Below are 72,089 nucleotides of genomic sequence, written 5' to 3' on the forward strand. Positions count from 1 at the left end.
GGACGTGGCAAACGACAGCAGGTGCAGTAGACACAACTCCAACACTAACTCCAACGTCTCTGTGATTTACAGCATAGCAGGCGTAGTCTCGCGAGATTACGCTGTAAGCTGTCATTCACAGCGAGATCTTGCTGTGCTGTGCTGTAAAGCACAGAGACGCTACAGAAGTGGTCAGGATTCTGAATACACATGACGGCCTGGTTGGAGGTAATGTATATTCATTATCAGGACACTGCAGTAATGTTAGTGTTTGTGTATGTGGCTGCACATAACTATATAGCTATATCGCTATCTGCAGAGTAAATGAATGGAGAGAAGTGTATGACGCTGATTGGTCAGCGTCATACACTCCTCTGTACAACGCCCACTTGATCAAAAAGTAAAACACGCCCAGTTGTCCATAAAGCTAATATAGGTCATAACTCCGTCAAAAATGATCGTTTTTCTATATAAAAAACACTGCTGTAATCTACATTACAGCGCCGATCACATCATGTACAATATAGGCCACTTATAATGTGGTGACAGAGCCTCTTTAACTCATTCTCCTTTCTACTGCTGCAGTTCTTTCACATTTTTTAAGTCCTGCCTCGTAAAATACATTTTCTCTTTCAGGGTGTACATTTGCGGGTCTAGAGAGGACAGGGCAGAATTGCATTGTGTGACAGTCAAAAATACATCTTTCATGGTAGGCTCTGTAGCCTGCTGCAGCCCCCCACTGTGTACAGGTACCTGTATAGCCATGTGTCCATCTTCTTCGCTGTATCCTCCTCTATTGGATTTTCCATCAGTCTCTTCCGTCAATTGGAGAGGCTGTATTCCCTAAGGTTATGTTGTTGCGCCCATGAGTACTGGCAAAACCAGACAACTTTGTTGCTGCCCCAGCTGCTGCTGATTTACTGGCACACGTAGATGCAGTGGTCATCTTGACGTATGGTGCATCTTTCTGCATCACTGCCTCTCTGTCACCAGTTCAATAGGACTTCCATGAGTCGCAATATTGGGGTTGTTTGAATGTCCAAAGATGCTGTTTGCAGGATTGTTCGAAAGGGACACTCGCTCGCTGCGTTCTCTTACATGCCAGGCCACGCCCCCTGAATACTTTTTTTAAGAAAGGGAAAGGTATAAAGGAAAAGAAAATAAGGGCAATAGAATTTGTTAAGAAGAAGAATTTTTAAACACTGCCCTAATGTTCTCATAGAGAATCTAAGTATATAATGATATTCTTTATTTTGCGGACAATACGGTTCACATATCCCGTTACTTTGCTTTTATTTAATATTACATAAAACAACATTACAAAAATATTTCTATGTCTTGTGTATTGCTTTTTCTCTTATAATGAGAATATGTTTGAGATATGTGTACTTGACTTTCTTTTATTATGCAAAGAATATTAATGAACTTAGCCTTTCAAAGCAATAAGTTTTTTATATTTGTTTATTAAAATATTTAAAAAGCATATTGAAAACAAAAGTTCTTCAAGATGAAGGAAAGATGTAACGGATTTAACCAAGCAGCAATGGACAGATGTTCTGATTTAGTTACACCATGAATCTTTTTGTCCAGTTCCAAGATGTTCCAAAAGTTGTACATTTTACATTGTTTATGATCTATACCTGAGTTCTTGTATAAAATCAAGCTTAGATCTTCCTGAATGCCATGGTGGTCAAGCCGATCTAATTTATATTTTGCGGCTAATAATACCTTTCCTAATTTTTAAATGATGTGGTAGAGACTAAATGCAGTTCATAGTGTTATGAAACATTTTGTTTATAGAGAAATACACTGAGACAACACATCACTGAGTCTCATAATCTCTTAAAGGCTGAGATTAACCTTGACACTTCTAATGTCTTGGTACATGAATACATTGGATGGCATCAAGTTGGATTAAGCATCCGGTAACTGGCAAATGCTGCCGGGTCAGTTTAAAAGCCACTATACAACGAAACACTTGTAGTACGGGGAACTGTGCTGAGGGGACTGCCATTATCGGAGAGACCCCAGAATACAGAACACCCTACATTATTTTTGTCTTGCGTCTAAACCACGTCTGGCATTTAAATAAGACAAAGAAGCTGAAAGAAATATCTGGATTTATGTGTTTTAACTATTTTTCCAGTTGAAAAACTTCCTGAATCATTTTTGTGCCGAATTACAAAGCCTTTACCTTCAGACCTCAATAAAATCTCAGGAGCTGTGAATAAAGACTGCAGCTTTAAGAAAAAACTACATTTAGGAAAAAGGAACAAACATAGAAGGTAATGGGTAATACAAGCAGCTCTACAGTAGACGACCTGCAGGCAGTGGAAATCCATCACTGGTACAAGAAGTTCATGACTGAATGTCCATCAGGACAACTAACCCTACATGAATTCAAGCAGTTCTTTGGTTTGCGAGGACTAAGTGGAGAAGCCAACAGCTACATAGAACAAATGTTTCGTACGTTTGATATGAACAAGGTAAAATTATTATTTTTAAATTTAAACTTATTCTTACATTATACGATTTCATATTGGCAAATATTAAACAACTTCTGTTCTACTTTATGTAGAGTAACTTCCACTAGACTGATCAAAGGTAACAGAAGTTTGGCTGATATTAGTTTGTGCATAATTATGTCTTTGGTTTCTTATTTCTTCTCTTACTCAGCAGGTAATGATCACGTGTTATTAAGATTATGTATTATTATACATCTAGTAGAGAATCTGCCTAAAGTGTGTATGACAAAAAGCATTATACTCCACTACCCAGCTATAAAGTAAATGACTCCTTCAAATAACACTGCCATTATTATGTCACTTTTTAAAAAATAAAAATACATGGTTATTTTTCTATGAAATGTATTACAAAAAAAGCTGTGTTTTTTTCCACCAGTCATATTTTTTCCATTGAAGTCTATGCAATGATGGTTAAAAAAATGATGTTTTATTTAACATCCATCATTTCAATCAATCATAGATGCACATGACAAGAACATAGTTTTGCATCTATACAAAACTATGTGAATCTGTCCAATATTCATAGAATATTCGGGCAGATTTACTAATACTGTCTTGAATTTACACAGCTTAGAATTAGACTAGATGGCCCAAATTAATCACAGTGGCTCATTCTGGATGATAAATTTGGTGCATTTTTAGACACTTGTGTTTAACTTAATACCACCTCCTTGTTTGGCTTATTTTTGTCCCCTTTCTCCTATAAGCCACTACCCCTTGTTGGGAGATTTACAAACATCTGTTCTTTTGGCACATTTCATTAATAAATTTGTCGAAAAAATAGTTTGCCCCAAGTAGAAGGTGCAACTTTTGCCAGAATTCTGTTACAACATTAATAGTAAATCTGCCCCATTGTGCACAGTTTTTGGCATCTGTGTAGAACAGCATCGTTTATTTTTTTTTTCAATTCAAATTTTTATTATATTTTTGAAATAAACAACAGGTATGATAACAAAAAAGGACATCCGATTCATAATAAAATCAAATCACTGGCAGACCTAGCAGGGCTAGAACAACATAGTTGAACAAGTGACTAGAGGAGGGTCACAAAATTATTAAGGGAATGGGTGAATTACAGTATAAAGAAAAAAAATGAAATGTTTGGGTAAAAAAAACATGGCTTAGAAGCGATCTAATCCATTTATAGAACTATATCAACGGACAGTACAAAGATCTGTCTAATGAACTTTTTACACCTAGGCCTGTAACAATGACAAGGGTGCATCCTCTACAATTAGAGGAAAAGAGGTTTCAACATCATCATAGCTGAGGATTCTTTACTGTAAAAGCACTGAGACTATGGAACTCTTTTAGGAATTTGTGATGGTTGACTCATTGAAAGAGTTTAAAAGGGCCTGGATGCCTTTGTACAAGATTTTATGATGCAACAGATAGGTTTTCAGAGTTGTTGTGTGGATTGGTACATTTACATATTGAATTATAGCTTTTGCTATGTCAAATTCCATTAATACCAAATGTTAATGAAACTCTTAAAACCAGAGCTGCCAACAATGAAGAATATATTCATAAATACAACATATAGGCCAAGCCATAAATTCATGTATTAGACTTATTAAAGTCTAAAATGTCCTTAATTTCAAACGTATTCTGTCTGCCTTTATCACTAGTGGTACTATTGTTTTCTTTTAGTTGACAAGGACTATATAGCAGTTTAGGATAGCCATGCATGCCCAGTGCCGAACACTAATGAAGTATACTGTCCTGAGCTGTTATCCGTATACTGTTTTCAGTATTTTGCCTATGTGCAAAGTTGACAGACACATTTTTGTGGGCATCTAATAGGCTGTTCAATGACCGCACCGCTTTCCTTCTGCTTCATCTATCAGAGAAAAATAAGGGCATGAAAACCTAAATGTATTTATAAAGTTATACTATTAGGTTTTGTAATATTCGCTCTCTTACGTGCGCTAACACAGTCGATTTGCTTAGCAGCACTGGGAGTGCGCACAGTTGCTGGGACATGTTGTTTCTTTATGCCTACCCAAACATGGTCACTGGAGCCACAAAAGACAGCGAAAACACCAGGGGGTACCAAGTTGTGGCTGAATTAAAACTATATATAACCATGGAAAATAGGTAAATTTCACATTACCAACAAGATGGGAATTTGTAGTAGTCGTCAGAAAACTTTCATAGTGATCAGAAACTTTTGAACAATTTCCCATGTATGCTGGTTAAACGGCTAAAACGGTTTCTGATTTTGCCAACAAAGCCATTTTAAAATCTTGTTTTTTTCAGATGCAACTTTTTAATATTTTTTTTTACATTTTTCTTTTACACACATACGTACTATTTGTTTTTTAGAATAACTAGTGTAAGAAGAGTAGCAGACAAGAGTAGCAAAAAAGAAAAATTAATTTTATTCAAGTTCGATTAAAGAAAAACTCCATTATTTCACAGTTACTGGAGCTGCTATTGCATTTGTCACAAAGTGAGCACTCTTCCTCTATTGCAGTAGTCCCCAACCAGTGGTTCGGAGGAGTCATGACCATAAGCACTGGCTAAAATACGACATCCACAGTGACAATATTGCAGGTATATCCTAAAACAACCCCACACACATTTGGATGGTATAATAGCTATTTTCTTAGTATATCCAACTTGTGACATGCAGTATTATGTGTACCACTGTCTTTACTGCAGCCAATCTGTGGTTGAAAAGATAACAACCAAAAGCTTGAGGCTCCTATGACTGTAATATATTCATATGTATAATATTGCCATTTCATGTTTTCTTGTTGCTTTATATTTACTATGACTATCCACTATTTCTGAGTTGAGTTTGGCTCCCAACCATCGTTCAAAGTTGAACGTGGCTCACAAAGTGCAACAGGTTGTGGACCTCTGCTCTTTTGTATGCACAGTACCCATTTTGACTAATGGATACTGTGACTGTTGAGAAGGCAGAAACAGTAAAATAAAACCTCGTTTTGTTCGTTCAGCCTCTATGACCGCAGTATTTTTTATTATTTTGTCATTTATTTTTATGAAATTTTTACTTTGCATGTAACAAAATAATGTGGCAATGTGGCCTTTTTTACCAATTAGGTTACTATCATATATTTCCACCATCTGTAGGATGGTTTCACCAACATCAGATCTTCCATTTGTAACATCCATGCTGTAGAAGCAGTGTTTTCTTATATATTAAACAGTTCTACAGGGATGTTTAATGGCGTAAAATGATTTCTGCCTACTATGATAAAAAGGAATGGCTATAGTGTACTTTGCAGATTATGCAGATAGGGGGTTCCCTAAGGGACTTGGTGGGATCAGTCTGTATCTTCTAGTTATACTTTATCTTCCTAAACCCCAAAAAATGTTTACATAGTTTCTAGTGTTTTTAAAATCTTTTTTAAACTTATAACAGTTATACAGATGTAGCATTCATTATCTTTACTTTAATAAGACTATGTTCCCATCTACGTTGTGTTATTCCGTTGTTCTGCTCCATCAGAGGAGCAGAACAAGTGAAATACGGAAATAACAGTTCACTTGCACAACGGATACTACCGGAGGCCGATGGAACCCATTGACTTTAATGGGTTCCCTCGGCTTACCTGTAGGGTGTCTGTGATTTTACTGGAGACAATAGCGCAGCATGCTGCGCTTTTGTCTCCGGTAATCTCGGCCGTATCTGCGACGGAGGCCCCTAACGGAGATGTGATTGAGGCCTAACTTGCTGCAGCATGATAAGTGAAATATTAAGTTATTTAAAACCATTGAAAAAGTCAAGTTAAAGATTCTTGCCACTATGCATTTAATGTGTTAAAACTAAAGTTAAAAGATCGCTACATCTGTATAGCAAAAAATAATCGAAATGCAAAATTGTGAAAAAAATGTAAACCATTTTCACACATGCTATATTCATTTTACATAGATTTTTTTTTTAGACTGCATGGGCAGTGTATTATATGGAATTAATGTTTTTCTCTAATTATTTCAGGATGGATATATTGATTTCATGGAGTATGTGGCTGCTCTCAGCCTTGTTCTCAGGGGAAAAATTGAACAGAAGCTACGTTGGTATTTTAAACTTTATGATGTGGATGGAAATGGCTGCATTGACCGACATGAACTGCTTAATATAATTAAGGTACGTGAGACCGACATTGTAAAACACTTGCAACATTTTGGAGTCCTTCCCATTCAAGTCCCTTTAACATTCCATTGCTTTATGTACCAAACTAAGGCTCTGTTCATGTCACATTTTGGCATTACGTTCAGTGTGCACCTTTGAAGAATTCAGTAAAAACCAATACCTCAGATAATTGCAACTGCATCAGCAACCGGCAAGGTCGGGCAGATATCGGGGCCTATTACTTCTCTCTGCTCTCAATTAACATATTCTCGGCATAAAAACGTAATAGTATTTTTATTCACAGGCATAATATACTGACGTTTGAATATATATCTCTGACTATACACTTACGCAGGGCCGGCATCAGCACCCGGCAAGGTCAGGCAGATGCTGGGGTCCATTACTTCTCTCTGCTCTCAATTAACGTTTTCTTTACCTAAAAATGTAATAGTATTTTTATTCACAGTCATAATAAACTGGTATATGAATATATATCTGTATATTATAGGTAGAAAAAAAGGTGAAATGTAAAATGTAAATTTTTTGGGTGAAGTTTTCTGCTTAAAAATAGTGCAAAAGCAATTACAATGAACAAATTTTTTTTAATACGCTCTTTTAAATAAACCGTAAATAAAATGGACATATTTAGTAACCCTGTAACCATCCATACAATACAGTGAACACGTTATTTATAGTCATCGTTTAATGGTGTAAATATAATGGCCAAATTGCTAAAAAAAAAAACATCTACATTTAAGCCATAATAAAAGTTACAATTAAATTAAACACTAACTTATGTGTATGGCAAAATGGTGGCTAAAAAATCAACAGCTCAACTTGCAAAAAAACGACGCCTACATAAAAATAAAAAAATTATGCGGGAATGCAAAAAAAAACCCACTTCTGGCATTTTCCAACTGTTTAAGGGTTAAATTATAAAACTTTGCAGTATTCAGCTGCCTCTCTCCTTCTTAGGCCTAATTCACACAAGCATGTTTTGTCCGTGATATACGGACCACATGTCGGTCGCATTTCCCGGACCGAATACTGTGCAGGGAGCCGGGCTCCTAGCATCATAGTTATCTATGACGCTAGGTTTCCTGCCTCCCCGCGGAACTACTGTCTTGTGCTGAAAACATTATCGTACGGGACAGTTTTCCCGCAGCGAGGCAGGGACTCTTGGCATCGTACATAACTATGATGCTAGTAGCGTTCCCCCCTGCACGGTGTTCGGTCCGGGAAATACTGCCAACATGCGGACCATATATCACGGACCGAGCACGGTCGTGTGAATTAGGCCTAAGGGTACACCACTGCTCAAATTCAATACACCACCCTATTGACGCTATCCTGGCCAAATGTATTAGTCTGAAGGTTTGATGGGTGTGTCAACTGGCACCCTTCAATCACCTGCCCAGATCCAAATCGATTAGTTACATCGATATATCGGAGAGAAGTAAGACACAAAGAGACAATGCTTTGTATACCCAAATAATCCTTACCAGGTATATTGGTAGAATGTAATTACAATAGTATCTCAAGAAAAGCTCTAGCTCAGCCAATCACGTACAATGGGACGTTGGCTCTAGCTCAACCAATCACGTACAATGGGGAGTTGTTCGAGCTGAGCCAATCACGAGCAAGTAAGGCTTCTTATAGGAACTTACATGTAAGACAAGAGCTTCTCACGAGAAGTAATGAGTAAGATAAGATTTCCCCATAACAATCTTCAGCTGCAAGGTCAACACGTACATTTTCATAGCAGTCTCACATAAGGAATGATAAACGTAGCTAAGAATGTTTAACCATATGATTGTCCAGACAAGCCCAACGTAAATTAAATTTTACAGAGAAGCAGATGATTCTTCAAAATATAAAATGGATTCTTCATAGGATTCTTCATACAAAATGGAGTCACTTAAGTGTATTTTGCTCACTTTTTCACAATTAAATCATAATTTTTTGGGGGAAATTAACAAAAGAAGCTAGTTTGTTAAAAAAAAAAAATAGATTCACACAAAATAGACAAACTCTTGACTACTGTTTTACAGTATTCCTTTGTTTGTAGTCCGGCATTAGCGTTACTTAATATTGGAGTCGCTGACTTTCATTCTCATGATAGAACAATCATATTTCATGTTTTGACCTCTGCAAAGATTCTGATAGCTAAATATTGGAAGCAGACTGCCACTGCTACCATGTCTGAAGTAATTCAATATGTCAATACAACTTGCATTATGGAAAGAACGGTTTCTACTGTACATGGGTATCAATTCTCTCAGGGATTATGTTTGGACAAATGGCAGTCCTCTGGGTACTTTATGGACGCTCTTCATACCTAATTGTACATGCCTGTATCTCTGTCTTTCTCCTATCTCATTTATAACTGGTGAGTTTTGTTTTTGTTCAGGTTTGTTTTTGTTTGGCTTTTTCTTTCTTTCTTTCTTTCTTTTTATAATAAACCTCAGCATGTCCTTACTCTTCTTTATATACACATGTATGTATTCTTGGAATGTATAATGGTTTATTTTTGTAAACTTGCGGATGTGTACTGCTATGGAATTTTGTTTTAGCTACTGTTCCTGATACATTTTGTACATTCCTATTCTGTAACATCTCTGATGATGGTTCAATATCCTACTGTGTATTTGCTATTTTGTCAATAAAAAATATGTTTAAAAAAAATAAAAATAAAAAATAGATTTACTGTATTTAGGTAAATCAACATGTTTTGAACTTATGAATATTGTTTACAAATGAATTGAGCCTTGATTTGCTTACATTATTTTCTCATCAAGGTATCCAACCTTAGGGTCTGTTCACATTAAGTTTTTTTACTTCTGTCGGAGATATACGTCAGGAGGAGTCCCAACGTATAACTCTGACGTATCCTACTATATATGCATATACTGGGGTAAGTTAACCGAACTCCACGGGCACAGCGCTACTTTAAGTGTTTCACACACCCCTGAGATAGTGCCATGCACCCCCCTCTAGTTAGTCTCACACACAGTACTCCCTGTAGATAGTGCTCATTGTGTAATAGTGCCCCTTAAACAAGTAATAAAACTTCTACTCACCTGGACCATTTCCCACAATGAACAGAGCTGCAAAATCTTACAGCCTACTCAGCCACGTTAGGCCTTCAGCCTACGAGAGGGGACCCTTGCATAAGCTGGCGCGATGCAGTGACATCATGGCCTGCAGACATAATTTGGCCTGTAGCCTTAGTGAATAGTGGTGCAGGGAGCTGACCACTCCCTGTTCTGCTATAGAATTCAATTGTATCTGCGTCCTGAGGATGCAGATACAATTAAATGTGTCAGTTGCCCAGGGATCCGGGGCACTGGACCAAAGGTCTAGAGCTTATGCCCCGTATTTCTGGTGCTAGCGACGCCACTCTCTTCAGCACCTGTTGCCATTCTTTTGACTGAACATACTTTTTCCAAATACAGACGGTTTGTTTTGGGTCGTTATCTTGCTGTAGCTTGAAAACAAACCAATAAGACGGTGCTGGAAGGGATTGGCATGGCACACGAGGATGTTTTGGTAGCACTTTGAGTTCATGATTCCATCAATTTTTAGTAAGCCACCAACCGCACTAGCTCCAAAACTTCTCTAGACCATAATGGAAACTCCTCCATTCTTGACCTTGGGCTGAATTCAAGCAGGAAGCATGCGCTTACCTGTCGCATGAACCCCAAAACCTCAAACTTCGATTTGTCTATGAAAAGAACCTTCTTCCACTATCCAGCTGCTGTACTTTTTAGCCCACAATACCCTCTTCTTTTTATTAAAGCGGCATATGCAACGGTTTCCGGACTACAACACATTGCTTAAAGCCACTGGCTACAAGGGGCATTTCACAGTTGTGATTGACATGGTTTTCTTCCTTATTTCCATCAAAGAATCACGAATCTGACAAACGGTTTTGAATATGTTCAGTTTGAAACACACTCTGATAAATTTGTCCCTCTGTTTTGTGGTCACTCGAGATTGTCCAGGTCGTGGTCGATCACATACACTCTTGTTTTCGGCGTATCTCTTCAGGGTACAGTGCACGCCACCAAGAGAAACCTTCTCCAGGCGAGCAATTTCCCGCCGGCTATGCCCTGCATTTCTTAAAGCGACTATGTCAGATCGCTTTTTGGTTAACTTCTTCCTGTGAGCCATTTACAAGACCACTTTACACATTTTCACAAATTTACACAGTATCACAATACAAGGCAAACACCGGAGTTATTTCACTGTGTACAGTGGGGATTGAAAAACCTGTGTAAAATAGAAACTGTCTTTATTGCCTATAGTAACCAATCACAGCGCAGCTTTCATTTTATATTCTGCTCTTGAAAAATGAAGGGCCCATGTAAACAAAGGCCCTGCATTTATGTCTGACATTGTAGAAAAAAAGTAAACCACATGATCAACTTTTCTTGAGATTTAGACTTATGCCTTCTGAAGCATACATTTGACGGTTCCATTAAAGCCTATGTAAACAAAAATAGTATTGTTAAGTATATATTGGTTGTTGTTTTTTTTTGTGATGCAAATATCATCATTGTCTAGACTTTTCTGTATCTGAATCTGCCAAACAAATGCCGAAGGACACATTTTTCATACTCATTTGAACTACAATCATCTCTCACATAAAAATCTATATGAATGCTACAGCATACAGCTGTATACTTTTTATTTTGTTATACAGACGTTGAGCCTTATATGCATTTTATTTGCAGATTCCACAGTGCAGAAGTAGTCCTGTATTGTGCTTAATGTTAACTCTAGAATCCTTTTTGTCCTAACATAACTCAACGCGAATATAAAAATATTGAGGCAACTTTTGTATATCATTGTCTTTATTGTCTTGTGTATACAAAAACTCAACTTAGGATCTACTCAGTTAAAGGGATTTTCTGGGAAGTGAAAATGTTTTCTTAGGGACTGCAAATAAAATAAATAAATCAAAAAAGCAAAACTTACCTATCCTTGCCCCAGCAATCCAATGCTGACGCTATGGCGGCAGTCCCGGTGCTTGTTTACAGGCTCGTAGCATATGACCACTGCAGCCAATCAGAGGGCTCAACTGCCATATGTTGTATTTCTGTCAATATGACAAAAATGGATTGCCGGGGCAAGGATAGGTAAGTATTGCTTTTTTGTTTTATTTCATTTGTAGCCCCTAAGAAACATTTTTCACTTCCCAGATAACCCCTTTTAGACTTTTGCCTCTCTCAGCATCTACGTGTCCGAGGCAGTCATCTCAGTTGGCTTAATTTCCAGCTTAGGATAAGTTCACATTACGTTAGTCCATACAGATGACATATGTTCTAAAACGTATATTGTTAAAACAAATGCAAACATAGCAACTGTATGCCTATACAAGTGCACACATCTGCCATTCACTTCCTTTCTAAAAAAAAATTAAATTGTATAGTCTATATAAACCTGCCAAGCACATGCCAAAATTACACTTTTGGCATACACCTGCCCCTTACAAGCCTATAGGTACTTTTTCAGGAATATATGTCCGAAGTAGTGACCAAATGTCGTGTGAACCTAGCCTAATTTTTTCCCTCAAAGATCTTAACTGGCCTTTAGCAGATACTTAGTCATGTCTCAAGGTGGTTGTTGAGCTGTCCTGTCAGTTCAGTTGGATTTAAGCCTAGTTATAATTAATCTGCTCGTATTAAGGGTGTTAATCTTCTAAAGGACAGATATGTGGAGATTAATTTGAATGTGACCTAGTAACTCAAGTATTTAAAACCAAGAACGAAATCAGCTACTATTCAGATACACACAGTACTTTAATGTACATTTTCCCAAGAAAGCACATAAACACAGTTCCTTTACATGGTATTTTCTATCGCTTAACCTCTTAACGCCGAAGGACGGATATATCCGTCCTCTGCAGCTGCTAGTTCGCGCAGGAGGACGGATATATCGGTCCTCTGATCGCGTGGGTACTGACAGTGTACCCACGCGATCAGTGGCAGGAGCACGGCTGTTATACACAGCCTGGCTCCTGCCCCAACTGCCGGAATCGAAGCGAGCTCTGATTCCGGCAGTTTAACCCATTAAATGCCGCTGTCAATAGCGTCAGCGACATTTAATGTGTTTGATAGAGGGAGGGAGCTCCCTCTTTCACCCCATCGGCGCCCCCGCAAAGAAATCGCGGGGCGCAGTCAGGTTTCCATGGCAGCTGGGGCCTAACAAAGACCCCCAGGTCTGTCCTCAGCAAATGCCTACTAGTTTTACACTGACAGGCAATAATGCTTTGGTATACTAAGTATACCAAAGCATTATATATGCGATCGGCAGATCGCATAGTGAAGTCCCCTGGTGGGACCAAAAAAAAAAAATGTAAAGCAGTTAAATTAACTTTGTGGAAAAAATAATAATAATTTACGGTCAAAATTAAATAAAACTTTTTTTTTGCCCAAAAAGTCATTTTATTTAGTAAAAGTGTCAAAACAAATAACACATAAACATATATGGTATCCCCGCGATCGTAACAACTTGAACAATAACACGAACACATTAATGAAACCGCCGGATGAACGGCATCCAACAAAAACGCAAAAAACAACGGCAAAATTCTCTCTTTTCTCCCATTCCCCCCATAAAAAATTAAATAAAACTTAATCTATAAGTCCTATGTATCCCAAAATAGCACTAATGAAAACTACACCTTGGCCCGCAAAAATCAAGCACACATACGGCCACATTGACGGAAAAATAAAAAAGTTACGGCTCTTGGAATGCGGCGATGCAAAAACAAGTAATTTTTTTATAAAAGTGTTTTTATTGTGCAAACGTAGGAAAACATATAAGACCTTTACATATTTGGTATCCCCGTAATCGTGCCGACCCATAGAATAAAATTAAAATTGTATTTATGCTGCATAGTAAACGGCGTAAATTTATAACGTGAAAATCAATGCTGGAATAGCTGCTTATTTTCAATTCTCTCCTAAAATAAAGTTAATAAATGTTAATCGATATATTATAAGCATCTAAAAATGGTACAATTACAAAATACAACTCCCGCAAAAAACAAGCCCTTATACGGTGATGTCCACGGAATAAAAAAAAAGTTACGACTCTTGGAATGTGACCGTGAAAAAACAAACAATAATCCTCGGTCATTAATGCGCAAAATGGCCTGGTCATTAAGGGGTTAACCACATTTGTAAGACTGTTTTATACAAATCCGATAATGATTTTGTGTGAGACTAAATGTGTGAGGAAAATGCTGGTTTATCTAAGGTGTAAAAGATTATAGACATGCTAAAGATGTCTATACAAAGTTACAGTAATTCCTTAACAACTGTTGTAACGACGGGTGTATTTATTCCTTCTCTCTTTCTGCAGGCAGTGCGAGCCATTAATGGCTGTGACCACGACTCTACAGCTGAAGAGTTTACTAATCGAGTTTTTGACAAGATTGATGTTAATGGAGATGGTAAGAATCAAATAATTGTATAGAAGGTATTAAGTGGCTGTGTCGACACATGAAGAACATATAAGGAAATGTAAAGGAAAGCACAATGTAATAATACTTACATACAGTATGCTATTTAGTTATGTATGGCATTGCCCTGTGTAAATTTCAATGGGTTTTATAGAAGTTACAAAAATTAGAAAGTACAAAAGAACGCTCCCTCGACTGAATGGAGAGATTCTGATATTAACAAATATTAATATTATATTCGGGAATTTTCTATTTATGCAGTTCTTTAATATAACCTTAAAAGTGGCTATACACTTAGCTTAATGGGAACCTTTAATCCGGTTTGGCTTCAAAACATAGTGAAAAGAAAACTAATACCATTTGCCTACACTTTGCTCTCTCATAGAAAGGTGCCCTCTTACAAAAATGGATAGAAAAGTTTCTTTAACCCCTTAAGGACGCAGCCTAGTTTTGGCCTTAAGGCTCAGAGCCCATTTTTCAAATCTGACATATTTCACTTTATGTGGTAATAACGTCGGAATGCTTAAACCTATCCAAGCGATTCTGAGATTGCTTTCTCGTGACACATTGGGCTTCATGTTCGTGGTAAAATTTGGTCGATATATTCAGTGTTTATTGGTGAAAAATTGCAAAATTTAGAGAAAATTTTGAAAAAATAGCATTTTTCAGAATTTAAATGCATCTGCTTGTAAAACAGACGGTTGTACCACCCAAAATAGTTACTAGTTCACATTTCCCATATGTCTACTTTAGATTGGCATCATTTTTTTGAACATTCTTTTATTTTTCTTGGACGTTACAAGGCTTAGAACATAAACAGCAATTTCTCATATTTTTAAGAAAATTTCAAAAGCCTTTTTTTTAAGGTACCTCTTGAGTTCTGAAGTGGCTTTGAGGGGCCTATGTATTAGAAACCCTGATAAAACACCCCATTTTAAAAACTAGACCCCCTCAAAGTATTCAAAACAGCATTTAGAAAGTTTTTTAACCTTTCAGGCATTTCACAGGAATTAAAGCAAAGTGGAGGTGAAATTTGCAAATTTCATTTTTCTTGCTGAATTTCAATTTTATTAAAAAAAAATTCTGTAACACAGAAGGTTTTACCAGAGAAAGACTACTAAATATGTATTGTCCAGATTCTACAGTTTTTAGAAATGTCCCACATGTGGCTCTACTGCGCTCGTGGAATAAAACACAAGCCCTAGAAGCAAAGAAGCACCTAGTGCATTTTGAGGCATCTTTTTTATTAGAATATATTTTAGGCAGCATGCCAGGTTTGAAGAGGTGTTGAGGTGCCAAAACAGTAGGAATCCCCCAATAGTGACCCCATTTTGGAAACTACACCTCTCAAGGAATAAATTTATGGTTGTTGTTACCATTTTGACTGCACAGTTTTTTCACAGCACGTATTTGAATTGGGCTGTGAAATGAAAAAAATGAATAAATGTCATTTGTGATCAAAATTTCTTCTTTTCAGAGGGAACAAAATACCCCATTTTGTTGCCCAATTTGTCCGTAGTGCGGCAATACCCCATTTGTGGTGATAAACTGCCGTTTGGGCCCATGGGAGGGCTCAGAAGGAAAGAAGCGCTGTGTGTTCTTTTGGAGTGCAGATTTTGCTGGTTTGGTTTTCGGGTGCCATGTCGCATTTGCAGAGCCCCAGAGGTATCAAAGCAATGGAAACCCACCAGAAGTGACCCCATTTTGGAAACTACACCCCTCAAGGAATATCATTTATTAATGTGGCCATTTAGACCCCATAGTTTCTTCACAGAACTTATTTGAATTGGGCTGGGAATTAAAACAAAATTAATTTTTTCCAATAATATGTAGTTTTGGCTGAAAATTTCTTATTTTCAGAAGAAACAAAACACCCCATTCTGTTGCGCAATTTGTCCCGAGTGCGGCAGTACCCCATTTGTGGTGATAAACTGCCGTTTGGGCCCATGGGAGGGCTAAGAAGGAAAGGACCACCATTTGGCCTACTGGGGATTTTCTGGTGCGATGTCATGTATGCAGAAGCCCCTGAGGTACCAGTACAGTTGAAACCCGCAAGAAGTGACCCCGTTTTAAAAACTACACCCTTAAGGCATTCATCTAGAGGTGTAGTGAGCATTTTGACAGGAGACCTACACCCCATAAACTGTAATGTGGGTTCTCCCGGGTACGGCAATACCCTACATGTGGCTGTTATCAGCTGCCTGGGCACACAGCAGGGCCCAGAGGTAATAGACGAGGGGGGATAAGCTGTGCGGAGTGCATCAGGGTAAGTAAAATTGGGGTAAATTATAAACCAAGGGATGTATGATAAATTTTAAAACACTCTTTCATACAGAGCTCTGACACGTGTCACATTGATATATTGTGTCATCCCTTATCGCCCTCTTATAGCAGACTTTGCACCTCTTTTGACTTTTTCCCTTCTTGCCAGTTTGGGGAACTTCTCCTGGAAAGTGTTGCCCTGGTACGATGCATGTGGCCTCGCTTCCAGACCTTCTTGGTCCCTAAAGATTAGGTTCTTGATAATCACCTCTTGAAATTCCAGGAAAGTTCCCGTCTGGCCTGCACATCGACGTAGCACGTACGCATTGTACAATGCCATCTGTATGATGTGCACGGCCAGCTTCTTATACCACACCGCATGGCGGTGTAGGGCTTCAGGACTTGATCTGACAAGTCAACCCCTCCCATGTACCTATTGTAGTCCAGGATGCAGTCTGGTTTGGGGGTGGCCTTTCCTTCATATATCCTAAATCTGTATGTATACCCTGATGCACTCTCGCACAGCTTATACATCTTCACGCCATACCTTGCCCTCTTACCCGGCAGGTACTCGCGGAATTGAAGCCTCCCTTTAAAATGTACCAGGGACTCATCAATAGAAATACACTTCTCGGGGGTGTATGCTTGGGAAAACCGGGCACTGAAACGGTCTAATAGGGGTCTCCGTTTATACAAACGGTCAAAACTGGGGTCATCTCGGGGTGGGCACGGCTCATTATCAGTATAATGTAAGAAGCGAAGTATTGCCTAATTTATTTATTTTTTTAGGTTCCAGTTCAATTCTGAAGTTGCTTTGAGGGGCCCATATATTAGAAACCCCTATCAAACACCCCATTTTAGAAACTAGACCCCTCAAAGTATTCACAACAGCATTTAGAAAGTTTATGAACCCTTTAGGTGTTTCACAGAAATTTAGCGCAAAGTAGAGGTGAAATGTAAAAAAATTTTTTGTCAGAAAATCCTCTTTATACCATGTTTTTTATAACACAAAAGGATTTATCAGAGAACCACAACTTAATACGTATTGCCCAGATTCTGCAGTTTTGAGAAATATCCCACATGTGGCCCTAGTGCGGTAATGGACTGAAGCACCGGCTTTCGAACCAAAGGAGCACCTAGTGGATTTTGAGGCCTCTTTTTTATTAGGCACCATGTCCGGTTTGAAGAGGTCTTGTGGTGCCAAAACAGTGGAAACCCCCCAAAAATGACCCCAATTTGGAAACTAGACCCCTTGAGGAATCCATTGTAGTTTTCTTGGGGTGCATGTGGCTTTTTGATCAGTTTTTATTCTATTTTTAGGTGGCGCGGTGACTAAAAAACAGCAACTCTACTATAGTTTTTTTATTCTATTTTTTTTACAGCGTTCACCGTGCGCTATAAATGACATTCACTTTATTCTGTGGGGCGATACGATTATGGCGATACCCTATGTTTATAGTTTTTTTTTATGTCTTATGGCGTTTGCACAATAAAATACGTTTTGTAAAAAATCATTCACTTTTTGTGTTACCTTATTCTAAGCGCCAGAACTTTTTTATTTTTCAATCAATAAGGCCGTGCGAGGACTTATTTTTTGCGTAACGAACTGTAGTTTCGATCAGTACCATTTTTCGGTACATTCAACTTTTTGATCTCTTTTTATTCCGTTTTTTGGGAGGGGAAGTGATCAAACAATTGTGGTACGGTTTATTATTATTTTCTTTTACGGCGTTCACCGTGCGGAATAAATAACGAAATAATTTTGTAGTTCAGGCCGTTACGGATGCGGCGATACCAATTATGTATAGTTTATTAGTTTGTTTATATATTTTTATTAATAATAAATGACTGATGAGGGAAAAAGGGGGATTTTTACTTTTAATACTTTTAAAACTTTTATTTTCTTATTTTTACACAACTTTTTTTTACTTTTTTTCAACTTTATTACTTTGTCCCACTAGGGGACTTGAGGGCAGGAGGCCCTGATCGCTGTTCTAATACACTGCACTACATGCGTAGTGCAGTGTATTAGAGCTGTCAGCTACTCACTGACAGCAAGCATAGTGGATCCTGACTTTGTCAGGACCCACTAGGCTTCCGTCGATGGCATAGCCGGACGCCATTGTTTGGTGTCAGGTTGCCATAGCCACCATCGCCGGCTCTATCGATTAGCAGGCCGGCGATGGCAGCTTAACCCCTAAAAAGCCGCGATCTCTATAGAACGCGGCTTTTAAGGGGTTAATCAGCGGGGACACAGCGATCGGTCCCCGCTGTAGGAGCTGTGACAGCTGCTGAACAAGACAGCAGCTGTCACAGCTCCTGTATGTGTCGGGAGGATGGCCGAAACGGACGTTATTCCCGAGACGTACTATTAGGTTATGGAGCGCGAACGATACGGGAAGGGGTTAAAGTGTATCTGTAAAAAAATTTAAGTTAACCTATGCTATTTCAAGTTGACAATAGAAGCATATTCTCAATGTATTCCCCTTACCAATATGCTATTATTTGCCTCCTGTAGCCCCTTGTTCACTGGTATATGCCCCTGCTTTGGCCACTGCTACATGGCGCTCCACGGTCGTTGCTAAGAGGAATCCGTATCCAGCTCTATCCGATACTGGGTAAGAATACAAGGGAGAACATATGCATCTTGGGAGGCACGCAGTTGGCATGTGATCCCCCGATGCTGTCTGCAGTAAACCGAGAATAGCGGCCACTTTAGTAACATCCTTGTATATTGCAAGATCCATAGGAGAAATTATTGGTGGGCCAGTGGAGATAAATGTATTATATCATTGATGGTGTCAGTAGTTAGACAAAAAAGATCCTTATTATTACTAGGGATCCAGCGATGAGCTATTGCGCCATTGTGTCTTTCCCTCTGCCGAAGGAGTCGGTAAAGCAGCATTGAAGACCGAGACAGAAGCAGGAGCTTCTGACAGATGATTAGATGAGCTGCCAAGCATGTTCACAAGCAGCATGTGAACTTTGGGAACTGCTCTGGGCACAGTTCCCTTAGTTATTGTCACAACCAGGAAGTGATCGCCCATGCATACAGGCAGACATGCCAGAATTTACATCTATGTCTGGAATGGGATCATGGGTGATAACTCCGGACAGGAGTAGTTACATAGTTACATACAGTAGTTGATAAGGTTGAAAAAAGAAACCTCCATGAGGTTGATGCCAATTGCTTCATTAGGGGAAAAATTGCTCCCCGACTCCAAATATGGCAATCAGAATAAATCCCTGGATCAATGTCCCATCTCCAGAATCTAGTGCTTATAACTTGTAATATGTTTTTCAAGAAATGCATCTTGAACTTGAACTTGCTCAATGAATCAACCATCACAGTATCCTGTGGCAGAGAATTCAATAGTCTCACTGCTCTCACAGTAGAGAGCCTGTGATTATGGTGAAACCTTTTTTCCTCTAAACGTAGAGGATGCCCTGTTGTCATTGTCACAGGTATAGGTATAAAAAGATCATTAGAAAGATCTCTGTACTGTTCAATTATATATTTATACATTGTAATTAGATCGCCCCTAAGCCGTCTTTTTTTCTAAACTGAATAACACCAAGTTTGATAAACTATGTTTGTACTTCAATCCACCCATTCCCTTAATTACCTTTGTCGCCCTACTTTACACCCATTCTAGTTTAGCCATGTCCTTCTTATACACCGTTGCCCAAAAATTGTACACAATATTCCTTATGTGGAATGACTGGTGATTTGTATAGAGGCAACACCATGTCCTTGTCACGAGCACCTATGCCTCTTTTGATGCATCCCATGATTTTATGTTCCTTGGCAGCAGTTGCCTGGCACTGGTTTCTAAAAGTAAATTTATTGTCCACCAATATCCCCAAGTCTTTTTCAGTGGCAGTTTTACACAGTGCGTTACCATTCAATGCTTTATTGTAAAATTTGTTTCCTTGGCCCAAGTGCATAACCTTACGTTTATCCACATTAATCGTCATTTGCCATCTCTCTGGAAAAGCTTCTAGCTTCCCCAAATCTTTCTGTAATATTATATTATCCTCCTCTGTGTTGGTTACTTTACAGAGCTTAGTATCATCTGCAAATACTGAAATGATACTCTGTAAACCCTCTACGAGATCATTAATAATCAAATTAAAAAGAAGAGGGTCCAATACTGACCTCTGTGGAATCCCACTGGTAACTGTGACACATAAAGAGGAAGCGCCATTAATAACCAACCTTTGTTTTCTATCACAACATCCCGTGCCCGCAGGCCATTGGAGCGGCTTATCGGTGCAGACCCGCACTGATGACATACTGATGACCTATACGGTGGATATGTCATCAGTTGTCAGAAGCTGGACAATCCCTTTAAGGCTGGGTTCACACGACCACATTAACGTCCGTAATGGACGGACGTATTTCGGCCGGAAGTCCCGGACCGAACTCAGTGCAGGGAGCCGGGCTCCTAGCATCATAGTTATGTACGATGCTAGGAGTCCCTGCCTCTCCGTGGAACTACTGTCCCGTACTGAAAACATGATTACAGTACGGGACAGTTGTCCTGCAGAGAGGCAGGGACTCCTAGCATCGTACATAACTATGATGCTAGGAGCCCGGCTCCCTGCACTGAGTTCGGTCCGGGACTTCCGGCCGAAATACGTCCGTCCATTACGGACGTTAATGTGGTCGTGTGAACCCAGCCTAATAGTTTATTCTCATTTAGATACTCCAGGATAGCATCTCCTAGAAAACCCTCAAATATTTTACCCACAATGGAGGTTAAACTTACAGGCCTAGAGTTTACAGGATCACTTTTTGACCCATTTTTGAATATTGGCACCACATTTGCTATGAGCCAGACCTTTGGAACAGACCCAGGTTTGATAGAATCTTTAAATATTAGAAATAAGGGTTTGTCTTCACAGTACTTAATTCCTGCAGAACTCAGGGTTTTTTTTCCCCATCCGGACCCAGTGATTTGTCTATTTTATTGTTTTTAAATCTATTATATATAGATTTAATAAAATTGTGGTATTTTAATGAAAAGTGTTATTTACATTTACTGTGCTTCAAGTTTATTTTGTTGTTATAATTTTCCTTTGAGAATTAATGAAAGTTTGGGGGTGTTACCAGCATGCATTGCAGAAGCTTACCCGTTACTAATTATCATCCAAACTTCCGGAGGGGCTACACACTCAAACTTGGGTTTCAAATACGATGCCCTTTCAAAGGGTATATAAGACAGTGCATTGAGTCAAGAGTCCCTATGTTTATCTTGCAGAAAAATACCTACACTTTTCGCAGACATCTAAGCCAAAACTACTTAGTCTCATGGCTTTTGACCTGATCTTATTAGATGTATATAATGCTGTCAAATCCTCATGACCATAAGCAAGTAAGGACGTATTGAAAAGGTGTTTACGACTGTTAAAGGGCCATAGAGCTTGTCTTTGTCAACACAAAAATCATTTGGGTTAATTGTGTTAACACCTTCTTTGCCATGCTTAGTCAGGTAGAATAATATAAATAAAGCTAATTAGAGATTTCAAGTATGTAATTCTATTTATAATAAATCGATCTATCTTTAAGTACATTTTAAGTAAGTTTAAGAAAGAACATTTTGCTACAGGTCCATAAATTTTGGTCCGTGTTATACAGTACCTTCTTATGTTCTAATGCATTAGACTGCACATTATCTGCACACTCTATTGACTTCAGAGAAAGGAAGAGTCTTAATCCTTAGCTTTCAGTTACCTCCTTTCTCAATGATGTCATCAATGACCGATCCCTCATAAACCCATGCTGATTCTACATTAACCGTTTATTTTCATTGAGATAATCCAGGATAGCATCTCTTTGAAAACCCTTAAATATTTTGCCCGCAGTGGAGGTTTAAACTTACAGGCCTATAGTTTCTGTGCTCACTTGTTTGCCCCTTTTTGAATATTGCTACCACATCTGCTATGCGTCAGTGCTGTGGAACAAACCCGGTCATGAAAGTATTCTTAAATATCAGAAATAAGGTTCAGTCTATCACGGTACTTAATTCCTGCAGAATGGAGGGGTGTATACAATCCAGACCCGGTGATTTAATGGTTTTAGTGGTTTTAACTTACGTCATAGCCGGGTAGGGGAAGTATGGAGTGGGCTCACGAGCTGAGCCTGCTCCACACAGCACAGATGTCAGCAGTATGATACAGCCGACACTTCACTGTAAGTTAACCGCTTGTTTACTAGGGAGGTATATGAACAAAGAGGTGGGTATGTGTTTCTTTGTTTATTGTTTGTTTTTTATACTTTTTTTCACATACACGTGCTATGGGGATGGGACCCCCTCCTTTAAAGAAGTATTAATATGAGACACTTTTTCACTGTTTGAGACACAAATTTATTTAAAGGGAGGGGAGAGACAAGGATAGAATGTAAAAAGAGGGGAGGGAGCGAATAATATGTAACAAAGGGGTAAAAGGTTCTAACAATACAGACAATGTATACACAAACATAAAAGAAGAATTAATAAGTGAACACATTTACACTTGGGTATAAAAGGTCTTGGGAATAGATGTTGGTTTTTTTTCTATCACCCCCCTGCGCATAGACTTTCCATGGATAAATACTATTTTTCTATATAGAATTATAAGTAAAGAGGGTAAAAATATGAATTATGTATGGATATAGAAGTTAACAGGGAAAGATGGGTACATGGGGAATAAAGGAAGTCCACTGGAAGATAATAATTTTAGGGGGGAGATACCTTGCAAAAATAAATAAATTGCAAAATGTAAAAATGACCATTAATGGAAGGATTAAAAGTAGAATCGTGGAATGTTAAGGGTATATCTATTCCGATAAAAAGCAGGTAGGAGATAGCAGCACTTCAAAAGATAGAGCATAGGGTGCTATTCGAACTTGACCATTATCCAAAAGGTCCCTTAGATAGACCAAAACTAAATGATCGCAACATTCCAGAAAGTAGTTTCATAAATAGAAAATGTGGTTTACTTAATCCATGTCAGATGTTACGTTTCAGTCCCCTCAAAGGACTGAGAAAGTCCTGTGAGGGCACTGAAACATAGCATCTAACATGGATTAAATAAACCACCTTTTCTATTTTTTAAACTACTATCTGGAGTGCTGTGGTCATTTAGTTTTGGGGTACACCGATAAAAAGAGATATAGCATTGAGACAGCTTAAAAGGATGAAGGCAGACATTGATTACTGCAAGAAACATATTTAAAAGAAAAATTAATTATGAAAATGGAAAGAATGTGTGTAGGACAGGTGAGGGGGATCCATGTAACGAGAAGGCGAGGGGGACTTATATTGTTGATACATAAAAATGTAATTGTAAGATAAAAAAAATTTAGGAAAATTTACTGGAAAAGGGACTGAAAGCCGAGTTTGATATAGGTGATAAAATACTTAGTATTTACAACATTTATCCACCCAACAATCCAAAAAAGGAGTTTTTTTCACATCTGTAGAATTGGGTGGAGGCAAAAAACCTGATTGACAGATGTATGGAGGATCTTTAACCCAGATGTAATTGAATTAACTTTTTCTTCGGCGATGCATGGATCCCTCTCAAGATTGGATTACATTTTAACCTAAAGGGAACTTGTGAGTAGAGTGTGTACATGATATCGTAATATCAGACCATGCTCCTCTGAGTATGGTCATGGAAATTCTCAACAAAATAGGTAATAGAGGTTTTACGTGGAGTTTCCCAAGCTTTCTACATGAAGATAATAGATTTAGGGAATTTCTCATAAAGGAATTGGAAAAGATGGTTGAAAATAATAAACAACATAGGGACCAATGGGTATTGCTGTGGGTACCAGAAAAGTGGTAATCAGAGGCTGTATTATTTCTTATGTACAAGGTCCAAAAAAGAGAAATTTAAATAAGTTATTGGAAATAATTAGTAACTATAGAAGAATCTTTAATAAATATTTAGAGAGGCCTAGTATAAAGAATAAATGGCAAGAAAGTAAAGAAATATGTGAGGATTTATTGGAAAAAAAAAAGCACAACAATACTAATTAAAGGCAGATGCTAAGGCCCCATGCACACGACCGTGCCCGTAATCGCGGCCCACGATCGTCTGCATTGTATCGGAGCCCGTCCCGTAAAAGACGAAAAAACGGACATGCTCCATAATTCCCGGCACACTTCTACGGCACGGTCACCCATCCGTAGCGATAAGCAAAGGTGTCCGCGGCTAATATAACTGAATGGGTCTGTAAAACTGAGGACCGTGTTACGGTCCACGGTTTTACGATCGTGTGCATGGGGCATTAGTATTATAAGTATGGAAACAAATTAGAGGGACTATTATCTAATTTAGCGAAAAGGTACAGGAAAACCCAGCATATTGAGGTAATTAAAAATAATAAGAACAGGCTGGTTATTCCACCGGACCAGATTGCAGAATCATTTGTGGATTACTATAAACCTCTATATAGAGAACCAGAAGGGAATGACATAGAAAAGATGGTTGAATTCTTAAATGGAATTAATTTACCAAGATTAAATGAGATAGAACAGAATATGTTAAATAGAGCGATAACAAAAGAAGAAATAAAATAGGCAATCAACAACTTTCCGTTGAACAAAGATCCTGGCCTGGACAGTTATAATGCAGAATCCTTTAAAATAGTAAAAGTCAAAGCAATCGATCTATTAGAGCAAGCCTTTAAAGAAATCCTTTAGAAGAGATAAAAAGATACCATTGGACAATCAGGTCTATATAGTGGTGATTGGGTACAAAGACAAAAAAATTTCTCTGCCAGAATCATATAGACCGATATTGCTATTAAATCAGGATATAACAATCCTCACTACAATAATTGATAATAGACCCGCTACTTTACTATCTAGATTGGTGGGAGAACACCGAAGTGGATTTGTGAATGGTAGAGTGGAAAATAGAAACATCAGAAAGACTCTCGCTGTGCTTGACTGGACCAGACCCAGGACACATTTAATGCCCAAAGCAGCTATGATCTAATTTGATGCAGAAAAGGTGTTTGATAATGTGTCCTGGGACTGGCTAGGTCAGGGACTGGAGAATATGGGACTCACAGGGAATATTGGTCAGTTGGTGCGTAACCTATATAGCCATCCACAGGCGTGAGTGAGGGTGGCAGGGACCCTGTCTGATCCCTTTGAATTGAAAAGAGGGACTTGACAGGGCTGTTTGCTCTTGCCGTTCCTATTCAATTTAGCCATTGAACCATTGGCTTTGAACATAATAGCAAACACAAAAATTTAAGGGGTTAAAATCAAAGATGAGCAGATCAAAATCGCTCTTCACGGATAATTTAATAATGTATGTAAAAAAATATCGAAGAAAGTGTTGAGAAGATAATGAATACGTTAATAGATTTTGGTCGGCTATCTGGATATAAAGTGAACCAATTGAAATCCATGGTCTTAATGTTACTAGAAGAGGCAAATCTTTCCTGAAATGGAAAATTCAACCTTCATATAGCGAAAGAAGAGATAAAATACCTGAGGATAAAAATAAATCCAGATATAAAAGAGATATATCATAGTATTTATGGTCCTATTGTAAACAAAATAGACCAAGAATTAGAAGAATGGCAGGAGTTACCTTTATCTATCTTTGGAAGATGCTATCTTTTAACCCGTTCGCGTACATGCACGGCATAGAATGCAGCCATTCGCGCATTCCGTCGTGCATGTACGTGAGGGAGAACCCTTGGGAGCCCAGCTGTGACTGACAGCCGGGCTCCCGCTGCAACGGCTAGGATTGGAGAAAACTCCAATCCCGGCCGTTTAACACTTTAAATGCTGCGGTCAATAGCGACCGCGACATTTAAGTTGTTTGACAGTGGGTGGGAGCTCCCTCTGTCACCGATCCGCGGCCCGTGAATGCAATTGCCGTCCGCCGACGGGTTGCCGTGGCAGCCGGGGGCCTAACAAAGGCCCGAGGCCTGCCCTGGCTGTATGCCTATTTGGCCGTGCCAGAGGCATGGCCTAATAGATTGCCTGTCAGTTTTACACTGACCGGCAATAATGCTTTGGCATACTAAGTATTTACTAGAAGTACAAAAAAACATCAAACTTCCGGGTGAACGCGGTACAAAAAAACACACAAAAACAACGGCGAAAATTATTATTATTATTATTATTTTCCAAAAATTAAACAAAAGTTAACCTTTCAGTCCTATGTACCCAAAAATGATACCAATAAAAACTACATCTCGTCCCACAAAAAAAAGTCCCCAAATGACGACATTGACATACAAAATAAAAAGTTACGGCTCTTGAAAAGCGGCAATGCAAAAGCAAATAATTTTTGTTTAAAAGTGTTTTAATTGTGCAAAAGTAGTAAAACATAAATAAAACTATACATATTTGGTATCGCCATAATCGTACTGACCCAAAGAGTAACGGTAACGTGTTATTTACACTGCATAGTAAACGGTGTGAATTTAAAACGCGAAAAACAATGTGGGAATAGCTGGTTTTTTTTCAATTCCTTCCCTACAAAAATGAATAAAAGATAAGCAATATAATATATACACTCAAAAATTATGCAAACGAAAAAGAATGCTAGGTCCTTAAGGCCGAAATAGACCTGGTCCTTAAGGGGTTACAGATGGTCAGTTTCACAAAACTGTTATACCCTATGCAAATACTCCAACTGCTCTTAAAAAAGAGACATAAAAAAAGTGGAAAATAGCTTTCTAAGGTTTATGTAGAAAGGAAACAAATCTAATCTAGCAATAGAATGTTTATACAGGGGAAAAAAAGGAGGTATTTCGTTACCTAACATCAGAATTTACAACTGGGCCTGTATCTTTAGATATAATAAAGAATGGAAAGAAGGAAAGTCTCAATTAACTAATAAGATAATAGAGGATCTCCTAGCACATCCAATATCTCTAAGAGGTCTAATGTGTGCGAGAACATTAGAAATGAAAGAAGGGCAAGGAAATTTTATCCTGTTTAGGGACGCTATCGCGACATGGAAAAAAATAAGAAGGCTATATAGAGAACCAATTTATTTTCATACAGAATTAGAACTGAAATATGTTCCCACTATTGGACAAGTGCTAGATAGGAAAACTTGGGCAGAATGGGCAAAAAAAGGAATTTGTAAAGTAGGGGACATCATAGACACTCACGGAAAAATACAATTGTTCTCCATGTTACAAATAGCAGGAAAACGGAATGCAAAACACTCCTTTCATGACATGAAGGTAAAAGGGAAACTTGAGCAGCTGCTAAAAGAGACCAAAAATACAGACGATTACGGAAATAGTCAATATAAAAAAACTGATGAAGATAGCTAAAAATAATATCTCAGTAATATGGCAGAGTATTGATGAGGGCAGATAAATGGGATATAGAGAGGTGAATAGGTCTTAAGTGGAAAAATATGTTATCCTTACGACAAGGAAAAGAAGACATCTAGGAGAGGGTTATTAAAGCTTTACAAATAATAACTATAGAAATTTCCTCTGAGAATTGGAGAGAAATCTATTGGAGGATAATCCACCAAACTATATGAAATATCCATATTATCTAGAAATATCCAAAATGTCCATAATGAAAAAGCTGATCTACTTCACGGGCTTTGGTTCTGCCCGAGAATCCAGAGCTTTTGGAAAGAAGTAACAGATAAAATAAATAATCTTAATAGGACACTAATATCCATGGATATATAGTCGCATATTTTGCATTCAGATAGTAATGTGGGTATAAGGGATAAAACCTGATTCAGTGACTTTAGCACACATGTAATGCTGATGACAGAAAAAAAAAACATCTTGGATAACTGGATCTATATGTCCCCTCCGACGTGTATGCATTTTAGAATCATCGTAAGGAGGTTGATAATGTTAGAATATAAAAACAATATGTACACAAAAGCACAAGGGGAAAAAAAATAAGCTCTAATAGAAAACGAAGTAATAGGACTACTTTATTCTTCTCCCAAGAAAAAAATAATTTTACATTTAAGGAATTTGAATATGAAGAGAGGACATAAGACAAAAGCAAGGTCGTGATAGGTTGGAGGGGGGGGGGTGCGTCAAAATAAAAGACAAGACACAGTTAAAGTGATTTATTGTGTTTTGATAATAAGATATCTGTAAAGTTATGCATCTGGGCACCAACAACCTGCATGCATCATATGTTCTTGGAGGAGCTACACTGGGGGAGTCACTTGTTGAGAAGGATCTGGGTGTACTTGTAAATCATAAACTAAATAACAGCATGCACTGTCAATCAGCTGCTTCAAAGGCCAGCAAGATATTGTCGTGTATTAAAAGAGGCATGGACTCGCGGGACAGGGATATAATATTACCACTTTACAAAGCATTAGTGAGGCCTCCTCTAGAATATGCAGTTCAGTTCTGGGCTCCAGTTCATAGAAAGGATGCCCTGGAGTTGGAAAAAATACAAAGAAGAGAAACGAAGCTAATAAGGGGCATGGAGAATCTAAGTTATGAAGAAAGATTAAAAGAAACCTATTTAGCCTTGAAAAGAGACGACTAAGGGGGGGACATGATTAACTGATATAAATATATGAATGGCGCATACAAAAAATATGGTGAAATCCTGTTCCATGTAAAACCCCCTCAAAAAACAAGGAGGCACTCTCTCCGTCTGGAGAAAAAAAGGTTCAACCTGCAGAGGCGACAAGCCTTCTTTACTGTGAGAACTGTGAATTTATGGAATAGTCTACCACAGGAGTCGGTCACAGCAGGGACAGTAGATGGCTTTAAAAAAGGCTTCGATAATTTCCTAGAATGAAAAAATATAAGCTCCTATGTCAATGTGTAGAATTTTTGTTTCATCCCTTCCCTTTTTCCCATCCCTTGGTTGAACTTGATGAACATGTGTCTTTTTTCAACCGTACTAACTTTGTCAGATATGTATGCAAGATCAAAAGTTTATTATCTTTTGTATGTTATCAAATGGAAATAATAAAATATTTATAAAAAACAAACAAACTACAGCTCACCCTGCAAAAAATAAGTCCTCATACCACCTGGTTGACGGAAAAAGAAAAAAGTTATGGCTCTCGGTATGTGGCGACTCAAAATACATTTTATTTTTAACAATTGTTTTTTTCCTTGCAAAAGTAGTAAAATATAAAAAAAAAACTATATAAATTATCGCTGTAATCATGTTGACTTGCAGAATAAAGTTAACATGTTGTTTTTATTGTACGGTGAACGCCGTAAAAACAAAACCTAAAAACAATTTAGGAATCGCTGTTTTTTTTCCCCATTCCACCACACAACATCTTTTTCTACATTATATGGTACAAAAAATGGTGTGATGAAAAACTACAACTCATCCAGCAAAAATCAATGTCGTCTGACATTTGTAAATACAGCAGTGAAAAGGGCGTTCAATAGATTGGACTTTTCCTCATCCTCCTCCACCATTATGGTTTGTTCACATCAGCGTTCGGTTTCCGTTAATGGGTCAGACCTTTTAGTCGGAGGAACCCATCAAAGGAGAGGCAAACGGAAACCATAGCTTGCGTTTGCATTACCTTTGATTTCAATGGTAATGCTTCCGTTTCTAAGGGTTTCCATTTGTCTCAGTTCCATAAAGTTCCTTTGTTTTTGAAGAATCTATAGCGCAGTCGACTATGCTATTGTTTCCGTAAAAAAAACGTAAACCTTACAGAAATCAATGGTAATGCAAACGGAAGCTACCGCCGACGGAAAGGTCTGACGAAAACCATCAACGGAAACCGAACGCTGATGTGAATAGGCCCTTATACCCAGAGTATATTTTAGAGGGCCAACACTTTTCAGTTAATGCCATGTCACTACCTTCCTGCTTTAGTAGTTTGAACGCTTTCTTTTTATCATTTATTGTCCCCCTTACTGTTTTATTTAACCACATCGGTTTCATCCTGTTTCTAGCTTGTTTATTTCCATGAGGTATTTATTTTTCATAGGGCCTATTTAAGAGGCTTTTTAAATTTAGTTTGTGTATTTTTATTTTTGAGGACGTAGTCCCAGTGTTTTGCCATTAAGGTCATACCTTCGACAATGAAAATTGTCGTTTCTGAAGTTTAGTATTTTTGTAGGTACTCCGACTAAACATCTTTTTATACATGAAAACTTTATTATGCTGTGGTCACTATTACCTTGGTGAATCCCAACCTGTACTTTTTATATCTTGTCCGGCCTATTAGATCCAGAAGTGCCACCCCTAAGGTAGAAAAACAATTTATATAGCATTTCAATTGTCTTTCCAATTATGATTCAGCTAGGTATTTTTATGGGACAAACTTTGGATGTACACTTTAAGAAAAAACATGGCAAATATGTGGTCAAACTGCATGCATTTAGCACAAATTTTCGCATGGTTCTCCCTGATTCGCTAGTTTTTACACCTTTTACTGCACCACTATCTGTATATATTAAAGGGGTTTTCCCATGAGGGACATTTATGACATATACACAGGATATGTCTTAAATGTCAGATAGATGCGGGTCCCAGCTCTGGGACCAGCACCTATCTCCAGAACGGGGCCCCCTAAACCCCATTTAGCTGCTCTGTGTTGCGGCTGAATGAGGTGAATTCCGACCATGAAAAAAGCTTATATGGTCATGAGTTACGTAAAACGCGTAGCTCACTGAGCTACACTGTTTCCGTAAGTCCCATAGAACTGAATGGTAGTTAAGGAAACAGCGTAGCTCGAATGCTCCGCTCCTTCCGTAACTGCCATTTACTACTATGAGAGTTACAGAAACAGCGTAGCTCAGCTAGTTATGCTGTTTACGTAACTACCGACAGTATAACCAGGAAGTCGCCGGGAGTCAGCAAGATCAGAAAAGCCAGAACGGGGTTTAGGGGGCCCCGTTCTAGAGATAGATGCGGGACCCGCATTTATGTGGATATGTCATAAATGTCTCTCATGGGAATACCCCTTCAATGTATCCTTTTTTGTGTGTTATTAAGAACCATTCAATTACTTTTCTTTTCTTTCATAGGGGAACTGTCTCTAGAAGAATTTGTGGAGGGTGCTCGTAAAGACGAGGAATTTATGGATGTGATGATGAAAAGTCTGGATCTGACCCACATAATGACCATGATTAACAACCGTAGGCACAGTGTTTGACGTGTAGGTGTCAAGAATAGGCTTATGATGGTTCAGGGTGTATTTTCAAAATGAAATGGGATGATGGGTCTCATTGTGCAGTTTAGAAGGCGTTACTGAAGAGTCACCAGGGATTCAGCTAAAATTATGGATTCCAAGGCAAATTATGTATGGAGAAAATTATAAATAACAAAATGTTCTCAAAACACTGATATATAGACTTGTACTCCACATATTTTTTCCTTTGTGCCAGGGCTTCTCACTCAATTCAGATTTGAACCTTTGGCAAATAATCTGATGCCTTGTCAAGTAAGATGAGGCATAACACTCGTGGGTGTAAATGTGGCATAGCCTATGGCAATGAGTTGGCTCATAGCTTGTGCATGTCAGCCAACAAGAACTAAAATCTAACAAATTATCAATTTAAGGGAAGATCTTCACTATTCATACAATATTAATTAATAGCATTCACTTTCTAGGGCTCTACAAAACAGCAGGATCTCTTAAAGTATGGTAATGATATACTGTGGGTTCTCGTGTGGCATTTTGCAGTGAGTCTACAGGTAAGTTTTTTATTAAAGAAGCACTGCAGGCAAAACTGAGACACTGTGTTAAGCCTAATGCCAGGCTTGACTGGGTAATTCATGACACAGGCCCTGTACGAGGCATAACACTATAGTATACAGAGTCTTCCTTTAACAAGTCAATTTACTGAGCAAATTCCTACAAATATATTTTTGACTGTCATGGTAAATTATATTAGAGTATGATACTTTGCATAGGCCAGCAGCACAATGGGCAATAGTCTTTGTGACAACTTTGACATAATTATTTAGTTTATAGGTGAATTTATTATGTTAATGCAATGTGTAAATACTAACAAGTACGAGATAAAGTGAATAATGGTTTATCCTCTGTATTGTTGTTTTTGAAGGATATCCATATGTACAGTTAGTGATTTTAATGTTATGCATTCCAATCAGGGGCAAAGCACAGTATGTGATGGATATTACCATACAGCGCTCTACATAGAGCATTCTCTTTTTCTGTCATTTGTATGTTTGTGCCTTTGTAAGCTGTAAATAAAATGCCGCTTTCTATAAATATGAAATAAACTGTAAATATCATAAAAAGACCACATATTTTACATGTTTTAAAATTATTTCACTTGTAAGGCTCTGTCCAAACTGGCCTTATTGGTTTCTGTCTAGGTTTTTGGTATTTCTAAATGCAATAAATAGTGCACACTGTAGCGCTATTCCCGCCGTCAAAAATACCGGAATCCTGATGGAAACCTGACAGACCCAATTATAAATCAATGGGTTTCTTTAGGATTCGTCGATATACATAAAAAAATAGAATAGCTGTTGTGGTTTCATTATGAACCGAATCTATGACACTAGTGTGAACAAATCCTAATAGCTGTATATACCATATGGACAAAAGTATTAGGACACCTACACATTACATCTACAGGAGCTTTTATGATATCCCATTCTAAATCCATAGGGATTAATATGGAGTTGGTCCCCCCTTTTCAGCTAAAACAGCTTCCACTCTTCTGGGAAAGCTTTCTATAAGATTTTGGAGTGTGACTGTGCAGTGTCGGACTGGAGTACCTTGGGCCCACCAGAGGATATAGTTCTTGGGGCCCACCCGTCAGCTATATAGAAATAATGCAACCACTCTTAATTGTGTAGTAAAACATGTGTAGTGAACCAAAGACCAATATTACCACCACATAGTGACCATATAGTGGTAGACACCAGTCCTACACAAGCGCTCTGCAGACCATATAACTTAACAGAGTTTTCCCATCTTAGACATTTATGGCATATCCACAGGAAATGGCCAAAACGTCCGATAGATGCGGGTCCCAGCTCTGGGACCTACACCTATATCTAAAACTGACCGCGGAATCCAGACGGAGACCAGTGGAGAGAGGGTCACACATGCGCGCAATTCCCTCTCCATTCTGTTCAATGGGAGTTACGGAAACAGACAAGCAAGAGCTGCTCGGCTGTTTCCATAACAACCATACATTCCTGTGGATATGCCATAAATGTCTAAGATGGAAAAACTCCTATAATACAATAGAGTGAAATCCAGTGACTCACCGGTGACGTCTTCTCAGATTGGAGTCGCTCAGTTTTCCTTTTCTTCTACATCCGGCCCGGATTGCCTTGACACCTTCTCCCGACTACGAACCGCCTCTGCAGAATGAAACATCTTTGGCTTCTCGCGCTTCTAGCACCTCCCCACCTTCTACAAAAACCTCACCATTTATAGTGCCCCAGATGGAAATAATACCCCCTCTGTGCCATACACTATAATAGCACCCTCTTTAGGCCCCACAATAATAATAGTGCCACACACAGCCCCCCTCTTGTAGATAGTGCCACACACACAGCCCCGTCTTGTAGATAGTGCCACACACACAGCCCCGTCTTGTAGATAGTGCCACACACAGCCTACCCTAGTAGATAGTGCCATACAGCTCCCCTGTAGTAGATAGCACCACACAGCCCCTCTAGTAGATAGCACCACACAGCCCTCCCACTGTATAGTGCCACACAGCCCCCCCCAGTGGTGCCACACACCACTTCCTCCTCTATAGTGCCACACAGCCCCCCCCAGTCGTGCCACACACCCCTTACTCCTGTATAGTGCCACACAGCCCTCCTAGTAGATAGCACCACACAACCCCCACTAGTAGATAGCGCCACACAGCCCTCCCCCTGTATAGTGCCACACAGCCCCCCCCCCCAGTAAATAGTGCCCCACTATAAATACTGGCTCTTTTTTTATTCATATGCCCTGGTTCTTTACTTCGGGCACTGTTGCATTCAGTTGCTGGGCCATGGAATCGCATGCCATGATGGTAATGCCTGAGGAGGTTTGGAACTCTGCATTTATTGAGTCAGCAGAGCGTTGGCAACTTTTATGCACTATGCACCTCAGCCTTTGGCGATCCTGTTCTGTAACTCTACTTGTTCCTTAACACTTCCAAACTGCAATAATACCAGTTGATTGTGGAATATCTAAGAGGCAAAAAAATCATGAACTGACTTGTTGCAATGGTGGCATCCTATTACAGTACCACGCTGGAATTTAGTGAGCTCTTTAGAATGACCCATTCTTTCTCAAAAATTTGTCAAGACAGACTGCATGGATAGGTGCTTGATTTTATACAGAGGTGGCAATAAGACTAAATGAGACACCTGAATTCAATGGTTAACCCCTTCCCGCTCCTGGACGTACTATTAGGTCATGGTAACCATAGCGTTCGCTCTCCATGACCTAATAGTACATCACGGGAGGAACGGCCATTTCGGCCGTCTTCCCAACACATACAGGAGCTGTGACAGCTGCTGTCTCGTACAGCAGTTGCCGCAGCTCCTATAGCGGGGACCGATCGCTGTGTCCTTGCTGATTAACCCCTTAGAAGCCGCGTTCAATAGCGATCGCGGCTTTTTAGGGGCTAAACCACCATCGACGGCCCGCTACATGATAGCGGTCAGTGGTGGTTGCTATGGCAACCGGACGCCTAATCATGCCGTCCGGCTATGTCATCTACGGAAGCCTAGTGGGTCCTGACAAAGTCAGGACCCACTATGCTTGCTGCCAGTGAGTAGCTGACAGCTCTAATACACTGCACTACGCATGTAGTGCAGTGTATTAGAATTGCAATCAGGGCCTCCTGCCCTCAAGTCCCCTAGTGGGACAAAGTAATAAAGTAAAAAAAAGTTGTGTAAAAATAAGAAAATAAAAGTTTTAAAAGTAATAAAAGTAAAATCCCCCTTATTCCCTTATCAGTCCTTTATTATTAATAAAAATAAATAAACAAACTATACATAATTGGTATCGCCACGTCCGTAACGGCCTGAAATACAAAATGTTGTTGTTTATCCCGCGCGGTGAACGCCGTAAAAGAAAATAATAATAAACCGTACCAGAATCACAATTGTTTGGTCACTTCACCTCCCAAAAAATGGAATAAAAAGAGATTAAAAAGTGGCATGTACCTAAAAATGGTTCTGATGGAAACTACAGTTCGTTACACAAAAAACAAGTCATCGCACCGCATTCTTGATGGAAAAATAAAAAAGTTATGGCTCTTAGAATAAGGCAACACAAAAAGTAAATTTTTTTTTACAAAAAGTATTTTATTGTGCAAACGCCATAAGACATAAAAAAACGATAAACATATGGTATCGCCGTAATTGTATCGCCCTGCAGAATAAAGTGAATATGTCATTTATAGCGCATGGTGAACACTGTAAAAAAAATTTTTTAATAAAAAAACAATAGTAGAATTGTTATTTTTTAGTCACCACACCTCTTAAAAATAGAATAAAAACTGATCAAAAAGTCGCATGCACCCCATAAAAACTACATGAATTCCTCAAGGGGTCTAGTTTCCAAAATAGTGTCACTTTTGGGGGGTTTCCACTGCTTTGGCACCACAAGACCTCTTCAAACCGGACATGGTGCCTAATAAAAAGGAGGCCTCAAAATCCTCTAGGTGCACCTTTGCTTCTGAGGCCGCTGCTTCAGTCCATTACCGCACTAGGGCCACACATGGGTTATTTGTCAAAACTGAAGAATCTGGGTGTAATAAGTATTGAGTTGCCTTTCTCTGGTAAAACCCCCTTTTTTTCAGAAAAAATTGAATAAAAAGGATTTTCTGACTAAAAATGTTTCAATGTCACCTCTACTTTGCTCTAAATTCCTGTGAAACACCTAAAGGGTTAATAAACTTTCTATATGCTGTTGTGAGGGGTCTAGTTTCTAAAATGGGGTGTTTGATAGGGGTTTCTAATATATAGGCTCCTCAAAGCAACTTCAGAACTGAACTGGAACCTAAAAAAATAAAATAAAGCAATACTTCGCTTCTTACATTATGCTAATAATGAGCAGTGCCCACCCCGAGATGACCCCAGTTTTGACCGTTTGTATAAACGGAGACCCCTATTAGACCGTTTCAGTGCCCGGTTTTCCCAAGCATACATCCCCGAGAAGTGTATTTCTATTGATGAGTCCTTGGTAGATTTTAAAGGGAGGCTTCAAATCCGCCAGTACCTGCCGAGTAAGGGTATGTTCACACGTAGTCAACCAAAACGTCTGAAAATCCAGAGCTGTTTTCAAGGGAAAACAGACCCTGCTTTTCAGACGTTTTTTTACCAACTCGCATTTTTCGCGGCGTTTTTCGCGCCGTTTTCGCGGCGTTTTTTACGTCCGTTTTTGGAGCTGTTTTCATTGGAGTCTATGAGAAAACAGCTCCAAAAACGTCTGAAAGAAGTGTCCTGCACTTCTCTTGACGAGGCTGTATTTTTACGAGTCGTCATTTGACAGCTGTAAATAACAGGTCGTCTGCACAGTACGTCGGCAAACCCATTCAAATGAATGGGCAGATGTTTGCCGACGTATTGGAGCCGTATTTTCAGACGTAAAACGAGGCATAATACGCCTCGTATACGTCTGAAATTTGGCCGTGTGAACATACCCTAAGAGGGCAAGGTATGGCGTGAAGATGTATAAGCTGTGCGAGAGTGCATCAGGGTATACGTACAAATTTAGGATATATGAAGGGAAGGACACCAGTATTCAGCCCCCAGAATGCCCCCCCTTACTGGGAGTTAATGCAAAAATTGTGTGGGATTTGGTGCACCCACTTCTGGATCAGGGTTACCACCTCTACCTGGATCATTTTTATACCAGCGTCCCACACTTCAACTGCCTTGCTTCCAGAAGTCCTGCGGCATGCGGCACTGCTAGAAGAAATCTGAGAGGCCTCCCTAAGATACTGCTTGGGCAAACACTCAGAAGAGGTGAGAGCAGGGCACATTCTAGCAGCAACATATTGTGTGTCAAGTACAAGGACAAGAGAGATGTCCTTGTATTGACAACAATACATGGCCACACCAGTACCCATGTACCAGGACGAGGTACCAGTACAGAGACCCCCAAACCAGACTGCATCCTGGACTACAATAGGTACATGGGAGGGGTGGACTTGTCAGATCAAGAAATCGAGGGTGTGGTATAAGAAGCTGGCCGTGCACATCATACAGATGGCATTGTACAATGCGTACGTGCTACATCGATGTGCAGGCCAGACGGGAACTTTCCTGGAATTTCAAGAGGTGGTTATCACAAATCTAATCTTTAGGGACCAAGAAGGGGGGGCACCCAGTACTTCTGGAAGCGAGTCCACACGCATCATACCAGGACAACACTTTCCAGGAGAAGTTCCCAAAACTGGCAAGAAGGGAAAAAGTCAAAAGAGGTGCAAAGTCTGCTATAAGAGGAGGATAAGGGAGGACACAATATATCAATGTGACACGTGTCCTGAAAAACCAGGGCTCTGTATGAAAGTGTTTTAAAATGTATCATACATCCCTTGATTTTTAATCTACCCCAGTTTTACTTACCCTGATGCACTCCGCACAGCTTATCCCCCTCATCTTTTCCTTCTGAGCCCTGCTGTGTGCCCAGGCTGCTGATAACAGCCACATGTATGGTATTGCCGTACCCAGGAGAACCCACATTACAATTTATAGGGTACATATCTCCGGTGGCGCATGCTGGGCTCAATATATTGGACACTAAATGGCATTCATATATGGAAAATTGCAATTCTCACACTGCACCATCTGCTGCGCATTACCATTTAGACAATACCTGTGGGGTCAAAATGCTCACTACACCTCTAGATGAATTCCTTAAGGGGATTAGATTTTAAAATGGGGTCACTTCTTGGAGTTTCAACTGTACTGGTACCTCAGGGGCTTCTGCATTCACAACTTAGCACCAGGAAAGCTCCAGTAGGCCAAATGGTGGTCCTTCCCTTCTAAGCCCTGCCGTGTGCCCAGGCAGCAGATAACAGCCACATGTAAGGTATTGCCGTACCCAGGAGAACCCACATTACAATTTATAGGGTATATATCTCCGGTGGCGCATGCTGGGCACAATATATGGGACACTGAAATGGCATACATATATAGAAAATTGCAAATCTCACACTGCACCATCTGCTGCACATTACCTTTTAGAAAATACCTGTGGGGTCAAAATGCCCACTACACCTCTAGATGAATGCCTTAAGAGGTGTAGATTTTAAAATGTGGTAGTTTCTTGGGGGTTTCCATTGCTTTCATACCTATGGGGCTCCGCAAATGCAACATGGCACCCGAAAACCAATCCAGCAAAATCTGGACTCCAAAGAACAAATAGCGCTCCTTTCCTTCTGAGCCCTCCCATGGGCCCAAACGGCAGTTTATCACCACAAATGGCGTATTGCTGCACTCAGGAGAAATTGGGCAAAAAAATGGGGTATTTTGTTCCCTATGAAAATAAGAAATTTTGATCAAAAATGACATCTTATTGGAAAAAAGTTCATTTTTTTAATTTCACATCCCAATTGAAATACGTGCTGTGAAAAAATTGTTTGGTCAAAATGGTAACAACAACCATAAATTAATTCCTTGGGGGGGTGTAGTTTCCAAAATGCGGTCACTTCTAGTGGGTTTCCATTGCTTTGATACCTCTGGGGCTCTGCAAATGCGACATGGCACTCGAAAACCAATCCAGCAAAATCTGCACTTCAAAGAACACAAAGCGCTCCTTCCCTTCTGAGGCCTCCCATGGGCCCAAACTGCAGTTTATCACCACAAATGGGGTATTGCCGTGCTCAGGACAAATTGGGCAACAAAATGGGGTATTTTATTTCTTGTGAAAATAAGAAATTTTGAGCCAAAACAACATATTATTAGAAAAAAATAAAAAATTTTAAATTGACAGCCCAATTCAAATAAGTTCTGTGAAAAACTGTGGGGTCTATATTGTCACAACACCCATAAATGAATTCCTTGACGGGTGTAGTTTCCAAAATGGGGTCACTTCAAACCTCTTCAAACCTGGCATGCTGCCTAAAATATATTCTAATAAAAAAAGAGGCCCCAAAATGCACTAGATGCTTCTTTGCTTTTGAGGCCTGTGTTTTAGTCCACGAGCACACTAGAGCCACATGTGGGACATTTCTAAAAACTGCAGAATCTGGACAATACATATTTAGTAGTGTTTTTCTGGTAAAACCTTCTGTGTTACAGAAAAAAATTAAATAAAATTGAAATTCAGCAAGAAAAATGAAATTTGCACATTTTACCTCCACTTTGCTTCTATTTGTTATGGCAGGAAGGAGGTGAAGGGAACAAGTGAGCCCTAATCTACCCACCGCCCTGTCCCTGCCTACTTGCAATGACCCGCCCTAGGCGACGGGGTACAACTTGGCGGCGGTCCCTACGCTGACTAAGTGCAAGGGAATACAAACAGGGAACAAGCAAGGGAAGGGGCAGTAGCCCACGGAACACAGTGAGGAAACGGAGTGGTGAACGAGCCAGTCAGGATCAGGATGTAGTGGAGTATACAAACGCAGAGCACGGAGCAGGAAGCAAGCCAGGGGCAGAGCGAAGCAGGATAAGCGGGAACTGAAGCAAGGCAGAAGCACGGCAGAAGCAGGCTGGAGCAAGGCAGCAGTGGGGCCAGGAATCGAAGAAGAATCACAAGCAATGAGGAAGAGAAAACGGCAGGTATAAATGGACAGGGGGCGGAGCTAACTCCGACTGACCAGGCCGCGATAGGCTCTCCCACTCCTGAGCCTTCCACCCTGATTGGTGGGAGCCGGTGTCAGTCTAAGAGGTCTGGCCTCAGGTGTCGACTGATTAATCCTGGGAGTATCCACAGACGTAGTGCCTGGCAGATCCTTTACAGTACTCCCCCTTTTATGAGGGGCCACCGGACCCTTACTAAGAGGACCCGGTTTAGTGGGGAAGAGAAGGTGGGACCTCCTGACCAATACCCCAGCGTGAACATCTCGAGCAGGTACCCAAGTCCTCTCCTCCGGCCCGTATCCTCTCCAATGGACCAGGTACTGGAGGGAGCCCTGGATCATCCTACTGTCCACAATCTTGGCCACCTCGAATTCCACCCCCTCAGGGGTGAGAACGGGAACAGGAGGTTTCCTCGAGGGGGACCAGGACGTTTAAGGAGGGAGGCATGAAAGACGTCGTGTATGCGAAATGATGGGGGCAGCTGCAGACGGAAGGATACAGGGTTGAGGACTTCAATGACCTTATAAGGCCCAATAAATCGGGGAGCAAACTTCCTGGACGGGACCTTAAGGCGCAAGTTCCTAGACGACAACCACACCAGATCCCCGACGACAAACCGGGGGTTAGCAGAACGTCTTCTGTCAGCCTGAATCTTTTGTACGCTCTGGGACGCCTCTAGGTTCTTCTGAACCTGGGCCCAGACTGTGCACAGTTCCCGATGAACGTCCTCTACCTCGGGATTATTGGAACAACCAGGAGAAACGGAGGAGAACCTTGGTCTAAACCTGAAATTACAGAAAAACGGGGAGACCCCTGACGAGTTACTGACCCGGTTATTCAGGGAAAATTCGGCGAGGGGAAGGAATGAGACCCAATCAAATTGACAGTCAGAGATGAAACACCTTAAATATTGTTCCAGGGATTGATTAGTCCTTTCCGTTTGGCCATTAGTTTCGGGATGGAAGGCGGAGGAGAAGGACAGATCAATCTCCAACTTTTTACAAAAAGCTCTCCAAAATAAGGAAACAAATTGTACCCCTCTGTCAGAAACGATATTGACTGGGGCCCCATGGAGACGCAGAATGTGTTTAACAAACAAAGAAGCTAACGTCTTGGCGTTAGGTAGTTTCTTAAGGGGCACAAAGTGGCACATCTTGCTGAAGCGGTCTACTACCACCCACACCACCGACTTGCCCTGAGATGGAGGCAAATCGGTGATAAAATCCATGGAGATATGGGTCCAAGGTCTCTGGGGAATGGGCAAAGAACGTAGTAAGCCCGCAGGTCGGGACCTAGGGGTCTTGGACCTAGCACAAACCTCACAAGCAGCGACGTAAGCCCTAACGTCTTTAGGCAACCCAGGCCACCAATAGTTTCTGGTAATGAGGTGTTTGGTACCCAAGATGCCAGGATGACCAGATAGTGCGGAGTCATGGTTTTCCCTGAGTACCCTTAGCCGGTATTGCAGGGGGACAAACAGCTTGTCCCCAGGGAGGTTCCCGGGAGCTGAACCTTGATCAGCCGCAATGTCAGAGGCTAAATCAGAATCAATGGCAGAAACGATTATACCAGGGGGTAAAATACAAGCAGGATCCTTCTCAGAAGGAGGATTGGCCATGAAACTACGTGACAGTGCATCAGCCTTAATATTTTTGGACCCAGCCCTATAGGTAACCAAGAAGTTAAATCTGGTAAAGAATAGCGCCCATCGAGCTTGTCTAGGATTAAGCCTCCGGGCAGATTCTAGGAAAACCAGATTCTTGTGGTCAGTAAGGACCGTTACCTGGTGTCTGGCCCCCTCCAGGAAGTGACGCCACTCTTCAAAAGCCCATTTAATGGCTAAAAGTTTGCGGTTGCCAATATCATAGTTACTCTCCGTGGGCGAAAACTTCCTAGAGAAGTAAGCACAGGGGCGGAGATGGGTGAGGGAGCTGGTACCCTGGGACAAGACGGCCCCCACTCCCACCTCGGACGCGTCAACCTCCACAATAAATGGCTCCCTTTGGTTGGGCTGAACCAGCACGGGGGGCGAGATAAAGCACTTCTTGAGGATCTCAAAAGCCTGGACGGCCTCAGGAGGCCAGTGGAGGACATCAGCACCCTTGCGAGTGAGGTCCGTAAGAGGCTTAGCGACGACCGAGAAGTTGGCAATAAATCTCCTGTAATAGTTAGCGAACCCCAAAAAACACTGTAGCGCCTTCAGGGAGGCAGGTTGGACCCATTCCGCCACAGCCTGAACCTTGGCAGGGTCCATGCGGAATTCATGAGGAGTGAGGATTTGACCCAAAAATGGTATCTCCTGTACCCCAAACACACATTTTTCGGTTTTCGCAAACAGATTATTTTCCCGGAGGACCTGGAGGACCTTCCTGACATGCTCCACGTGGGAGGACCAGTCCTTGGAAAACACCAGTATGTCATCAAGGTACACTACAAGAAAATTTCCCAGGTAATCTCTCAGAATTTCATTAATAAAATTCTGGAAGACGGCCGGGGCATTACACAAGCCAAAGGGCATGACCAGGTATTCGAAATGACCTTCGGGCGTGTTGAACGCAGTCTTCCACTCATCCCCCTCTTTGATGCGGATAAGGTTATATGCCCCCCATAGATCGAACTTAGAGAACCATTGGGCCCCCTGAACCTGATTAAAAAGATCCGGAATCAAAGGAAGGGGATACTGGTTCCTTACTGTGACCTTATTCAAGTTCCGATAGTCAATGCACGGCCTAAGACCACCGTCCTTCTTCCCCACGAAGAAGAAGCCAGCACCTACAGGAGAAGTCGAGGGGCGAATGAAACCCTTGGCCAGGCATTCTTGGATATACTCCCTCATAGCTTCACGTTCAGGACATGAAAGATTAAATATCCTACCCTTAGGAAGCTTAGCACCAGGTACCAAATCGATGGCGCAATCGTAATCTCTATGAGGGGGCAACACCTCGGAGGCCTCCTTAGAAAACACATCAGCGAAGTCCTGAACAAACTCAGGTAGCGTGTTTACCTCCTCACGGGGAGAAATAGAGTTAACCGAAAGACATGACGTCAGGCATTCACTACCCCATTTGGTGAGATCCCCAGAATTCCAATCAAACGTGGGATTATGCAGCTGCAACCAGGGAAGACCTAATACCAGATCGGACGATAATCCCTGTATCACCAGTACAGAGCACTGCTCCAAATGCATGGAGCCAACAAGGAGTTCAAAAACAGGAATATGCTGAGTAAAATAACCATTAGCAAGAGGAGTGGAGTCGATACCCACTACCGGGACAGGATAAGGCAAATCAATAAAAGGCATTTTTAGAGACATAGCAAATTCCACAGACATGATATTAGCAGATGAGCCAGAATCCACGAAGGCACTGCCAGTGGCAGACCGGCCAGCAAACGAGACCTGAAAGGGAAGCAAAATTTTATTGCGTTTCATATTAACGGGAAATACCTGTGCGCCCAAGTGACCTCCCCGATGATCACTTAGGCGCGGAAGTTTTCCGGCTGCTTATTCTTGTGCCTGGGACAGGTGTTCAGTAGATGCTTGTCATCCCCACAATAGAAGCAGAGACCATTCTTCCTGCGGAACTCTCTACATTGTCGAGGGGACATGGAGGCCCCGAGTTGCATCGGTACCTCCGAGTCTTCCGTGGAAGAGCGAGGAGACGGGACCTCGGGGGGAATCGCAGGGAAGTCAGAGGGGAAAACATTGAAACGTTCAAGCTGACGTTCCCTGAGACGTCGGTCAAGTCGTACTGCTAGGGCAATAACCTGGTCTAGGGAGTCAGAAGAGGGTTAGCTAACAAGCAGATCCTTCAGGGCGTCAGATAATCCTAACCTAAACTGGCACCTTAGGGCCGGGTCGTTCCACCGAGAAGCTACGCACCACTTTCTAAAATCAGAACAGTATTCCTCAACAGGTCTCCTACCCTGACGTAAGGTCACCAGCTGACTCTCGGCTAAGGCAGTCCTGTCAGTCTCGTCGTAAATGAGTCCGAGGGCAGAGAAAAAACGATCAACGGAGGAAAGTTCAGGGGCGTCAGGAGCCAAGGAGAAGGCCCACTCTTGGGGCCCTTCCTGGAGTCGGAATATAATGATACCCACCCGCTGGTTCTCGGAACCTGAGGAGTGAGGTTTTAGACGGAAGTAAAGTCTGCAACTCTCCCGGAAGGAGAGAAAAGTCTTACGGTCCCCTGAGAACCGGTCAGGTAACTTGAGGTCGGGTTCTAGAGGTGAGGTGAGGGGTACTACTAAGGCAGCGTCGCCCTGGTTGACCCTCTGAGCCAGGGCCTGGACCTGTAGGGAGAGGCTCTGCATCTGCTGGGTCAGGGTCTCAAGGGGGTCCATGATAGCGTCAGCGTAGGAGAAATGGTAGACTAGGTATGGGCTTGTGATTATGTTATGGCAGGAAGGAGGTGAAGGGAACAAGTGAGCCCTAATCTACCAACCGCCCTGTCCCTGCCTACTTGCAACGACCCGCCCTAGGCGACGGGGTACAACTTGGCGGCGGTCCCTACGCTGACTAAGTGCAAGGGAATACAAACAGGGAACAAGCAAGGGAAGGGGCAGTAGCCCAGGGAACACCGTGAGGAAATGGAGTGGTGAACGAGCCAGTCAGGATCAGGATGTAGTGGAGTATACAAATGCAGAGCACGGAGAAGGAAGCAAGCCATGGGCAGAGCGAAGCAGGATAAGCGGGAACTGAAGCAAGGCAGAAGCACGGCAGAAGCAGGCTGGAGCAAGGCAGCAGTGGGGCCAGGAATCGAAGAAGAATCACAAGCAATGAGGAAGAGAAAACGGCAGGTATAAATGGACAGGGGGCGGAGCTAACTCAGACTGACCAGGCCGTGACAGGCTCTCCCACTCCTGAGCCTGCCACCCTGATTGGTGGGAGCCGGTGTCAGTCTAAGAGGTCTGGCCTCAGGTGTCGACTGATTAATCCTGGGAGTATCCACAGACGTAGTGCCTGGCAGATCCTTTACACTATTCCTGTGAAATGCCTAAAGGGTTAAAAACTTTCTAAATGCTGTTTTGAATACTTTTAGGGGTCTAGTTTTTAAAATGGGGGGGGGGGGGTTATTGGGGTGTCTAATACATAGGCCCTTCAAAGCCACTTCAGAACTGAATAGGTACCTTAAAATAAAGGCTTTTGACATTTTCTTAAAAATATGAGACATTGCTGTTTATGTTCTAAGCCTTGTAACGTCCAAGAAAAATAAAAGAATGTTCAAAAAACGATGCCAATCTAAAGTAGACATATAGAAAATGTGAACTAGTACCTATTTTGGGTGGTATAACCATCTGTTTTACAAGCAGATGCATTTAAATTCAAAAAAATGCAATTTTTTCTAACTTTTCTCTAAATTTTGCAATTTTTCACACATAAACACTGAATATATCGACCAAATTTTACCACTAACATAAAGCCCAATGTCTCACGAGAAAACAATCTCAGAATCGCTTGGATAGGTTTAAGCATTCCGAAGTTATTACCACATAAAGTGAAATATGTCAGATTTCAAAAATGGGCTCTGAGCCTTAAGGCCAAAATAAGGCTGCGTCCTTAACCCGTTAGTGACCGGCCCATAGTCTTTTTACGTCGGTCACTAACGGGCCTTATTCCGATGCCAAAGACTTTTTACGTCGCGGCATCGGAAAAAGTAAACAGAGCAGGGAGCTGTCAAATCTCCCGGCTCTCAGCTGCCAGGTGAGATCGATATTAGTATCGATCTCACCCGTTTAACCCCTCAGATGCGGTGCTCAATAGCGAGCACCGCATCTGAGTGGTTTTGGAGAGAGGGAGATCGCCGAGTGTCTGTGTCTCCCATGGCAGCCGGGGGCCTAATAAAGGCCCCCAGGTCTGCCTGGAGCGAATGCCTGCTAGATCATGCCGGAGGCATGACCTAGCAGATGCCTGTCCGTTTTAAACGGATAGGCATAATACACTGCAATACAAAAGTATTGCAGTGTATTATAATAGCGATCGGAGGATCGCATAGTGAAGTCCCCTAGTGGGACTAGTAAAAAAGTAAAAAAAAAGTTTAATAAAGTTAATTTAAAAAAAATTTGAAAAAACAAACAAAATAAAGTTAAAAAGTTTCGCATACCTGGTATCGCCGCGTCCGTAACGACCCCGACTATAAAGCTATTACATTACTTAACCTGCACGGTGAACGCCGTAAAAAATTAAATAAAAAACGACGGAAAAATTGCTGTTTCCTGTGAATCCTGACTTTAAAAAAATGTGATTCAAAAGTGATTCAAAAGTCGCATCTACTCCAAAATGGTACCAATAAAAACTACAAGTCTTCCCGCAAAAAAAAGCCCTCATACAACTGCATCGGCAAAAAAATAAAAACGTTACGGCTCTTCAAATATGGAGACACAAAAACAAATAATTTTGAAAAAAAAGCGTTTTTACTGTGTAAAAGTAGTAAAACATACAAAAACTATACAAATTTGGTATCTTTGCAATCGTTACAACCCGCTGAATAAACTTATTGTGTTATATATACCACACGGTAAACGGCGTAGATTTAGGACGCAAAAAATAGTGGTGAAATTTTCGATTTTTCTCTATCCCCCCCCCAAAAAAAGTTAATAAAAGTAAATCAATAAATAATATGTACCTCAAAATGGTGCTATTAAAAAATACAACTTGTCCCGCAAAAAACAAGACCTTATACAGCTATGTCGACGCAAAAATAAAAGAGTTATAGCTCTTGGAATGCGACGATGGAAAAACGTAAAAAATAGCCTGGTCATTAAGGTCTAAAATAGGCTGGTCATTAAGATGTTAAGGGGTTAAGAGGTGTGTCCCAATACTTTTGTCCTTATAGTTTATGTCCCATTATTTACCAGTGTCAAAATTTAGGCTGTGTGCTGGGATACTATTCCATAATAAATCTCCCAAAAACACAAGTTTTCATCCTTCTTGCAGCAGGTGTAATAGCAGTGGAAGCAAGAAATGCAAACAATGTAAACATTTAGAAATAAATACTGGCTCTTTTTTTATTCATATGTTCTGGTGCTTTACTTATGGTTAACATGTTTAATTAACTTTAATAGGAAAACAAGTGTCTTGCACCCCCCCCCCTCCTTTCAGAAACCTATATACATCGAGATTCCATTTACGTTATCTGTCGAAGAGGAGAAATCACTGTGTGGGAGAAATCACAGTATGCCATACTCTATCACCATGTAGCCCTGCCCCATTCTGTATAGAAAAAATACACCCTTTGGTTTCTGCAAAAATAGATTAAAGAAATCTGGAATCAGAATCTTTCTATATATGTTAAACTCTTAAATGGGCATTGTCATTCAACAATCTGTGCATAAATGAATAGTGGAGGCGATTATAAGAATAACAATATCAGAGTAACAAGCCTCTTTCTGCTCTTATCAGGCTATTTTCCTGCACCCCTCCCTCTGTTAAATTGTCTTATACTCTGAAAATTCAGCTCTATCCGTCTCGAGTCTAACTGCAGCTCACATGTATCACCTTATACATGTCTATCGAAGTCTATGGAGAGGGGAGGGGGGAAGACTGTGCAGGAGATAAGAGCAGAACGACAGGCATAGAAACTTTCTATCACAACCAAAGCACTTTATTCACATCAGTACAGGTCAGTAATTCTCTATATACAGTGGATATAAAAAGTATACACACCCCTGTTAAAATTAGTCCAAGATGAATCATTTCAGAACTTTTTCCACTTTAATGTAACCTATAATCTGTACAATTGTATTGAAAAACAAACTGAAATCTTTTAGGGTGGAAAAATAAAGAACAAAAATAATGTGGTTGCATAAATATGCACACCCTTAAATGAATACTTTTTTTTACTTACCCTTTGACTTTATGACAGCATTCATTCTTTTTGGGTAGAAGTCTATCAGCATGGCACATCTTGATTTGCAATTGTTACCCACTCTTCCTTGCGAAAGCGCTCCAAATCTGTCAGATTGCGAGGGCATCTCCTGTGTACAGCCCTCTTCAGGTCACCCCACAGATTTTCAATGGGATTCAGGTCTGGGCTCTGGCTGGGCCATTCCAAAACTTTGATCTTCTACTGGTGAAGCCATTCTTTTGTTGATTTGGAGGTATGCTTTGGGTCGTTGTTGTTTTGAAAGGTGAAATTTCTCTTCATCATCAGCTTTTTAGCAGAGGCCTGCAGGTTTTATGCCAATATTAACTGATATTTGGAACTTTTCATAATTCCCTCCACCTTGACTAAAGCCCCAAAGCATAATGCTGTCTCCACCATGCTTCACTCTGGGTATGGTGTTCTTTTGATGATGCGCAGTGTTGGCTTTGCGCCAAACATACCTTTTGGAATTATGGCCAAAAAGTTCAACATTGGTCTCATCAGACCATAACACGTTTTCTCACATGCTTTTGGCAGACTTTATGAAGGTCTTTGCAAAACATAGCCGGTCTTGGATGTTTTTCTGTGTTAGAAAAGGCTGCCGTCTTGCCACCCTACCCCACAGCCCAGACATATGAAGAATATGGGAGATTGTTTTCACATGCACTACACAACCAGTACCTGACAGAAAGTCCTGCAGCTCCTTTAATGTTGCTGTAGGCCTTTTGGTAGCCTCCTGGACCAATTTTCGTCTTGTCTTTTCATCAAGTTTTGAGGGAAGTCCAGTTCTTGGTAATGTCACTGTGGTGCCATGGTATATCTAATCCCTTGGAAATTCTTTGGTACCCTTCTCCTGACTGATGCCTCTTAACAATCAGACCCCTTTGATGTGTTGTAAGCTCTTTACGGACCATGGCATTTCCTGTCACATACAACAAAGAAAATGTCAGGAAAATCCTAATAGAACAGTTGAACTTTATACAGGGTTACTCTAAATCACTTTAAATAATGGCAGCTGGGTACTGACTACTATTTAACATAAGTTTAAATGTGATTGGATAATTCTGAACACAACCACATCCACAATTATAAGAGGGTGTTCACACTTATGCAACCACATTATTGTAGCTTTGTTATTTTTATTTCCCCCACTCTGAATTATTTCTGTTTGTTTTTCAATGGAATTGTACAGATTATGGGTGACATTAAAGGTGGAAAAAGTTCTGAAATGATTCATCTTGTACTGATTTTTTGACATGACAAAAACCTGACATTTTAACAGGGGTGTGTAGACTTTTTATATCCACTGTAGGTCCTGTATGATCCTGGGGCTGTTTCTGAGTGAGAGAGAAGGTTATTGTTCAGATTCTCATCTTCTTATTGAGTGAAGTGTATGGCTGCCAGTCTCCACCCCCACCTCAGAGAGAAATACAAACTACAGATATAGCATGCAAAGGGGAAAACTGCTAAAAATTGCAAAATCAAGGTCATATAATGGCCAGAAATAGTGCTGCTCCTCATGTACACACATGGTAGCTTATCCTGAAAAGTCAAATGGAACGACAGGTTTCCTTTAAATACAGCATTTTATAAATTAAGGTATCCCTATGCACTGCTAGGCCGAGTATTGATGTTTTTCAATGGGGATAGGGGAATAAGTTATCTGACAATTTCCATCTGGGTAGTTGTTCGGTTACTCCCATTCACTTTAGATTGTCAGTAATAAGTGGCAGAGGTAAACAGGAAATAGCAAGGTAGATTCCAGCGCAAAAATAATTCTTTAGAAAATGAAGGGTTTAAAATGGAAGCATGTTCCAATTTTATTTGAAAATGTAGTAAAATAGGGAAACAATGTCCCACAAAGAAAGGTGGATGTAAAAGGTATGCGTTGCCAGCGCGTTTCAGACGGCTTCCGCGTCCTTAATCATGGCTTAATCATTAGCCATGATTAAGAACGTTACACTAGGCATCCAGGGGGGGGGGCCCGGTGACAGCCGTGGGGGGGGGGGTCCGGGGGCCCGGTGATATTCACTGTGCACTCCACTGATAGTCCGACTCCTCCTCCACACACAGTGGAATAGGACGGCGATACATGGTAGGAGGAGCGCTAAGGCAGGGGAGAGGACAGGGGGCGGAGCTAAACGAATGGCGCGAGACATCGGGCGGAGGACAGTAAAGTCAGGAGCCAGGACTGCCGGAGTACTTGCATCCCATATGATGGGCGGAGGACTCAGGACTGCCGGAGAACTAGCATCCCATAGGACGGGCGGAGGACAATCAGAGGACGGCCGGAGGACGTGCAGACTGCAGAGGACAGGTACATAAAATAAAAAAGTTCATGGGAGAAGGGAAAAGTTTTTAGGTAGAAAAATCTGCCTCATAATTCCTTCCGGAATTTTGAGGCATATTTTGAACACTTCCCACGTTTTTCGTTGCGTTTTTTTGTGACGTTTTTCGGCCATCGGGCCGTGGACAGAAAAACGCAGCAAAAAATGCATGGGAGGCGTCGGCGTCTTTTTCCCGCGAGCAGTAAAACTGGCTCGCGGGAAAAAGAAGCGACATGCCCTATCTTCGGGCGTTAACACCTCTGACCTCCCATTGACTTCAATGGGAGGCAGAGAAAGCGTATTTCGCGGTGTTTTATGTCCGGCGGCGCTCAATGGCCGCGGGCAAAAATCGGCGTGCAGGCAGAGGAAAATCTGCCTCAAACTTCCAAACGGAATTTTGAGGCAGATATTCTTCCTGCAAAAAACTCAGTGTGAACATAGCCTAACGCTTCTTTTACCCGCAGGCGTTTTTTACTGCTCGCAGGAAAAATGTCATGGTTTTCAATGGGTGGCACTTTCCCCCTAACACCTATACTGAAGCCTTAAGGTCCTGTTCACACAGATTTTTTTGCAGACAGAAAAATCAGCCTAAAAATTCCTTCTGTAATTTTGAGTCAGATTTTCACATGCCTGCACGCCGTTTGCCGTATTTTTTGCTGCGTTTTTTGGAGGCGGACATTGAGCGCCGCAGGCAAATTTCTCTGCCTCTTATTGTCAATGGGAGGTCAGAGACGTAAACGCACGGAGATAGGGGCAAGTCGCTTGTTCCCGTGAGCGGTTTTAGCTCGCTCGCTGGAAAAGACACATCCGTTTCCGTCTGTTTTTTTACACGTTTTTCCGCGTCAAAAAGCATGCTGAAAAACTCAGTGAATTCCCCCTCAGGGTATGTGCACACACACTAATTACGGACGTAATACGGCCTTTTTTGCCCCGAATTACGTCCGAAAAAAGCGCCTCAATAGCGTTGACAAACATCTGCCCATTGAAAGCAAAGGGCTGACGTTTGTCTGTTCACACGAGGCGTATATTTACGCGCCGCTGTCAAATGACGGCGCGTAAATAGACGCCCGCGTAGAAGAAGTGACCTGTCACTTCTTTGGTCGTAATTGGAGCCGTTATTCATTGACTCCAATGAATAGCAGCGCCAATTACGCCCGTAATGGACGCGGCGTTCAAGCGCCTGCACATGCCGGTACGGCTGAAATTACGGGGATGTTTCTTCCTGAAAACATCCCCGTAATTTCAGCCGTTACGCACGCTGTCGTGTGAACATATCCTAACACATATACTGATGCCTGCCTGGCCCTGCCCTCTGCCAAGTTATATAACTTCAAACTTCACACACATTACATTAAAGAAAGGGGTCCTCTGGGCATTTTATATTGATGGCCCATCCTTAGGATAGACCATCAATATCAGATCAGTGGGGGTCCGTGATTGATGGGACCATAGCGTTCGTCTGACTTTTCCCAGTTAACAAGCACAACACCATACACACACACGGGGCGACTGTGCCTGGGATCGCATTCAAGTGAACAGGACTGAGCTGCAATCCCAGGCGCAGCTGCTACCGATGTGTACGGCATTGTGCCTGGTAAACACTGAAGAGGCCAAGGCGACGAGTTCTACGGCCCCTCCAAAAAAGCTGATCGGCGGGTGTTCTGGGAGTTGGACCCCCGCCGATCTAATATTGATAACCTATCATAAAGATAGACCATCAATAAGAAATGTCCAGAGGACCCCTTTAACACCCTAATGACATGCCACGTAAATGTACGTAGCAGCCATCATGGGGAAGTATGGAACGGGCTGAGCGCACCCATACTCAGCAGGTCTCAGCTGTATATTGCAGCCCAGTGTCGCAGTGTAGCTATAGAGGTCGCAGTAGTCACAATTGCGACCTGGCCCTGAAGGCAGTGGACCCGTAGAACTGATAAGTGTTCATTGTCGGGAAGGCGGGAGTTGTGGCGCCGTTGGTTACCGGGAGGGGGGGGCCCCAGTCAAAAGTTTGCTATGGGGCCCAGTCTTCCCTAGTTACGCCCCTGCCCATCCTACAGAATTGCTCTGTCTCTTACAGCTGATCACCGATCTCGCAGTTTTCAGTAGGATCTACAATCTCATGTATTTAAGTTGACTTTCTGTAATTTTTGGAGGAAATTAGCACAGAAGTAGTCATTAGACTCTTCAGTCGTTCTTTTATCCATTTACATCCATCCTTATCTTAATATTCCTTTCTCAATATTTCATTAAAGTGTCATTGTTCATGGAATAAGCACGTATAATGTATGTAGTAACACATTCCACACACTATTATTTTCTTGAAAGTTTTGCAACCTTGCCATAAATACGTCTATTATTAAACTTATTATTGGTTTATTAACACAGAGCATGCATTATATTGCCTGTAAGTTTACTGGTAAACACATTATTTTGAATGTTTTGCTTTGCATACAGAGGAAATTATATAATTACTAGTTTAGGAGATCAACATAACTGTAATCTTAGATATTGAATGTCATGCTTGTTAGCAGAAATTGCCATACCAACTGTGTTTAACATTGCAGAAGTAAGTAGAAGAGCAATATAAGATGTAAATGTTCTACTAACCTTTCATTGTACCTTCGCAAATGCAAAATGATAATCTATTTAGCTTTCAAGATGGCTTCAAAATTGGTTCCAGAAGTTACATGTTTAGTCAAATGGAAATGATGTGTTTGTACAGCCAAGGTGTTTTAATTGATTGTGGCATAAATAAACCTATATCTTGAAGTTCCAACTGCTCGTGTGTCAATTTCTTGGGAAGAATAATACGGTAAAGACCAGTGCACCAGAGGATGGACACAAGAAAACGTTGTCGTTACTGCTCATCCTTCGGAAAATAGTTATAAAAATGGGGGCTATGGCACAGTTATGATTCTACTCAGATCGAGCCAGCCTCAAACTGGCACTATGTAACAAATGCTTTAGTCAGAGAGGCCATCAGGATACCTATGCCAGCTCTGGGAGATGGGAGAGACCGGGTATACAACAATAGTGTTTTACTGGTCAGACATTTATAACAGAGTTGTAAAGAGAAAGCAACAGTTGATAGAAGCTCATATGACATTTGTGCTATAGTTTGCGTAAAGTCATGTAATAGGTTCTATGTTTTAATGAGAGCAAAACAGATTTATGGTATAAATCAGATACTACCAAAAACACTCCTTCCGAACCATAAAACTGTCCATACACATTACTGTTGCTAGATGTCCTGGCAGTAGCCTATTTCTTGGACAAGCAAAGAAGCGGACTACTTTGCATACACGGAACTTTTGACCACTGATGGTGTCAGCATGTCTTCTCTACTATAGAAACTTGCTTGTGGGACTCAAAATAATGCATCACAATGCGGGCAGGGCCATATTTACAGCTCATGCTGCCCTAGGTCCTACACTGTTTTTCTTTGTTGTTTTTTCTGTCTTTTTTTTTGTTTTAATAAATTATACTGTATGCAAATAATAGTTTTATTAAATACTCACCTAATAGTCCTGCCCATTTACCACAAATTTGCTCCTCCAATATGCTGGTGCTTTTTATGGGAGTTCTTTTTTTTTGGGGGGGGGGGGGGGTGCCGCTCTCTGGGCATTGTTAATGATGCTCTGCTGGTGTTTGCGAGAGAAACTTGCTGGCATTGATTGGCATTGTTTATGTGGGGCACCCTGCTGGCGTTTATGGAAGCACTCTCCTGGTGATTATAAGAGAGACACTAATGGCATCGGTTTTGAGGGCAATAGGCCTTTTTCTTACAGGGGCACTTACAGTGAAGGAAATAAGTATTTGATCCCTTGCTGATTTTGTAAGTTTGCCCACTGTCAAAGACATGAACAGTCTAGAATTTTTAGGCTAGGTTAATTTTACCAGTGAGAGATAGATTATATAAAAAAAAAAAAAAAAAAGAAAATCACATTGTCAAAATTATATATATTTATTTGCATTTTGCACAGAGAAATAAGTATTTGATCCCTTTGGCAAACAAGACTTAATACTTGGTGGCAAAACCCTTGTTGGCAAGCACAGCAGTCAGACGTTTTTTTGTAGTTGATGATGAGGTTTGCACACATGTTAGATGGAATTTTGGCCCACTCCTCAAATAATCTGTAAATCATTAAGATTTCGAGGCTGTCGCTTGGCAACTCGGATCTTCAGCTCCCTCCATAAGTTTTCGATGGGATTAAGGTCTGGAGACTGGCTAGGCCACTCCATGACCTTAATGTGCTTCTTTTTGAGCCACTCCTTTGTTGCCTTGGCTGTATGTCTCGGGTCATTGTTGTGCTGGAAGACCCAGCCACGAGCCATTTTTAATGTCCTGGTGGAGGGAAGGAGGTTGTCACTCCGGATTTGACGGTACATGGCTCCATCCATTGATGCGGTGAAGTAGTCCTGTGCCCTTAGCAGAGAAACACCCCCAAAACATAATGTTTCCACTTCCATGCCTGACAGTGGGGACGGTGTTCTTTGGGTCATAGGCAGCATTTCTCTTCCTCCAAAACGGCGAGTTGAGTTAATGCCAAAGAGCTCAATTTTAGTCTCATCTGACCACAGCACCTTCTCCCAATCTCTCAGAATCATCTAGATGTTCATTTGCAAACTTCAGACGGGCCTGTACATGTGCCTTCTTGAGCAGGGGGACCTTGCGGGCGCTGCAGGATTTTAATCCATTACGGCGTAATGTGTTACCAATGGTTTTCTTGGTGACTGTGGTCCCAGCTGCCTTGAGATCATTAACAAGTTCCCCCCGTGTAGTTTTCGGCTGAGCTCTCACCTTCCTCAGGATCAAGGATACCCCACGAGGTGAGATTTTGCATGGAGCCCCAGATCGATGTCAATTGACAGTCATTTTGTATGTCTTCCATTTTCTTACTATTGCACCAACAGTTGTCTCCTTCTGACCCAGCGTCTTACTTATGGTTTTGTAGCCCATTCCAGCCTTGTGCAGGTCTATGATCTTGTCCCTGACATCCTTAGAAAGCTCTTTGGTCTTGCCCATGTTGTAGAGGTTAGAGTCAGACTGATTAATTGAGTCTGTGGACAGGAGTCTTTTATACAGGTGACCATGTAAGAGCTGTCTTTAATGCAGGCACCAAGTTGATTTGGAGCGTGTAACTGGTCTGTAGGAGGCTGAACTCTTAATGCTTGGTAGGGGATCAAATACTTATTTCTCTGTGCACAATGCAAATAAATATATATAATTTTGACTATGTGATTTTCTTTTTTTTTTTTTTTCTATAATCTATCTCTCACTGGTAAATTTAACCTAGCCTAAAAATTCTAGACTGTTCATGTCTTTGACAGTGGGCAAACTTACAAAATCAGCAAGGGATCAAATACTTATTTCCTTCACTGTATCTGGTGTTTTTTTGCCTTGCTTCTTGAATTCAAGGGTCACAGACAAGAAGCAATGCAAAAAATGTGGAAAATAAAGCATTAAAACGACGCTGGCAGTTTGAAATCTGCGTCAAGATTTTGAGGCAGATCTTTTCTGACTGCAAAAAAATCTCTGTGTGAACTAGGCCTTAAAGTCCTGCTGCTGCGAGACCAAAGCTTCCAGAAATGCTGCTGATAATTCTACCTGTACACAAGGCCTGTGTCTAACAGCTCAGCACCTTGGCCTGCCTCAGCTGCTGTGTCCAGTGGTGGCTTGGTAAAATAGAAAACTCAAAAATAAAATATCCCATAAAGTGCCGCCCCTTAATACTGCCAACCTAGGCACCTGTCCACGGTGCCTCGCAGTAAATGCGGCTCTGAATGTGGGGAGGTTCTGAAGGAAAAACTGCTGCAGAGCTAAAAACCTGCAAAGCTAAACAGGAATTTAATGAAAACAAACCTATTTCACCATCTGTTCTACAGTTTTCTCTAGTCACTTTAGAGACACACTTTATATCTTTTTGATCTCCGAAATAAAGTAATTCAAATCCTACGGATATGCGCCTGCACCAGGACATATGATCTATGATTCTCAAGCACATCATCTGTATTGCCCCAGTATATACATTGTGTGTGCATATTAGGCCCTGTTCACATCATGTCTTTTTGCCCCTGTTGATGCATACGTCGAAAAGCCCCCCGACGTAAAAGTTAAACGTAGGCTGTGACGGATACCTAAAAGTGGTATCTGTCACTCATATGCTATTATGGTATCCATTTAACGGATACGTCATAAACCCCTTATGACTCTTTTATTGACATATTTGTTAAATGGACACCATTATACCCTACTACATTGTTATATACTTTTTTTTTTTTTACAGTATGGACATGAAAAGTGCCTACTGTATGCCGGGAGCTTACTGACGGCCAAAACGTGATGTGAAAAGGGCCTTAGAACACAAAATAATTTGGATTGTTGCCAATAACACAAGTAATGTTAATAACATACTATGCTCAATGCTCTTTGTTGTTTTATAATTAGAGCCATGAACATAATACTAGAATTAGTTTTCACTTATCTACATTACACTTTCCAGATAACACCTAATACATTATCTAAAGATTAAGTGTTGCTATGTGACGCCCTTTAGCAAGGTATAAAACTGGCCATTTTTCCTATGCTAAAGTATGATTCCCTAGAGCTTCATTGTGCTTCCCTTCATCGAGGATCTACAACAGGTATGTATAATGTTTTGTACAGGTAGCATAAGGATATACAGTGAAATTGTATGTGCAAAAAGAAAAATTGCCTTTTAACCACTTAGGGACCAGCCTATTTTAGGCTTTAATGACCAAGCTTTTTTTTTTGTTTTCCATCGTCGCATTTAAAGAACCACATTTTTATTTTTCCATCGACATAGCTGTATGAGGACTTTTGTTTAGCGGGATTAGTTGTATTTTTTAATGGGGTACATATAATTTTTTGATTAAGCTATTGTTAACTTTTTTTGGGGGGGAATAGAAAAAACCAGCAATTCCGCCATTGTTCTATGCGTTTTAAATTTACGCCGTTCGCAGTGCGGCATAAATAACATGTTGCCTTTATTCTATGGGTCGGTTCGATTACGACGATACCCATATGTATAGGTTTTTTATGTTTTACTACTTTACTACTAAAATTATTTGTTTTTGCATCGTCGTTTTCCAAGAGCTGTAACTTTTTTATTTTTCCGTCAATGTAGTGATATGTGGGCTTGTTTTTTGCAGGGACGAGACATACTTTTCTTTGTTACTTCTTTGGGGTACATGGGACCTATTGATTAATTTTTATTATTACTTCTTTGGTGGGCAATGGAAAAAAATAGCAATTTTGCCATAGTTTTTTGCTTTTTTACGGCGTTCACCTTGCAGTTTAAATTACGTGTTAACTTTATTTTTTGGGTCATTATGGTTGCAGCGATTACTTTTTACACTTTTACTAAATAAAACCACTTTTTAATGGAAAAAAATTGTTGTTTTTTTTTACTGTAATCTTTATTAATAATTTTTATTTAACATTTATTACTTATTTTTTTAGTCCTACTAGGGGACTTCACTATGCGATCTTTTGATTGCAGATATAATACTTTGGTATACTTAGTATACCAAAGTATTATTGCCTGTCAGTGTAAAACTGACAGGCAATCTATTAGGCTATGCCCCTGGCACTGCCTAATAAGCACATAGCAGGGCTGCCATGGCACCCCATCGGAGGCCCGCGATCGCATTTGCGGGCCGCCGATGGGTGACAGAGGGAGCCTACTCCCTCTGTAGTTTACTTAAATTGCCACGATCGCTATTGACCGCAGCATTTAAGGGGTTAAACGGCTCGATAGATCGAAGTCAATTTGGATCGCTACTGTTGGAGCAGGAGCCTGGCTGTCATCAGAAAGCCGAGCACCCACTCCAGCCTGCACGGGAGACCCATGCAGGACTTAGACTAGGCTGCCGTGAAAAGGCGGTGGCCTAGCCTAAGGCCCCTTAGTGACTACCGTGAAAAGAAGTATCGGTGGTCACTAAGGGGTTAAAGGTTCCACCACCCTGTTCCTGCCATAGTCTAAAACTTACATTATTGTGCCAGCTGTGGTATTATTAAGAACTGAATAGCATTATTACTTGACCACTATATAACACTATTATGGCACTCTATGGCTTTACTGTATAGCACTTTTATGAAGGCAGAATTATGAGAGTATTGTATTGTACTTTTTTTTGCCTTTGTATGATAATATTATTAAGACACTTTATGGCACTGGTATTGAAGCAGTAATACATTTAATATCTCTCCAGAAAATTAAATGTCTGGGGGCCCTCACACATTTACTTAGGGGTTTCATCAGACACCGTTAGGATGCTCTGTGGGCTATGCATTTATAATACTGGTGTCTTTTTATATGGCAGAGAGGCCTTTTGGCCCTCTCAGGCCCCAAGGTCTGCAGGCGAATGTTACTGAACCCATACTGTTACTGAATAATACCACCACCCCATAACCACATAATGACTGAATAATACCACCATACTGTTACAGAATAATACCGCCACACCATAACCACATAGTTAGTGAATAATACCCCCATACTGTTACTGAATAAAAATCACTATACAAAGACTAATATTACCACCATATAGTGACCATATAGTGGGAGATGCCAATTTTACACAGCACATTTATAGCCAGTAACTCACAGGTAATGTTTTCTCTGATTAGTCGTTCACTTTCCCTTTTTTTCTCCGTCCAGCCCAGACCACTGTGACGACTTACTCCAGCAACGACTCGTCTCTGCAGATTTTGACGCATAGACATGTTGGTTTCTCGCTTTTCCAGAACCCTCCCCACCTATACCCCTTCATCTAAACAAACTTGTAATCCAGAGTGCCACAGATGGTAATAATGATCAGTAAGCTGCCTCCTTTGTTCCCTCATACAGTCATAATTCCCCCTTTGTGCCCCCCGTAGATAGTGCCACAGTGTCTCCTGTAGAAAGCGTCACAGCGTCCCCTATAGATAGTGCCACACACAGCCCACTGTAGATAGTGCCACACACAGCCCCCCTTGTAGATAGTGCCACACCCCCTCTTATAGATAGTGCCACACAGCTCCCACTTGTAGATAGGGCCCACACTCTGCCTTGTAGATAGTGCCACACACCCCACCTTGTAGGTAGTGCCAAACAGCCCCCCTTGTAGAAATTGCCACACAGTCCCCCTCTTGTACATAGTGCCACACACCCCTCTTGTACATAGTGCCACACTGCTCCCTAGTACATAGTGCCACCCCCCCCTCTTGTAGATAGTGCCACCCAGCCCCCTGTAGATAGTGCCCTAAAGCTTTCACCTCTTAATAAATGTGTTGCACTTTACGCTAACTTTTTTTACTATTAAGTATGAAATGCCAGTAATAAATTCCCCCAATGTATATTAGAAATTAACTAGTATATCAGTTCAACATTACTTTTGTTACAAAACAGCAATAAAAATGGCCAAATAATGTCAAATAATCACATTTCTGATACTGAAAGTGAAACATTTAAAGGCAAGTTAAAGTGTATGTTCACAAATGCCAGAAGTCTAGCACGCAAAATGGGGGAGCTGTAGGCCTTGGTACCGAAACAAAATATAGATATAGTTGGTGTTGCTGAAACATGGCTAGACTCTTCTCATGACTGGGCTGTAAATCTACAGTGTAATGACGGGGTAGGGAGACAGACAGGTGAGCCCTAATCTACCCGCCACTCAGTCCCTGCCTACTTGCAACGACCCGTCCTAGGTGACGGGGTACAACCTGGCGACGGTCCCTACGCTCAGTAAGTGCACGACAGACAAACAGACAAGGGTACACAGAAGCTAGGGAAATGGGGCAGCTGCCCACGGGACACCGTGAGCAACGAGAGTAGTGAACGAGCCGAGTCAAACCAGGAGTGCACGAGGTACAAAACGCTGAGCAGGAGAGTGGTCAGTAAGCCAAGGTCAATAACAAGCAGAGGATCAGTGTTCAAGCAGCAGCAGCAGAGCCAGGAAACAAGCAGACCAGAATCACAGGCAAAGGAGGAACAGGAAAGGCAGGTATAAATAGACAGTGGGCGGGAGCTAGCTCCATCTGGCCAGACTGTGATAGGCTCTCCCACTCCTAAGCCTGCCATCCTGAGTGGTGGAAGATGGAGTCAGTCTCACAGACATAGGAGCAGGTGCAGACTGATTACCCACGGGCGTCGACACAGAAGCTGTGTCTGGCAAATCCTTTACATTCAGGGTATGTTCACAAGCTGAGCCAAAAACGTCTGAAAATACGGAGCTGCTTTCAAGGGAAAACAGCACCTGATTTTCAGACGTTTTTTGAGCAACTCAGGGTATGTTCACACGCTGAGAGGCATTTACGTGTGTAAAAACTGTTAACAGCTGCCTCGTTTCACACGTAAATGCTCCTCCTCGCATTTTGCGAACCGTCTGAGACGCTCGTAAATCTTGAGCTGTGCTTCATTGAGTTCAATGAAGAACAGCTCAAATTACGTGGCAAAGAAGTGCCCTGCACTTCTTTGCCGAGGCAGTCCATTTACGCGTCGTTGTTTGACAGCTGTCAAACGACGATGCGTAAATTACAGGTCGTCTGCACAATACGTCGGCAAACCCATTCAAATGAATGGGCAGATGTTTGCCGACGTATTGGAGCCCTATTTTCAGACGTAAAATGAGGCATAATACGCCTCGTTTACGTCTGAAAATAGGTCGTGTGAACCCAGCCTCACGTTTTTCGCGCCGTTTTCGCGCCGTTTTTTCGGCCGTTTTTGGAGCTGTTTTCAATAGAGTCTATGAGAAAACAGCTCCAAAAACGTCCCAAGAAGTGTCCTGCACTTCTTTTGACGAGGCTGTAATTTTACGCCTCATAGTACTATATAGACGGAAAAATAAAGACGTTATGGCTTTTGGAAGGTGGGGAGGAAAAAACTAAAATGAAAATCTGAAAAAGGGCTGCGGCAGGAAGGGGTTAACTTATATAAATATATTAACTCCTTCACGCTTTGGCCACTTTTGACCTTCCTGACAGAGAATAATTTTTCAAATCTGACATGTTTCACTTTATGTGGTAATAACTTCGGAATGCTTTCACCTATCCAAGCAATTCTAAGATTGTTTTCTCGTGACGCATTGAACTTCGCGTTACTGGCAAAATTTGCTCGATACATTTAGTATTTAATTGTGAAAAACACCAAAATTTTATGAAAAATTGCAAAAATTTGAATTTTTCAAAATTTAAATGTATCTGCTTGTAAGAAACGCAGTTATACCACATGAAATAGTTGCTAATTAACATCCCCCATATGTCTACTTTAGATTGGCATCATTTTTGAATATCGTTTTATTTTTCTAGGATGTTACAAGGCTTAGAACTTTAGCTGCAGTTTCTCACATTTTCCCCAAAAATTAAAAAGGCTATTTTTACAGGGGCTAGTTCAGTTGTGAAGTGGCTTTGAGGGCCTTATATATTAGGAACCCAGAATAAGTCACCCAATTTTTAAAAACTTCACCCTCAAAGTATTAAAAACAGCATTTAGAAAGTTTCTTAACCCTTTAGGCGTTTCATAGGAATTAAGGCAATGTAAAGGTGACATTTTCACTTTTTTTTGCAGAAATTCATTTTTAATCCATTTTTTTTTGTAACACAGAAGGTTTTACCAGAGAAATGCAACTCAATATTTATTGCCCAGAGTCTGCAGTTTTTAGAAATATCCCACATGTGCTAATGGACTGAAGCACCGGCCTCAGAAGCAAAGGAGCATCTAGTGGATTTTGGGGCCTCATTTTTATCAGAAAATATTTTAGGCACCATGTCAGGTTTGAAGGGCTCTGAAAAAAACCTGACATGGTGCGAAAACAGTGGAAATCCCTCAAAAGTGACCCCATTTGGGAAACTAGACCCCTCAAGGAAATTATGTAGGGGTATAGTGAGCATTTTGTCCCTACAGGTTTATTGCAGAAATTATTGTAAGTAGGCCGTGAAAATTAAAATCTATATTCTTTCAAATAAATATTTTTCTCATTTCCACAAGGACTAAAGGATAAAAAGCACTGCCACATTTGTAAAGCAATTTCTCCCAATTAAAACAATACCCCACATGTGGTCCTAAATGGCTGTTTGGACACAGGGCATGGCTTAGAAGGGAAAGAGCGCCATTTGGCTTTTGGAGCTTAAATTTAGCAGGAATGGTTTAGTCGCATTTGCAAAGCCCCCGAAGGGACAAAACAGTAGAAACCTCACACAAGTGACCCCATTTTGGAAACTACACCCCTTGAGGAATTCATCTACGGGTGTAGTGAGCATTTTTAACCCACAGAGGTTTTATAGATTTTATTAGAATTGGGCAGTGAAAATAAAAACAATCCTTTTTCTTCACTAAGACATAGCTTTAGCTCAAAATTTTTCATTTTCTCAACAAATAAAGGAAAAAAAGAACAGCAACATTTGTAAAGCCACTTATCTGGAGTACGGCAATACCCCATATGTGGTCATAAACTGCTGTTTGGGCACACAGCAAGGATCAGAAGAGAAGGAGCGCCATTTGGCTTTTGGAGCACAGGTTTTTCTGGATTGGTTTCTGGTCGCTATGTCGTATTTGCAAAGCCCCTGTGGGACCAAAACAGTGGAAACCCCCCACAAGTACCCCCATTTTGGAAACGACACCCCTCAAGGTATTCACCTAGGGGTGTAGCGAGCATATTAACCCCGCAGGTGTTTTGCAGAAATTAGTGTGAACTCAATGTTGCAGAGTGAAAATGTGATTTTTTCCATAGATATGCCAATATGTGGTGCCCAGCTCGTGCCACCATAACAAGACAGCTCTCTAATTATTATGCTGTGTTACCCGGTTTTAGAATCACCCTAAATGTGGCTCTAATCCTTTGCCTGGACTATCGACAGGGCTCAGGAGTGAAAGAGTACCATGCGAAATTGAGGCCTAATTTGGCAACTTACACAGTATTGGTTCACAATTGCAGAGGCTCTGATGTGAAATAATAAAAGAAACCCCTGAGAAGTGACCCCATTTTGGAAACTACACCCCTCAAGGCATTTATTAAGGGGTTTAGTGAGCATTTTCACCCCACAGGTCTTTTCCATAAATGATTGCGCTGTGGAGGGTGCAAAGTAAAAATTAAACATTTTCCCTAGATATGCCATTTCAGTGGGAAATATGTCGTGCCCAGTTTGTGCTACTGGAGACACACACCCCAAAAATTGTTAAAAGGGTTCTCCCGGGTATGGCGATGCCATATATGTGGAAGTAAACTGCTGTTTGGGTACACTGTAGGGTTCAGAGGGGAGGGAGCACCATTTGGCTTTTGGAGCGTGGATTTTGCTTGGTAGTAGTTTTGTTTGGAGTTTTACTGGTATTTTAGTTTATAATGTTGGGCATATGTGAGCTGGGCAGAGTACATCAGGGGCATAGTCAGGTGGTTTAATAATGGGGTAAACAATAAAATAAATCCATAGATATTTGTTATGCTGTGAAGCAATCCTTTATGCGCAGGCCAGTGTCGCATTGATAAATGTCCTTTCTTATCCCCATTTTGGTCCACACTCCGCACCTTTGCAGTTTGGGGAATTTTGCTGGGAAGTATTGTACTGGTATAATACTGGCGCCCTCACTTCCAGTAGATATATTTGGGCCCTACCCTTCCTGGTTCTCTAACTTTAGGGCCTTGATAAATCGCCACTTGAAACAGAAGAAATGTTCCCCTCAGGCCTGCAGAACCGCATATTTTTCTTTCCTGACTTATTGGAGTCTTGACTTATTTTATTTTTTCATAGACGTAGTGGTATGAGGCCTGTTTTTTGTGGGACGAGCTGTAGTTTTTATTGGTACCATTTTGGGGTACATGCGACTTTTTGATAACTTGTTATCCTTTTTTTTGGGAGGCAAGGTGATAAAAAAAACAGCAATTCTTGCATAGTTTTTTATTTTTTTTTATACAGCGTTCACCACGCATTATTTATTCTGCGGGTCAGTCCGAAATTTTTTCGTCGACTGAGCTGTATGAGGGCCTGTTTTTTGCGAGACGAGCTATAATTTTTATAGGTACCATTTTTGGAGACATGCGACATTTTGATCACTTTTTATTAAAATTTTTGGAAGACAAAAAAAACCAGCAATTCTGGCATTGTTTTTTCGTTTTTTTTTTACGGCGTTCACTGTGCGGGATAAATAACATAATATTTTTATAGTTCAGGTCGTTATGGATGCGGAGATACCAAATATGTATGGTTTTATTTATTTTTTTCAATAATAAATGACTTGATAAGGGAAAAGGGGCGATCGTGTTTTATGTTATTACTTGAAACTTTTATATCTTTTTTTACAACTTTTATTGTTACTTTTTTACATTTTTTTTACACTTTTCTTTAGTCCTTGAAGGTGCAACTGTTTGATTGATGGTCTAATACATTGCACGACCTATGTAGTGCAATGTATTATAACTGTCAGTTGCTCACTGACATTAAGCCGATCAGGCTCCGGCTCCGGTCGGGGCCTAATCGGCTTCCGTAATGGCAGACAGGAGGCCATTATTACTCCTCCTGTTGCCATAGTAGCAGTCAGCAGCCTTGCCTTTAGATGGCAGGCTGCCGATTTGCTACAAACCACTAAGATTATTATTATTAAACCGAGCAAAGAAAGAACTAAGGAGTCTTTAAGTCAAAAAATACATGTAGTCTTTTTATTCAACAATATTGCACTATTTATACAAAATGAATGTCTAAAAATGAATCACAAATAAAAGCATGGCCACCACATGAGTCAAATATAAGTCAGAGTATAATCATGTGGATAGGTATATACCTCAAGACAGAGATGTCAAGTGACATGAGGTGAGATATACAAGCTACAGGTAAATGGTTAAACTGTTTGCAGAGTGGATGAAAGGGATGTAACTCACAATTATGCAAAGTGCATTTGAGACAGGACTATTACACCAAGTCATGTAATGTTCACAATGACTAATGCATGTATGAATACTGGGAGAATGCCCATGTGCGTATTAGAACCCAGACAGTAACCAGCAGCAAATAGTAAAAAATGAAGTACTAGCAGAGTACTAACCCATGTAGCTGAGACTCCAAATGGCGGCCGGCCCCAACGCGTTTCGGCTTCCGCCTTCGTCCGGGGGTGGCATCTACAAGTATGACCCTCCTATTAATCTAAGATGACGACCAATCAGAAATCGATTGGCCAGGTGGAAGTATTCTACCATACAATTACCTCAATCAACTGTGGCGTCATGACCGCGTTTGTCAGTAGACAGTCATCACATGGTGTGGGCATCATGTGATGCAGGAGGGGTGCGCCGCGTGATGATGTCACAGCGGCGCCCTTCATCCCGCGCACATTCAGATGCCGACTCGTAGTGAGTTGCCAAGGACGCCAGCGCATGCGCACTAGATTGAGGTACGTTGATGATAATTCCACCAAATACAATATATATACGTGTTACGAGAAATTGCAGTTCATGCACAAAAATGAGTGTTCAATATTTGTAAGTATGTCAATACCCATCGCGATCTATAGAAATATGTAATTTTGAATTTTATATATAATTTTTTTTATAACACTAAAAGAGTCCTTTTGATATACACCACATGATTTTCACCAGAATGCGCAATGGATTTAAAAGAGCATCACTTTATATTACAACAAGTGAAGACTATTCAGTGATCAGTAAACGTGAAATAAACCATATTCACATAAAGTATACCTTGTTAAAAAATGCCATATAGATACATATAGACATACCCATATTTTGTGTTACATTTAACATGGTGAAATATGACAATAAATAGATGAAGTGTACAGAATATAATAAATTTAATAAACTTTAAATCATTCTTAAATGGTTGTATACATATATTTCATGTACATACAATTATGCACAGGAAATACATGACAACACATTATATTCAAAGTGAATGTAAACATAAGCATATATTATATAGTGATAAACAATTATACGTGCATACAACATATAAACATATAAGCAAGTGAAAAAAAATATATATATAGATATAGATATAAACTATATAAAGCAATTAATGCTAATATTATAAATATACAAAATATAATAAAATATATATATATAAGTGACTACAGTGCAGTAGTGCAAAAATTCATAAGATATAAAAATTATTTGTTAAAAATTGCGCATTTCATTTCTTTGTTTACACTGTCGTGTATAGGCTATTAATATATAAATCAATGTGGCACATCGCTTGAGCATGATTTGTTGTCTTTCACTGTAGAAATGATACGTCACTCAATATCGGTGTTATTTCATACACGTATATATCTGATAAACTAGGAAGGAAAAGAACATATATGTTAAAATCACAAAAATATTATTACATTACAAGGGTTAAAAAATGCCACACAAACACATACACAGTGATCAGAGAAACGAAGCGTACCCATGCGATTCGTTTAAGCCTCTCGGCTGCATGGTCTTCAAAGTCCAGATCCATTTACTTTCCAATCTTAATAATTTCTTCATCAAATCTCCACCTCTTATATTTAGTTCCACGTGATCTATTCCTCGTACCTTCAATAACCTGGAATTACAGTTGTGATGTTGTTTAAAATGGCGTGGAATCGTTTTTAATTTTTCTATTTTGTCAGAATCATGGACCTCCTTTGCGGATTCAATATCACGCACATGTTCACGGACTCTGATTCGGAATTCGCGTGTGGTCAGTCCTATGTACACTTTGTTGCATGGACACACTGCATAGTATACTACCCCGCGTGTAGCACAAGTAATGTGCCATACAATTTTAAATGTTTTACTTCTTTCAGAGTCAGTGAACTCTTCTGCGCGTTCGATATTGGGGCATGAGATGCACCCTCCGCAAGGGGAACACCCCCATTTGGGGCCTTTGGTTCCAAAGAATTTCCTTCCCTGTGGAACCGGGGTGTAAAAACTTCGGACCAAATGGTCTTTCAGATTTTTAGCACGGCGGTAAGTTACAGACGGAAAAGTGGGCAATATTTTATTGAGTATAGGGTCGGCTTTTAAGATTGGCCAATATCTCTTTAAATATTCCTTCATCTCGTCCCAGCGGGAATGATATGGCGTGATAAATCTCACCTCATTGATTTTATTTTCTCGAGTCGCTGGTTGTAGGAGTCTGTTTCTCTCTGTTTCTTGAGCTCTTTTTTTCGCTTTCCTAATGCATCGATTGCTATAGCCCCGATCCATAAACCTATATTCTAGGTCCTTGGCCTGTTTTCTAAAGTCTTCTTCCCTGGAACACGTACGTTTTAATCTAAGAAATTGGCCTGTGGGAATAGCGGCAATAGTTTGTTTCGGGTGCGCAGAGGTAGCGTGCAGAAGAGAATTCACAGATGTCTCTTTCCTGAATAGATCAGTTTGGACATCACCATTTTCATCACATTGGATTTTGATGTCCAAAAAATCTACTTGTTTTTTATCACATTTGTATGTGAGTTTGATATTCTGATCGTTCAGGTTCAATTCTGCCATAAATTGTTGCAATAAGATACAGCGATCGCATTAGATCGCTGCATCGAAGGGGTTAATGGCAGATATCGGATCTGGCTCCGGTTCCTGCCAATACAGCGGGGTGTCCGCTGTAACATACAGCGGACACCCACTGCTGATGACGTCGGCTCAGCTTCTGAGCCGGAATCTGAGCCGGCGCCATATTGCCGATGGTACTGGAAGCCTTTTAATCCCCGCCGGCGAGCGGGCATAGGAGGCCTCCTTTGCTTGCTGACCGGGAGGCCAGTATTAGGCCTCCATTTGCCATTGCAGCCACCGGCAACCCAGCGATCACGTTGCTGCGGTGCCGGTGGCAAAGAACTCCTCACATGCTGCAATCTCTATTGAACCAAAAGAGAAGGATTGACGCTGGGAAATTGGGAAGTAGTAAATATACAAAAAATACTTTATTAACAAGATGACAGTATAAAAACGAATCCAAAAAAAACACAGTAAAAACAGGGATCTTTGGCTGATGAATAAGGTCAGACCATATAACTATGCAAAAGACAGGTAAATAAAGTGCATGTGCGTCCTTTGAATGATGTGTGTAAGCATCCGTTAGATAGCAGTCTGTACAAAAAGTAATTCAATAAAGTGCATATATAAATATGAAATGTTACAGACTAAATAAAAGTATTCAGATGGTTTGGTAGTCATGAGACAACAGATATGACAGCACAGGTGCCAATTGACATAATGAATACAAAGGATCGAAAACATGCACAGCAAAGTCAATAGAAATTTTTCAAGAAAACAATGAGGTCTCACATACCCATGGTGACTGAGCAGAGTAAGTGCAGCCAAAGTCCACCCCAACGCGCGTTTCGGCGCTAATGCCTTCGTCTGGGGGTGGACTTTGGCTGCACTTACTCTGCTCAGTCACCATGGGTATGTGAGACCTCATTGTTTTCTTGAAAAATTTCTATTGTCTTTGCTGTGCATGTTTTCGATCCTTTGTATTCATTATGTCAATTGGCACCTGTGCTGTCATATCTGTTGTCTCATGACTACCAAACCATCTGAATACTTTTATTTAGTCTGTAACATTTCATATTTATATATGCACTTTATTGAATTACTTTTTGTACAGACTGCTATCTAACGGATGCTTACACACATCATTCAAACGACGCACATGCACTTTATTTACCTGTCTTTTGCATAGTTATATGGTCTGACCTTATTCATCAGCCAAAGATCCCTGTTTTTACTGTGTTTTTTTTGGATTCGTTTTTATACTGTGTCATCTTGTTAATAAAGTATTTTTTGTATATTTACTACTTCCCAGTTTCCCAGCGTCAATCCTTCTCTTTTGGTTTTCTATTTGCATTTTTTGATGCTGCTAGGGTTTCACACCCTGAAATCGACCCATTGGTCCACACATATTTTTATGTGCGATTTGTCTTGGACCTTTGGGTATGCAGATTTCTGTTGCTTTCTTTTTTGAATCGGTTCTATATAATCTCTATTGAACGCAGCATCTGAGGGGTTAATCGGCCGGATCGGATGCTAGCTCCGGTCCTGGCCATTACCTCAGGGTGCCAGCTGTAACATACAGCTGGCACCCGGCGGTGATGGTGCGGGCTCAGCTCCTGAGCCCACACTATCACTACGACATAATAGTACTGCGCTTTGCGGGAAGCCCTGCCCGACAGCGCCGTATATATACGGCGGATGTCGGGAAAGTGATAATGGCACTTACAAAAAATATAGTGAAATGCTGTACCATATAAAACCCCCAAGAACAAAAAAATATCAGCTCCTATGTGTAGAAATTGTTCCCTTCCCTTTTCACATCCCTTGGTTGAACTTGATGGACATGTGTCTTTTTTTAACCGTACTAACTATGTAACTATGTAACATATAGTGAATAAGCTTTATTTGCTGAAACTGGATATCCCCATTGTAGCGTGAGTTTGTTTTTGAATTTTGAAGTACAAAAAATTGCACAAACACACACTGCTGGCTTAGTTAACAATAAAACAAGTTTAATAACTCAACAATGAATACAATACTAGATTGACAATAGATAATACAAAACTTAGCATAACATAAAGAATTTACAAAGATTTTGTTCTTCAGAGCTATTACCGGGAAGTCCATATAAGTCAGGAACAGCAACGATAAATTTACTTACTATACATCACACAGGTTGTAGCTGAATGCAGGGCAGAACAGCTGCTACTGCAGTCAGGGGCCCGGCCACAGTGCTGAAAGAAATTCCGTCCACTTCTTATTAACTTTAAATATTTCTATCAGGGACCCAGCAATAGTTACTTGTAAGGGCATGACCACACATGGCGGAATTCCTCCGCAACTGTCCGCATCAATGCCGCACCTAATCCGGGTTGCGGATTACGGCTGCGGATCTGCACAAAATGTGCAGAAAATTGATGCGGACTAGCTGCTGCGGACTGCGGGAAAAGTGCTTCCCTTCTCCCTATCAGTGCAGGATAGAGAGAAGGGACAGCACTTTCCCTAGTGAAAGTAAAAGAAATTCATACTTACCGCCCGTTGTCTTTATGACGCGTCCCTCCTTCGGCATCCAGCCCGACCTCCCTGGATGACGCGCCAGTCCATGTGACCGCTGCAGCCTGTGCTTGGCCTGTGATTGGCTGCAGCCGTCACTTACTCTGAAACGTCATCCTGGGAGGCCGGACTGGAGACAGAAACAGGGAGTTCTCGGTAAGTACGAACTTCATTTTTTTTTACAGATACATGTATATTGAGATCGGTAGTCACTGTCCCGGGTGCAGAAACAGTTACTGCCGATCGCTTAACTCTTTCAGCACCCTGGACAGTGACTATTTACTGACGTCTCCTAGCAACGCTCCCGTCATTACGGGAGCCCCATTGACTTCCTCAGTCTGGCTGTAGACCTAGAAATACATAGGTCCAGCCAGAATGAAGAAATGTCAAGTAAAAAAAGCAAGACGCATCCGCAGCACACATGACATGTGCATGACAGCTGCGGACTTCATTGCGGAACTTTGAATCTCCATTGAAGTCAATGGAGAAATTCCGCCATGAGTCCGCCACTGCTCCGCAACAGACAGAGCATGCTGCGGACACCAAATTCCGCTCCGCAGCCTATGCTCCGCAGCGGAATTGTACGCATCGTGTAAACGAACACTGCGAAATTAAAGTGAAAGTCAATGTAGAAACGGCTCCGCTGTGGATTAACGCTGCGGAGTGTCCGCAGCGGAATTTAAGTGCAATTCCGCCATGTGTGAACCCGCCCTAAAAAGGAATGGACCCTTCAACTAGGGCCAGCTCCTTCCTCCGAAGTAACTAACACTGAGACCCTGAGAGGACTTCGGGGAAGCTGCTGCATGAGCAGCATGAAAGCAGAATCTCCGTGTGGAGAGAGCCCGTCCACCAGACAGCTCCTTCTCTATACAGCCGACTGGACCCTGCAAGACTGGTGAGTGCCCCATCCTCCTTCACATCCCTCCTGACAACACTTGTAGAAAATAAATTGTTTTTTTTTCTTTCACTTCGCAAAAATGGCGCAGTTTTGCCGCGATTTTAAAAATTGCATAAAAAAATGGTACAAAACATGGAAAAAAAAAGTGTGCTTTAGGCTATATTGCCACAGTGCAGTCAAATCACGTTTTTACTGCGATTTTTCAAAAATTGGATTTGACTGCACTGTCTGAATAGACCCTAAGGGCACTTCAGACGTCTTGGATTTGTCTCCTATTTTCGGTGCAGATTGCGCACTGAAAATCCACTACAAATTACAGTACAACTCATGTGAAAAACTGAGATTTTGTCACAACAAAATTGCAACTCCAAAAAATAAAAAGCTTATACTTACACAGAACACTCTGCTTTTGCATCCAACCTGACCTCCAGGGATGACGTTTTATCCCATGTGGCTGCTGCAGGCAATCTCAGGTACAGTCACATGAGGTGAAATGTTATCCCAGGAGGCTGGGCTGCAGGATGTCGGAGAGACGCATAGCATGGTAAATATAGGCTTTTTATTTTTACCCACCTTAGGCTATGTTCACACAGAGTTTTTTGCAGGCGGAATTTCTGCCTCAAAATTCTGTTTGGAAGTTTGAGGCAGATTTTCCTCTCCCTGCACGGCGATTTTCACAGAGTTTTTGCTCGTGGCCATTGAGCGCCGCGGGCATAAAACGCAGCGAAATACGCTTTCTCTGCCTCCCATTGAAGTCAATGGGAGGTCAGAGGTCTAAACGTCCGAAGATAGGGCATGTCGCTTGTTTTTCCCGCGAGGCGGTTTTACCGCTCGTGGGGAAAAAGACGCATCCGCCTCCCATTGAAGTCAATGGGAGGCATTTTCGGGCTGTTTTTGACAAGTTTTTTGGCGCGGTTTCAGATGAGCGAAGCTAACCTCATACGTGAA

General features: G+C 40.9%; 1 protein-coding gene across 1 annotated transcript; it reads left to right on the forward strand.

The window, feature by feature from the left end:
* Window positions 1-2,267: 2,267 nt before the first annotated feature.
* Window positions 2,268-31,447, forward strand: LOC142748011 (guanylyl cyclase-activating protein 1-like). The gene is made up of 4 exons (XM_075855129.1): window positions 2,268-2,465; window positions 6,472-6,621; window positions 13,978-14,068; window positions 31,320-31,447. The coding sequence occupies exons 1-4, from the start codon at window positions 2,268-2,270 to the stop codon at window positions 31,445-31,447; spliced, it is 567 nt and encodes a 188-aa protein (XP_075711244.1).
* Window positions 31,448-72,089: the final 40,642 nt, after the last annotated feature.

Source organism: Rhinoderma darwinii, chromosome 3, assembly GCF_050947455.1.
Source record: "Rhinoderma darwinii isolate aRhiDar2 chromosome 3, aRhiDar2.hap1, whole genome shotgun sequence".
Taxonomy (NCBI): Eukaryota; Metazoa; Chordata; class Amphibia; order Anura; family Rhinodermatidae; genus Rhinoderma; species Rhinoderma darwinii.

Coding starts and splice junctions, on each gene's coding strand:
- LOC142748011 (XM_075855129.1), top strand. CDS start 2,268: ATGGGTAATACAAGCAGCTCTACAGTAGACGACCTGCAGGCAGTGGAA. Junction 2,466..6,471: donor GTACGTTTGATATGAACAAG/GTAAAATTATTA, acceptor TAATTATTTCAG/GATGGATATATTGATTTCAT. Junction 14,069..31,319: donor GATTGATGTTAATGGAGATG/GTAAGAATCAAA, acceptor TTTCTTTCATAG/GGGAACTGTCTCTAGAAGAA.